Source organism: Cyrtonyx montezumae, unplaced genomic scaffold (genome assembly GCF_038088225.1).
Source record: "Cyrtonyx montezumae isolate F1298 unplaced genomic scaffold, pur_monq_1.0 scaffold_9, whole genome shotgun sequence".
Taxonomy (NCBI): Eukaryota; Metazoa; Chordata; class Aves; order Galliformes; family Odontophoridae; genus Cyrtonyx; species Cyrtonyx montezumae.
In genome coordinates this window covers 5924726-5986806 of record NW_027072100.1, presented here as the reverse complement: position 1 = coordinate 5986806, position 62081 = coordinate 5924726, and the positions used below count along the sequence as shown (strand labels likewise).

General features: G+C 51.6%; 5 protein-coding genes across 6 annotated transcripts in view; 3 read left to right on the top strand and 2 right to left on the bottom strand.

The window, feature by feature from the left end:
- The first annotated feature begins 1819 nt into the window (after nucleotides 1-1819).
- OCSTAMP (osteoclast stimulatory transmembrane protein) lies at nucleotides 1820-5690 on the top strand. Its single transcript, XM_065754493.1, has 3 exons — nucleotides 1820-1845; nucleotides 2219-3251; nucleotides 4645-5690. Exons 1-3 carry the CDS (start codon nucleotides 1820-1822, stop codon nucleotides 4945-4947), a joined length of 1362 nt encoding a protein of 453 aa, XP_065610565.1. The 3' UTR covers nucleotides 4948-5690.
- A 5887-nt stretch (nucleotides 5691-11577) lies between these two features.
- LOC136060064 (thyrotropin-releasing hormone receptor-like) lies at nucleotides 11578-16033 on the top strand. Its single transcript, XM_065754337.1, has 2 exons — nucleotides 11578-12351; nucleotides 15641-16033. The coding sequence occupies exons 1-2, from the start codon at nucleotides 11578-11580 to the stop codon at nucleotides 16031-16033; spliced, it is 1167 nt and encodes a 388-aa protein (XP_065610409.1).
- A 5729-nt stretch (nucleotides 16034-21762) lies between these two features.
- On the bottom strand, nucleotides 21763-44933 carry JPH2 (junctophilin 2). 2 transcript variants are annotated; one of them, XM_065754551.1, is made up of 6 exons: nucleotides 44368-44933; nucleotides 37685-38468; nucleotides 28381-28499; nucleotides 24278-25035; nucleotides 23379-23476; nucleotides 21763-22403 (listed from the first exon to the last, which is right to left on the bottom strand). In XM_065754551.1, exons 1-5 carry the CDS (start codon nucleotides 44744-44746, stop codon nucleotides 23396-23398), a joined length of 2121 nt encoding a protein of 706 aa, XP_065610623.1. In that variant the 5' UTR covers nucleotides 44747-44933; the 3' UTR covers nucleotides 21763-22403; nucleotides 23379-23395. The 2 variants fall into 2 exon arrangements, with proteins under 2 accessions (XP_065610623.1, XP_065610624.1); XM_065754552.1 differs by lacking the exons at nucleotides 21763-22403; nucleotides 23379-23476; nucleotides 24278-25035; nucleotides 28381-28499; nucleotides 37685-38468 and adding an exon at nucleotides 40842-41005.
- A 2548-nt stretch (nucleotides 44934-47481) lies between these two features.
- OSER1 (oxidative stress responsive serine rich 1) lies at nucleotides 47482-51168 on the bottom strand. The gene is made up of 3 exons (XM_065754168.1): nucleotides 50900-51168; nucleotides 49028-49141; nucleotides 47482-48298 (listed from the first exon to the last, which is right to left on the bottom strand). The coding sequence occupies exons 1-3, from the start codon at nucleotides 50977-50979 to the stop codon at nucleotides 47605-47607; spliced, it is 888 nt and encodes a 295-aa protein (XP_065610240.1). The 5' UTR covers nucleotides 50980-51168; the 3' UTR covers nucleotides 47482-47604.
- Nucleotides 51169-58723: 7555 nt separating this feature from the next.
- The window catches only part of GDAP1L1 (ganglioside induced differentiation associated protein 1 like 1), a 9335-nt gene continuing 5977 nt past the window's right edge, over nucleotides 58724-62081 (top strand). The window contains exons 1-2 of the mRNA XM_065754560.1: nucleotides 58724-58904; nucleotides 61441-61633. Of these exons, the coding sequence (XP_065610632.1) occupies nucleotides 58725-58904; nucleotides 61441-61633 (373 nt within the window). The 5' untranslated portion in view covers nucleotide 58724. The remainder of the gene's footprint in view (nucleotides 58905-61440; nucleotides 61634-62081) is intronic.

Sequence of the window (62081 nt, the reverse complement as noted above, 5' to 3'; positions counted from 1 at the left end):
GGAGTAAGACAGGGTTTGTGCACAGTTCTTGTGATGATATCTTGTTTTTTCTGGTTGGAGGAGAGAGAGACACCTTCTCTCCCCCCTTATCTGGAAGCATAGCTTGGAGGAGCCATCATGGGGTTTGGTGGCTGGAGCTTCAGGAATCCTGGCCTGCTGTGGGATTCTTTGCAGTGGATTTGCTGGTCATAAGGAATTGGGAAAGGTACAGGCTTGGCTCTGTCTTCCTGTTCTAGGACCACAAAATGCCCAGGTCCAGTTGAGCATGACCATGGCCCCAGAAGTTGTTCATCACAAGAGAATACTGGTCCCAGCAAAAACCTCGAGTCAGGCTCCTAACTGCAAACCTATTTGAGTTAGATAGAGTGAAGCAGCCAGATGCCACCAAGAAAGGGCTATAGAAGTGAGAGGTGTTGGGCAGTCACCCTTTAAGCAATGTGAGCCTAGCACATGAGCTCATGGTTTCAGCAGGGAGAAGCAGCCTACAAGAAATGATAACAGTGACCAGAGCATTTCCTGGAGCCTTCCAGATCCAGCAGTGCCTTTGGTCCATGACTGATGCCTTCCAGAAGAAAGCTCATCCTGCTGCTGGGATGAGACAGCTGATTTCCCAATTCAAGACAGTGACACCCCATCTCCCATGTGATCCTTGTTCCCCCCGGTCTTTCCGTGTAGTACTGACTCATTCCATATGGTACTGACTCATTTCTCTCAGCAGCGTGTCATCCAAGCCTCTGCACCTTAAGCAAGACCTAAGGGAGTCTGATAGTAGCATTGCTCCTGGGCTCCACATACCAGTTCTGTTCACTCACAACAGGAATCTACAGCATCTTTTGACCCAATTTTCTTTATAAAGCCCATTTTTTGAGTGCTAGCTGCCTGGTGCTGACAGCTCCTGTGTCTTTCTGTGGGTGTCCCAGCAGCTGCCTCCAGCATCCTCAATGGGAGCAACAGGACACTGGAAAACTGGGAGCCTACAGACAGCACTGGGGCACATCTCATCATCCAGGTATGTAACACCCACTTCAGTTCTTTTGTCCTGATAGCTTTGAACTGTCTTTTCCACTGACAACCTCAGGTAAATGGATTAGCTGGGCACAAATCCCACTCTGGGGATACTGCTGCTGCTGCCAGGTTGGGACAGATGGGCTCTCATGGCTGGTCTCATCCTGGGGGGGGACTGAAAGCTGCAATGGGAGAATCCTTCTCCCCAGCAGGTTTTCTACTCTCTGGAGAGTCATTCCTGTGGTGTGAGGGGCCTGAGAAATAGTATTTCTTCCCAAACATTTGTTTCCATTAGGCATTTAAATAGCTCCCTGGGACATTTCATCCTGCCTGCAGTAGCCAAATTCTTAACCTTGGAGATTTCCTCTGGCACTGGAGCATCTGTGTGAAACTGTTTTCTCTGGTCAGTTCTGTACTTGTCACCCATAGGTTTGCTGATTATTTTGGTCTTCTGTTAAGAAGCAGGGAGGCAGAAACTCCTGCTTCAGCTCCTCTGATGCATTAATCACCTTAATTACTGAGCCAACTAACAGTTTCCAGAGCAGATGGGAGTCCTTACTTCCCTTCTCCCTCCTGTAAGAAACCACCAAACCTACTCTTACACACAGCTAAGGAGTTCATCCTACTCTGAATGACATTGTGATTTTTACAGAGTAATATAATGCTTTCCTCTACTGATATTACAAGAGCAGCAGTTGCTTATAGCTGGTATTTGACCTATCATAGAAACATTCAATCATTAAGGTTGGAAAAGACCTCAGATCCCCAAGACCAAACCCAACTGCCCCACCATGTCCATCAGTACCACTACTCCATGGTTCTTGAAGACCTCCAGGAATGGTGACTCCCCCACCTCTGTGGACACCCTGTGCCAGTGCAGCACTGCTTGTTCAGAGAATAAATGTTTCCTGAATTCCAACTTGAGCCTCCCCTCATGCAACTTAGAGCCACCACCTCTTGTCCTGTTGCTGCTACTGGGGAGAGAGGCTGAGCCCCCTCCATCCACAACCTCCTTTCAGGGAGCTGTAGACAGCGATTTCAACAAATGCCTTGAGCTCTCCTGGCCTGCATGGTTTCCAGGAAGACCCCGGTGCCAGCAGCTCAGGCAGCAGAGAGGCAAAGAGCAAGACCAGAGAGGGACGTTACAAATTCCCTTAATTAGTGCATTTCTCTGTTTCCCTTACTAACACATCAGTGATTGTTATTTGCACAGGGTGCATGGCTACACCTCTCATGAAGACTCCCTGTTCCCAAAGGCACGCAGGATCGTGGCAGAGCTATGGTCTGTATACTCCAAACCAGTCCCAGCAGACGGCTGGGAGCTGCGGGCCCTATTTCTGCAGTGCTCCTGCATCACCGTGCTGCTCGGAGGCCTCTTCTACAACTGGCTCCTTGCCTCCCTGGAGTACCCCCGGCACATCTCCGTGGCGATGGCTGTCACCTTCAGCCTCCTCCTCCTCCTCGCCCTGTTCTTGGTGCACCCTGTGCGCTGTGCCTTCAGCATCGCCATGCCGACGTTGGGCACCAAGCAGGGCCGGAAGCTCCTCTTGTCGACCTGCATCATGATAGCGGTGGTTAACATCACCCCCAACATCATCAGCAACATCAAGACACTCCTGCAGGTCATCCTGTGCATCTCCAAGAATTCCTCCGAGAGCCTTTTGAACTCCACTGCTCTGCTGGAGAATGCTTCCCGGAAGCTGGGGGATGAAATCCAAAATTATGCTATCTTGAAGCCCATGGATGGACATTTTCAGTTTTCTCTGATGAAGAACAGCTCCTTGATTAACCAGCAGGTGCACCTCGCTGGTGAGAAAGCCAGGAGGGATTTTTTGGCTGTTGAGGTGCTGGTCAAAGATTGTGTGCGAGCGGGAAACAAACTGGTCGCTGCCTTCTCCGTGCTCTACCTCTGCTTTGAGTCCGCCTGGTACTTGAAGAATTACCTCACCAACCTCCGCTTCGACAACGTTTACATCACCAAGAAGCTGCAGCATTTGGCTGAGGACAGAGGAGCCTCCCACCTGCTGGTGGGCTCACCCCAACACCTCATCCACCCCACGGGCCTCAGGCTGTCCCGTGAGGAGCTGACGCTGTGCCTGGCGCAGGTGCTGCGCTTCTCGGTGGCCCTGCTGCTGGTGCTGCTGCTGGTAGCCTTGGAGCACCTCATCTTTGGCGTGGCAGACACGGTGGTGAGGAGGATGGCTCAGCTCTCCACAGTGCCCGTCACACTCAGCATCAAATACCAAGTGAGTGCTGTTCAGGTCACGGCTTGGCTTCTCCAATGTGCTGCCCTGGGCTGTGCTGCTGCTCGGTGTGCAGGAGGGATGATGGAGCTCCTTGGGGAAAGCCCTGCCTGCTGCCTTTGTGTCGCTCAGTGTCTCCTTTCACAAGGCTCCCCAGTTTCTATCTATTTTAATATCCTTTTAAATCCAGCTGGCAACCAGTCACGAGTGGTGTTCTTGGAGCCAGCTCTGTTTAGTATCTTTACTGCTGATTTGGATGAGGGAATTGAGTGTACCCTCAGTAATGAGGTGCAGATGACACCGAGGTGGGGGGAAGTGTTGATCCACCTGAGGGTGAGAAGGCCCTACAGAGGGACCTGGGCAGGCTGATCACTGGGCTGAGGCCAATGGGATGAAGTTCAATAAGATCAAGTGTCAGGTCTTGCAGTTTGGTCACAACAACCTCGCACATTGCTACAGGCTGGGGTGGGGTGGCTGGAAGGCTGTGTGGAAGAAACGCACCTGATGGTTGATGCATGGCTGAACATGAGCCCAGCAGTGTGCCCAGGTGCCCAAGAAGGCCGATGGCATCCTGGTGTGTATGAGAAATAGTGCAGCCAGCAGCACAGGGAGTGATCGTCCCCTGTGCTCAGCACAGGTTGGGCTGTGAGGGGTCTGAGCACAATGGGGTCTTATGGGGAGCGGCTGAGGGAACTGGAGAAGAGGAGGCTCAGGGAGATATTGCTGTGTACAGCTCCCTGAAAAGGAGTTATATGAAGTGGGGGTCAGCCTCTTCTCCCAGGTAACAGCAATAGAATGAGAAGTGACGGCTTTAAGTTTCAGAAGTGGAGGTTCAGGTTGGAAATTAGGACAAATTTATTCTCAGAAAGAGAGGTGACGCATTGGCACAGGCTGCCCACATCTCTGGAGGTGTTCAAGAACCATGGGGATATGGCACTGAGAGATGTGGACAGTTTTGGTGGTAGGTGGATGGTTTGACTAGATGATCTCAGAGGTCTTTTCCAACCTTAATGTTCCTGTGATTCTACAATTCTAATTCCTGTTTTGCTTTTTAACTTCCCTATTCCACCTTGCCATCTTCCTCCAGCCCCATCCTGTGCACTTCCTAGCTCGGTTAACTGCTTACAGTGAAGTAATAAGGGAATAGAAACAAACCTTACTATTAAAACATGCAGCCCCTGCTGCTCTCTGTACTCTGTTTCACTGTGAATCCTGCAGCAGCAATGACAGTGCCTGGACTGGATCCCACCATGCCAGGAGCTCAGTGCCCACACCACCTGCCTGAAGCATATTTGTGCTTCAATGTCCTCATCTCAATGCATCCAAACAAGCTGCACCAGCGAGCTCATGCCTCCAGGCTCACACCTCATTTAACCTCTTACTGTCTTTATTCCAGGCTGGAATAGACATCTTGAAAATCCCAGTTCCCGTGAGGGACGTTAATAGGAGCTACCACCACTCCCTGACCTTCAGCTCTGCCCGGTGCAGGATCAGCACCCCAACACCCCCCAACCCCTCTGTGCTGCTGGTTGTGGGGCTGCTCTTCTGCATTATCTACGCCACTGTGTTTCTGGAAACCTACGCACGCCGCCTGTGCAGGAAAATTGCTGCGTCCTTCTTTGAGAGCCAGGAGGAGGAGCGGGCACAATACCTCTACAGCAAGCTGTCCCAGCAGCACAGGGAGACACTATGTGGCTGAGAAACAAAGGGCAATTTTGGACATGCAGGGAATGACAACCTTGTGGCAATAACTGGGTGTAAGCTTCTGCAAAAGGATCACGAAATTCACTATCTGGAGTCAGGGAAGTAGTTGGAGACTGGGAACAGTGTTTGCCAAATAAAGGGAGAAAAAGGCCAAAGGTGACATTGTGCACTAATCTGAGAAAAAAAAAAGAGCTACATTTACTTTTTCTTAATTCAGTCTAGAACTTCAGAGGTTAACTCAGGAATGGTGGAAAAAGGAACCCAAGATAGCTCCCATGACTGTGAGGGTGTTGGCAGCATTATGCAAGGCTAACTGTGTGTGGGAGTTGGGTGGAGGAAGTGCTCCTTTACCTCCCCTGTCACTGCTGGAGGAAGTGCACCCTTCATCGATTCATATAATCATTAATGTTGGAAACAAAAGACCTGTAAGTTCATCTCATCCAACCACTTCCTTTCTCCCTGAAGTGATCCCTCCAGGCAGCAAGCAAAAAATAAATAAATAAATAGATAACTAGATAAATAAATAAATGAGATGATTAAAAATCAGTTCTAGAATCACAGAATCATTGAGGTTGGAAAGACCAAGATCGTCCAGTCCAACCATCAGCCCATGCCTGTGACTGCTCCAGACCCCGTCACTCAGTGCCACCTCCACATTTTTCTTGGAGTATTGATTAATTTATTATTGTTGAGTTATTATTTGTCTTTGGAATATGTATTATTTCTGGCATAAATAAAATGTTGTTTTAACCTGCTGAAATAAATTCAAGACCGTATGACCATGAGAAGCACCTCCTGGGCAGGGCAGGGAGTAGGAATCCGTGTGTGAGGACTTGCTGAAATCTCTTCACCAGAGCTCTCCAGAATAACAGATAGAGCAGCTGGAGGACTACAGAAGAGGAGGAGGGCAGCCAAGAGGAGGTCAGCTCAGGCCATTATCCAGGAGGATATGGAAGTGGTAGAGTGAAACCTGACATTGGAGCCAGCGCTCTGCAGGGAGCAGAACGGGGCAGGATGTGGAAGGTTGAGCTTTGCTAAAGCAATAGCTAGTGTTATGTGCTGGGTTGCTTCAAACTCAGAAACGGTGGTATTGTAACTAATATGCAAAAATCCATCACTGAGCATTACTTCTGAAAGAGGCAGATCAGGATCTGGTTAGGGCCGAGAGAGGAGGAGAGGGAGCTAAACCAGTGCCAGCTTAAAAACAAAGCAACTTCACAGCTTCATTTCTTCAAAGCACATCTATTACTCTCTTCTCCCATTAGAGTCTTCGTTAAGGTAATTATTTGGCATAATGCACCTCAAAGAGATTAAATTAGAGTTAAGTGGCAGCTTCAGATGCACAAAGTTCTGTCAGCTTCTGAGAAGCTTGAAACAAAGTAGATCTGGATTATTTTTTGAGCATCTATCTAACAAAACCCCGATGTATTTATCTCCCCAGGTCGCTTATTTCTTTGCTGTTAAGGTGATTAATACAAGCACCTGTTTCTCTCTGCAGCAACTAGGATGCTTTGTCATAGAATTACAGAACTGCTAAGGTTTGGTAAGACCTCTAAGATCACCAAGTTCAACCCCAAGACATTCCACTATGCCCACTGACCACATCCCTCAGTGCCACATCCCCACTGTTTTTGAACACCTCCAGGGACATCACCTCCCTGGGCAGCCTGTGCCATGTCGTGAAGTTTCTGCAGCAACTACTTCTACTCTGTGATGTTCTGTTTGGGGAAAGCAAAAGATTCCCGTTTGCCAATCGAGTAGCCAAAATTACCTGGAGCCAGGGGTTAATGAGCTGTGAGGGGAGCAGGGAAACCCTTCAGCCACAAACCATCCCGGCAGCACAGAGCTTTCCAGTGAACACCCCTAAAACAGCTTTCCTTGGAAAGATTCATGTGTTTGACAAGAGATGCACAGCAATCTTTTAATGCTCTTTATAAGAAACTGTTAAAATTTTGGCTGGTAGCATTTTGGGAATGCAATGGCCTGGATGGTGTTGGGCCTGATCCCCCAGGTTCAGAGGAGTTGGCGCAAAGACCACAGGTCTGGACTAAGGGGACTGAGTCCCACCCACAGGTTCCCACTGCATCCTTCACACTGGCAGTGCCCCAGTCCCAGGGCATTTGAACAGCATGGGAGGAGCTCCTGAGACATCAATTTTCAACCTGAAAATTCCTCTTCGCGAGGACAAACTAACCTCAGTCCAGAGTGGTTCTCTCTTCTCCAGTTTCCTTCAGCTCCCCCTGGATTTTAACTATTAAAGATTGATTCTGGAAAGTTTGCACTTTTAAACACCGAAGTTCAGCATCAAAGAAACCTTGATTAAGGTAATTGCATCAGCTTGAAAGGATAACGATCAGTGTCAGTTACTGCCATTCTGCCTATGCCTCCAGCATTGTAGCTGTCATAAACCTGTGCCCAAAGCAGTGTGCTGCCATTGCCATTTTGCAGATGAATCTTCAGGGACTGAAAAGAGAATGTGTATGGGTTTTTTTTTTTGTATGCATGACACCAGTTTCCATGGTTTCAGCGATGAATGCAGGGAAGAGTTTGGACTTTGGAGGAATGTTGGAGAGTAGGTGAACAGTGAGTTCTGTTGTGGCAATGCTGGGGTTGATTCATTAGGGAGGAAGCAATAAATGTGACGTTACACCATGAAGAGCCATGAAGTGTGATTGTATTGGTGTCAGAAGGGTTTTTATTTAATGTAGGATGGAAAAATTCACAATGATACCCATTATCTATCATCAAGTGCTGCAGGTGGAGGAGAGCCTTAACTACCTTGAGGAAGGGCAGGCATTTTCAACTCGCCTATCACTGGTCGATGCCAATGCCAGCCCAAATCATTGCTGATGCCAGACTAGGACACATTCACCTAAATAAAGGTGTTAATTACACAAGAGAAAGGCCCATGGATTGCTCTTTCCTCCACTAGCCCAGTTGCACCAGGGGGTTGGGAGGGCCTGGGGCATGGGACAGGGTGTGCTTTGAAGTCCCTGGTTACCCCTGAGGTTTTGCGGTGAATTTTGGTGGATTTTTCACCTTGTACAAGTGCAAGTGTAAGTAAAATACATGCTACGATCCTGCTTATGGCTGGCTGTCCAGGAGCTGAATGGCCTTAATATGCTGAGGAGCAAATGTAAACTGTTCAGCAAGGCAGTGTGCTGGGAAAGATTTCACTCAGAGCCATCATTCCACGTTCACCAGAGCGCAGAACCAACCAACCACCTCCCACCAGAAATATTTCCTGATTTTTAATCAAACTCTGTTTTTATTGCTGTTATCCAATCTGAAGCACAGTAATTGAAATGAAGAAGTAATTATTACATTCCCCAAGGTTTAGATAAGGGAATATGAATAATCATAAAGGCGAATGAAAGCTATTCCACAGCATGGTGCTTGGCTTGCCATGCTGCACCGAGCTCAAGTAGTAGGGGCAGAACTGTCCCCAGTGTCATGGAAGCTGCTCGTCACATGGCAGTAGCACTCCAAGCCCTACAGAGAGATGGGGTTCCCAATCTTCTCCTCCTCCTGCACTGTCCGGGGAAAGCCTGGGCCCAGGGACAAGCCCAGTGTTCTGACTCTGCTCCCACTCCCACTCTGCACGGACTGGTCCTCAACTACCAAGACCTTTGTCCAACACCCAGGCAAAGCACCCATCACTTCTGCAGTGACACCAGCAGCTATCTGTGAGTAACAGTCACATGCGTTGTGAACTGGAAACTTTCAGAATCCCGTTCTTTAGGGCAAGATCCTTTAGGGATCAATTTTTTTTTCCCAAGGAGGAATAAAAATGTACTGAAATGAGCTGAAGGTGTGAGACAGCTGCAGAAATTCCTCAAGTGATTCACAGTGCACTGCAGTTTTCCTCATTTTGATTCTTTTGAACTGAAGGTGTTGTGATATTTCACTCTGACTCAGTGCTTCGCATTTCACAACTGTGAATTTCCATATTAGTGCTCCATAACGAGCCTTCAGCCCACAGAAGGAAGGGAGGAAGAAGCAGTGCTGGTCACACCAGAAGAGTGCTCACAGCCAGGATGGCCCAGATGTTGCCCCCACTCTCCGCAAGTCTCTTTGTAGATAATCAGCAGAGGGAATGAAGTCACAGCCAGAGGTGATTCCAATGTGCAAATGGAGAGTGGAAAAAGTATGACATCTGCATATGTTTTCTAGTTGCAGGCTGCTCCAATCTTCAACTCCTCCCAGTTGGGATAGGTGGCGAGATATGCTTCTGTGTCCATGGAACAAGAGAAACCATTCATTTCCCACAGAGATTTTGAAAAAAATTTCTAAGTAGTCAGCAAAAAGTCAAACCTGGAATATGATGAGAGATGCAATGGGAGATGAGAAGGGCAGATAAGCACAGGAATAGGACTGGACCAGGTTTGAAGGCTGAAAGCTGCCTCTTGCATCAATCAAAAACCTGTTGTGTTTGGACAGCAGGGGAAGCATTGTCTGTTATTCTCATATAAATTCTATCCTTGTTATTCTTCATAGAGGCAAAGTAGAGAATAGACAGACTCCTGGAACCTGCTCCCTGCTGCCTGCACCACCCTGTGGGCAATTCCCCATCAGCAGCTCCCTGCTGCAGAAATTGGGATCTTGCAGCAGATGTCTTAGGAAAAGACTGTGTAAACCAGAAAGAAAGTTACTTAAAAGCCAGCAGGCAGCTCTGTGCCAGCAGGTGAGGGGAAGAGCAGCACAGGAGGCCCCACAGTCCTGCAGACGGGAATGGGGGTAAAACTAACTCCACTTTATCATCTAGGGAAACACTGCTGCCATGTGATCACAATGCCACAGAGTTGGGGTCAGCTTTGTACTCAGTAACACTGCTGCAGAGGTTTGGGTTTATGGCCATGAGTTGGGACTGGGGCCATGAGTTGGATGTGGGGTCATAGGTTGGGTCTGGGGCCATGGGTTGGGTTTCAGGTCACAGTTTGGGTTTGAAGATCTCTGCAGTCTAAAATTCCATAATCCAGCCCCAAAGCCTCCCATCTGTGACAGTTCTGTGCTGCATCTTCTCTACTTTCACCAGTGCTGAGTGCTGGTGCAAACTCAGTGCCCCAGCTCTAATAGTACAACTTTTATGGGTTTAAGATATACAGACTGTGAAGCACCAGAGAATGGAGAGGTGTTTTTTCACAAAGATGGCTCAAAGGATCATTTTTTTTTCAGCAGTGTCTATAAAACGTACTAAATCTCAAAGGTCTCTCTGTGTGTAGGACCAAATGAGCCCACAGCAGCCAAAGGAAAAATGTGAGATCCAAACTGAAGAAAGGCCAAGGTGGATGGAAGCCACAGTTGGATCAGGGGGCAACTTCAGAGAGGGGTAATGTGTTGTAGCTCTGCTAAAATGCATAGAGCAACCAGGATGCTGCAGTCAGGGCAGCCATGCTGGGTTCCCAACAGAGGAGAACAGCACCTGCCACCACATCCCCAGCCCAGGACTGATCCAGAGAGCAAAGCTGTGGGGCAGGATGCAGTGAGCCCAAAAGGAAGAAAAGGGAAGGGAAGGAAAGGGGACTTGTCTTCCATAACTTAGCCAAAGCTGAACAAAATGTCACAGAAAGGAGTGAAGAACTACAGTGACAGCATTCTGTAAACCCAACTGGGGGTATATCCAGAGAAAAAGGGGAAATCTTATTTGTCACACCAAAGCAGAGCCTGGGGACAGTCTGCTACATAGGGAGAAGAGTATGGGGCTGGGCAGGCAGTTTTTTATCTGCACTGGGACTGTACTACCCAGGCTTGGAAATGTGCCTTTGAAAAGCCCCAGACTAGAATCTCTCAGCATCAGAAATCATTCACATTTTTGAGACAGATGTCTGTGCCTGGGATTAATTGCATGGCTCTGCTTCTAATTGGAATGTAATCTAATTGAAAAGTGAGCTTTTCTCCTTGCCCTTTCCTCCATTCCACAGGTTAGGTATGATGAGCACTCTATCTTTGCAGTTGCTCTTTCCATCTGAAAATACATTTTCTGAGGGGCTGCGGAGACATCAGGAGCAAGCACGGAGCTGACAGGAGAATCAGGATGCTGCTGCATTAACCTGCCCAGGGTGAAGCACATCTCACAGCCTGGGATAGATACAGACAGCCCGGCCTGGCCAGCAGAGCTCTCAGCACGGGGTGGGTAAGACTTTCCCCAGTGGAGTGACACCACTGTGCTTCCTTGGGATGGAGTGGCTGTGGGACAGCTGAAGGGAGGAGGTTTAAGACCCCCAGGGAAAGTGCTGCTCTGCTCCAGCCCAAGGGAAATGGGAAAGGCATCAGCCTGGTCCCATCCTCCTGAGATGAGAAAGGAAGATGGGACCCCAGCTGGGCTCCTTCCTCCACCTCCCTCCATTCCTTCTCCTCGTCTCCTTGGCTCTGCAGTGCATTAGGACCCAGCAAGTGTAAGTGGGGAGCAGACGCATGAGGAGGTCCGGGCCATTCTGGGGGTCCACAGGGCTGGGAGGGAGGTTGCAGGGGTTGGGGTTTTCAAGATGCTTCCCACCCCTCCTAGCAGTGGCTCAGCAAGATGGGGATGGTGCTTGCAGGAGAAGTGGGTGGAGAAGAAAGGGGAGGGGGAACTGGTTGGGAAGGAGGGGAGCTCACCAGTGCTTTCAGGATCCGTGCAGCACCCATGGAGAACAGTTCAGCCAGCCCAGGACCCTTGCTGGGCAACCAAACACTGGGCAGGATGCCCCGACAGCCCCTGGAGCTCCAGGTGGTCACCATCCTGCTGGTGCTGCTCGTCTGTGGGGTGGGCATCACGGGCAACACCATGGTGGTGCTGGTGGTGCTGCACACCAAGCACATAGTGACCCCCACCAACTGCTACCTGGTGAGCCTGGCTGTGGCCGACCTGCTGGTGCTGCTGGTGGCTGGGCTGCCCAACATCTCCGAAGTGGTGGCTTCCTGGGTGTACGGCTACGCCGGCTGCCTCTGCATCACCTACCTGCAGTACCTGGGCATCAACACCTCTGCCTGGTCCATCACCGCCTTCACAGTGGAGCGCTACATCGCAATCTGCCATGCCATCAGGGCGCAGCTCCTGTGCACCGTGGCCCGCGCCAAGCGCATCATCTCATCACTGTGGCTCTTCACCTCCCTCTATTGCCTCATGTGGTTCTTCTTGGTGGACACATCCCAGGTCACGTTCTCGGATGGGGAACAGGTCAGCTGCGGCTACCGCGTCTCCAGAAGCCTTTACATGCCCATTTACTTCTTGGATTTTGCTGTCTTCTACGTCATCCCACTGGGACTTGCAGCCGTCCTCTACGGCCTCATTGCCCGCGTTCTATTCATGAGCCCCCTGCCTGCCACCCCGCAGCATGCCCTGGGCTCAGCACATCGTGGTGGCTCCCTCCAGCAATCCTGCCGGGGCAGCAAGGGGGCCCCGAGCTCCCGCAAGCAGGTATGGGACATCGGTGGGCTGCAGGCACTGTGCACAGGGGATTGGTGCTTTGGGTGGGGGGAGTGCTCCAATAGCTTGTTGTTTTCCTTGGGGGGGAGTCAGAAGGGTCAGTTTGCTGGAAAATGAGCTCCCTCTGCCTTGACTGAGCTCTGCAGAGCTGCCTGCATCACTGGGAGTGGCTGAAGCACAGGGGTTTGGGTGGATAATTACTACTGACTGCCTGCTGGTTTCTGGGATGTGTCAGTGTCTGGACATAGGATCTTGCATGAAGACTTTCTCATTCATGTTCCAAGTTCTGAGACGTGGTCTGTATAAAAGCTAAGGGCTGAAGCCTGGAAATCGATTGAAGCCTCCAAAATCACCAGTCCTGCTGCCTTTGAGCAAGCAGGACTTCATTTCCAGGCAGCTTGCAGTAGGTTTCAGCCCCTCTTAAGGTCCTCATTTCTCCTTCTTGTTGATTGACTTGCACAGGATCTTACACTGCCCAGGGAAAATGATTCAGGGTCACATAAGGTGGGCAAGCATCTCAGGAGTGCCTATTTCTTTATGAATTTATAGGCTGGATGATGGCATTCCAACCCCTGGAAGTGTCCTGTGCTCTTTTCTCTGGCAGTTTTCTTGAGACCTCCATTACTTCCTGCAGTATTCCAGCAAGTAAAACCTCCCCTGGGGTCACAGGAGCAAAGGTGTCATTGTGTTTAATGATATCATAATCAATATTCTCACTGTATAGGGAGCTATGTAATGATTTGTGGCACTATCAACAGATTACCCAAACAAAAGCTCAGCTGAAGCCTCTGAAGCTGCCATGAGTCAGCTGCTTGTCCAGGAGGAAAAGCTCTGTCACAGCCACACTGTAAATCTGTTTGATCCCCCCTCTCCTGCCTTGCAGACCGAGATAAGGGCTGTTCATACATAACTGTCATAACATTTGGGAGCAATTTGCTTCTGATTCACTGGATTTTGGAAGATTTGGAGAGGTGTTGAACTTACGCCCAGCTCAGAGCACACTTCTAATATCCATGGCCAGTGTCACAGAATCACACAGAACCACGGAGTTGTAGGGCTTGGAAGGAACCTCCAGAGATCATCGAGTCCAACCTCCCTGCCCCAGCAGCTCCCCCGCACAGGTTGCACCCATGGCTGCAGTGGGAGGGAAGAGGCGACGTGCCGGGTGATGACACCTGTCTGTCACACTGTGGAGAAGTGCTGACAGCCCTTGAAAATGTCACCAGGAGCTGAAGAGCCCTGTCCTGAGCATCCAAAGTGAGGACACAGCTCGGAAACGGCTCTAATAGGAAATGATCCAAACCGTGAGGAGGAGGAACTGGAGGCCAGGGCTGGGGGTGGGGTGTCCATCCCCTGTAGGAACAAAGCACGGGCTGAGCTGCAGACATCTCCGTGCTCTGGACCACCAGAGGGATTCCTAACAACCATGCAGTGCGTGTGCAGCATCCTCGGTGAGCACTGAAGGCATTGGAGAGACACAAGGGCTGAAAGGCAGCAGGATGACCTGCTCTGTGCAGTACTACGTTGTGTTCAGACACAGGAAGGAGAGCAAACAACTCACTTCTCAGCCTGAGGATGTGCTCCCTCGGACTTTGTCACTGCAGTGCATAGCTCAGCATACTCTTTGCACTTCTCTCAGGTTTCTGAACGAGCAGAGTGACAGCAGCCAAAAAGTCTGAGCTGTCTCATTCTCAAAAGAAACTCTCCCTGCATGGCACGGGCAAAGGGCAGAGCCTGCCCTTGTCTCCCAAGAGGAGCACTAAACTGCTCAGTGTAGGGGGATTATTGCTCTTAGGATCACTTAACCTGAGGAGCTGCTTGCATTTTGCTGTAGAGTTCATTTTTGTTCAAACCAACTTCATTCAGACTCTCTGGATATAAACCTCAGATACAAATACGACAAACCAACCCATAAGTTGAGGCCAGCTTTCACTGGCACACCTTGTACCAACTCCTATCTTCCCCAAAGGCAGTGAGCACAGTGCAGTCCAAGCAGAAGCCCGAACGCTGATGGTACTGCTGTGAGATCTCCTTCTGGGAAGCATCCTCACATCCCCATGCAGCAAGGCACCACTATTTTGGCCTCAGCTTGACAACAGCTCCTCTCTTGTAGGGAAAGTTTTGTTGCCATCACACACAATTTCTACTCCAAGCATTACAGAAAGGCAACTGTTTGTAACTAAGCTAAAAAAAAAAAAAGCAAAAGAAACCAAAACACTCCAAGAAAAGCAGAAAGACTGAGTGCAATCCAAGGGCTCATTTCCTTATAGAGAGCTGGAGTCATTGCACAACCCCTTTTTGACATTTGAAACACCACTGCCTCAATATGCGTGCGGCATTGGTGTTTACTCATACTTTCCTCCTCGGGGACGCACGTATTCTGTAAGCGTTTGCTGGAAGACGATTGCCACCCACCAAAAATAGCTGTTGGAGTTATTAAGATCACTGGAGTTTCAGTAGGGAAAAAAAAACATTTTCTTCAGCAATCTGAGTCAAGCCAAGGGCAATTACTGCTCAGTTCTGAATTCTCAATTTCTTCTCGTTCCTAATGCATTGATGTAGTGCTTCCCCACTGTTCTGTAAAATAAGTTAACCCATGCTGATGAGCTGAGCAAATCCCATATCAGCAAAGTCAGGAATTTGTATAGGACTCTGGGCAGCCTCATCTACTCTCAGTGCTGTACCAGGAGCCCCTCCCTGGGAGGGCACAGCAAACCAGTATGCCCCAGGCAGGTGAGATTTATCCCTAGCACCCCCCAAACTCTGCACAGCTTCATTTCCTCATTGATTTATCACTATTTTCACACCTTTTTTCCCCACCACAGACATTCCCATGATTATTTCCAACTCATTTCCAGGCTGATGGCTGCTGGTCTTGAAGGACCATAGAATCATGAAGGTTGGAAAGACCACTAAGATCACCAAGTCCAACCTCAACCCACCCCACTATGCTCCCTGACCATGTCTCTCAGTGCCACATCTCCACGTTTCTTGAACACCTTCAGGGGCAGTGACTCCCCCACCCCCCTGGGCAGCTTGTGCCAATGCTTCGAATAGTAGCCCTTGAATGGTAGGTAAAATCTATCAGTTAAAGACTTTCCTTATGCATTGTGAACAAAATGGATTCAGGGAGGAGTAGACAGTCCCATGGCTTGTGAGTCTGTTTGAAAGAGATATGAGTGATATTATGAATTACCTGTCTGCAGTTCTTCCAGGTGGGAAGGCTCTGCTGGAGCTTTAGCATCACCTGACTCCTATTTCCCGTCTCCCCACTCACCAGGTGACCAAGATGCTGGCTGTTGTGGTGGTTCTCTTTGCCCTTCTGTGGCTGCCCTACCGCACGCTGGTGGTGGTGAACTCCTTCGTGGACCCCCCGTACCTCAACATCTGGTTCCTCCTCTTCTGCCGGATGTGCATCTACCTGAACAGTGCCATCAACCCCATCATCTACAGCCTGATGTCACAGAGATTCAGAGCTGCCTTCAGGAAGCTCTGCAGGTGCAGACGGAAGAGCACGGAGGTGCCCGCACCATGCAGCGTCCCGGTGCTCTATAGCAGAGTGAAGGACGGCTCTCAGGGTGGCTGCGAGCACGGCACACACCACAATGACCTGAACAGTCCCCCTGCACCTGAGAGGAGAAGCAGAGCTGCCATGCAGACACCAGGACCCTGACACAACGCAGGCAGCGGGAGCTATGTGGCTGTGTGCACCATGCTGGGAAAGTGCCAACAGAAATTGCTTGGGCATTGCGGCAAGCTTAAGTTAATACCTCTCCAGGGCATTTAACAGAGCAGATTCTTAGAGGCAAATTAATTTGCTTTTCCTCAATGCTAATTTATTCTTGTGTGTTGAAGCGTTAGGCACAGGTCAATGTTCAGTATCTTTGAAGAATCTGTAGTTAAATATAGCAGTGCAACGCCATTCCCTGTTACGTGCAAGTGCAGCTGCTTGTTGAGTCAGGCCAGAGTATGGGAAGGAAATGCAGGAAGAGAAGGGCACTCAAGGAAAATCTGCAGCCAGAGGGTGAGCTTCCCCTACCCAAATGCAGGAGACATCCTCCATGAGCTGCTCCTCTGGGTGCCTGTTGGAGTTAGTAGGACACAAAAAGAGATGAACATGCTCCTCTGCTGGGTTATTTCTCTCCACCAACACCAAAGGGACCATCCTGCCGCTCCAATGGCGACTCGTGCATTACACATGGCTGAAGCTGGGTGTCACAAACCTCACCCTGTGCTGCTGGAAACAATGCTGTGCCATCCAGCCCAAGGACACTTGCCCCAGACTCACAAGAGACTCCCACAAGACTGGGAGTAAAATGTAAGAGATTACACACGAGGCCGATCCGAGGCTCCTGCCAAATAGAACAACAGGCAGCACCAGCAACCCTGGAGTGTCTGCACATGGTTCTCTGAGCAGCCAGCTCAGCCTCAGCATCCACCACTGCTTCATGGCAAACCAGAGTGTTTCATCACACCATTACCTCTGCTTTGGAAAAGGTCTCTGTGACATTCTGAAGCGGACACAGATTTAAGAAACCATTTTATGTCTGTGGAAAATAAGAGCCCTGGGCAAACAGGCCTCACATCATGCTGGGAAGTGCTGAGGGTCTGTTTTGTTTTGGTGTAGGGTGGCTTTGCGTGTGTATTACATTGTGAATGATTAAATCATCTATTTTGGCCCCAAATAACTGTGGGATGAGGAAAGAGAACACTGGTTTTTATTTGGGAAACAGTGTTTACTTGGAACTGTAGGATTCATATCATATTAGTTTGGTTATTTATTTCTGAATATTGGGTCTTCAGGAGTGAAGTTCCTCATTATTCTTAAGGAAGTTCTGCATGGAAATTTCAGAGTTGCTTCATGAAGAGAAGGGAAATCCCTATTGCTGCAGCGCAAGAAGAGCGTAGCACAAGAAATCAGAAGTGAGCAATTTGCTGCTAATGGTCTTTTCCCCTTAGTGCTGTAAATTGCTAGTGGTCTGCAAGCACGGTGGGGGCAGAGAGGAGAAAGCAGGCTGGGGATGTGTGCTCTGTGCAGGGCAGCAGGAAAGCCAGCCTTGCCCTGCAGCCGCATGGGGAGAGAATTAATGCCCGAGCTGCAGAGCCCCTGTGAGCTGTGCCAGGGCACTGCTCTGCACGGGGTGCTGGCAGCCCAGACCTCTGCCAGCACAGCCCAGCACTGAAACATCTCCACAAACTCGTTTCTGTCTCCTGATCACACTTCCAGACTTTGCTGTTCCTCTTAGCAATTTTTCCAACCCCAGAGAGACGGGCACTGCTCCCTTAGTTAAACAGCAGCCCCAGGCCAACAGTTAATTGATGGCTCTGAAATTTTTGTTCAGGGTACTTAAGATCCAAGTAAAACCCACTTCTCTTTTCCCCTTTCTGCCCTTGTCTGCCCATGTACTGCGTGACCCTTTGCTATTTCTTGAGAAGTAATTGGCAGATAAATTCCTCCAGCACCATGAGACCTCTCATAAATGCAGCAGAGCGTTAAACTCTGCAGATGAACAAAGAGCTCCCGATCCTTTTCCCAGCACATCCACTGACATGTTGGGAGAGTTTGAGAGTGTTTTAGGGGGAACGGCATTTTGTGTTTTAGATGAACAGAGTTCAGCTTGCCAAGGAGAAGCTGCTGGAGGGGATAGGTGGCTGAACACTGCTGGGAAATAAATCCACAGCAGTAAGGAATGACAAGAAATATCTCTGATGCTAGAGGCTCCAGCTGATGGCTCCCAGTGGGCTTTGATGGACGGAAGCTGGAGCCCCACCCCAGCCCTCCTCACACGGCTGAAGGCCAGGAGGAGATGCTCTTGCTCCCTGCACAGACAGCGGAGCACGGCTGTGCCATCTCCAGGCTGGACAGGTCACTCTCAAAGGACAGCGGGGCTCAGATTGCACCTTCCCTCCCACCTCCCACCAGCGCTGCCCTTCGGTGACAGATTCAGTGCCCCTGTCCCTGCTCTCACATGTCAGGCTCCTCTCTCCTCTCCCTCAGCTGGGAGCAGTGCAGTGGATGTTACCCCAAAAGTGGCAGCCCCTGAGGTAAGGCCCCAAGCACTATTCCCTCCACACTGGGGAGGGGGCATGCTTGTCCTCCTGTTACTAATATTTTTGAAGCAATACATCATCGCTCCAGCAGGAGACCCACCTCCCTGCTGCCTCCACACATGGCCAAAGACCTGTTCCATTCATCAGCCTGAGATTTATGAGGTGCAAAGGGCTCTGGTTACCCTGCTGCCCCCTCCCTCCTCCTCATGGCTGGGTGAATGAGATGCTGCTGGCTCCTCTGGTATCAGAAAGCAAAGAAAGCCCAGGGGAAAGCAAAGCCGTCATTCCACCAAACTCATCTCCTTAAGTCCTTACCAGAGCAAAGTTCTTTCATCATGAGGCCCCTTGCAACTCACAGAAGCAGGAGGGAGCCCCTATTGCTCAGCCTGCATCTTGCCAGCCCCTCTGCGCAGTCCAGCTTTGCTCATGTGAGACACTCCAGAAATAGAAAAGGGATTGAAGGTTTCAGCTATTCTGCATTCCTCTGGCCCTGGTGGCTCTGCCTGGCACTGGACCCTGTTCTCCCATCCTCCCCCTAAATCTCTCTTCCCCTCTCTACCGCTTCCCTGTCGCCCATGGCTGGCTTTCCCATTTGCTACAAAATCTGGGGGCTAATGTGGATGCAATGGGCCATGACTTCAGCAATGCCTAGGATCAAGAGTTTTTGCACCAGCAGGGCAGATTGCTGACAGGCACTGGCATCCACCCATTTATGTGCTAATGGGGCTGATGCTGCACAGGGCCCCAGGGCCCTCCTGTGACTGCCTCCTCTCTGTGCACCCACGGGTGCAACGCTGCTCCATTCACCCATCTGTGTCCTGACCACATCCACAAGCATTTAAATCAGTGCAGGGGAACTGAAGGCAGCAGGATAGGAAGAATTACCCTCCCCAAGCACCGAAGCATGGCCCTGGGGGATGGCAGGCTCTGCTTGCTGCACAGACACAGCCCAGGTGCTTGGTGCTGACACACAGCTCCCAGAGCACCGCTGTGTTTGGGATGAGGGTTAATAGCAGCACAACATCGCAGTCTGCAACTGGTTCCCTGCACAGTTCAAGAGAAGAAATGAGAGCTGAATAGCTTGGGAGGGAGGATTCAGGGAGGAAAAGGCAGATGGGGCTGTCACCCTCTTGGACAGCAGTGGGACCTAGTAACAGATTGTGGTACTTCATTTGTGGGAAAAACAGGGAAGAAAGCACCTTTAGTGCTGCAGTGTCCAGTTTCAGCACTTTCTGAAGCCAGGAAAGGAGTTGGGAGGACCTGGGGAAACACCGTATGGAAGGGAGACCCCGCAGCTAGCACACAGACTGCAAACCAGGCTCTGTTGGTGACATTGTGTTTTCTCCCCTTGCTGCTGGTCCGGGGGGGGCTCAGCACCACCAGTGCTGTGCACATGTCACAGACAGCAGGGCAGCCCTGTGCTCTCACAGGGCCCAGCTCCTGCCATCACCGACAGCACAAGATACAGTGAGCAGATAACTGTTTATTATTGCACGTAATCCAGCAGAACAACCGACAGGAAACTCCGGACAGCAGTACACGGATTGTAGTACACAGCTTGAAAAATCTGTGATGAAGGTATTTTTTGTGTGAAGAGTGAAACATATCTGCATCTTCGTAAGACCTGAAAAGTATAACACAATATCCTATTCAGTTTTGAAAGCATGCAAATTGAGGTAAATCTGTTATTTTGCATCTAAGAAAACGAAATCCCTAAGGGGCTAGATACCTATGTATACACATCCGTATCTCAGTGCAATACGGATATATTTGTACGTCACATAAAAGCAAATCTACCTACTGTTCTCAGAATGTTAATAGGAGGAAAGCACTGTGTGCACATCACATGCATAAAAAACTGGGGCAAGAGCTGGGGGGTAATCTGAACACTGCTGAAAAAAGACCCTTCTTTGTGCTTAGGGATAAATAAAAGCCCCTCAGGTCTCTCAACGGAAATTGTCATGGTAGCTAATAAAAGCAGCTGACGTACTGAGAAGATGAACAAGGATAAAATGCCAAAGGCAGCAGAGCCTGGGGCTTGCAATACATTTATATTTCAGAAAAGAAAAAAAAATTAAAAAAGAAGCAAATTGCTGCTAAACTATGCTCTGTGGTAGTGTAGATGGTGCTGCACAGCTTTCTCAGGACTGGTACAGCCACGTGGCTTTTAGGAAGGGATCACATTCACTTCTCCCACAGTTAACACCGTGTACTTGCTACTGTGGCAACGTTCCTGAGCTGAATAAGGTTAAAAAATAAACTTGGTTCACAAAGAAAAGTACTGAATTATTCTCACTCTCTTCTATCGTAATTAAGAGTACATCAATTAGGCAGGTTTTGCCCTGGGTCTCCTGTCAGTGTAAACTCCTGCCTGTCTGCCACCTGCCTCTGAAATCCTTTCAGACTGACCTTCGGAGCAGATGGCCATTTGTTTTTTTCCTTGACCATCATTTCCACATTCTTTCCAGTCCCTCAGGTTTCCCCACCCAGTCCTGCGCTGTGAGACCTCAGAACACACAGAGGTGCACAACCGACTATAAATAACGTTTCCGATTAACTTAAAAATAGATACAAAACACGTATTGCTCTTAAAAGAAGGAAGAAACACGTCCAAGCACTCAGCCTCACACTAAACCGTAACTTCATCTGTGCCGACTTTCTAAGCTCGCACTGCTAAGGATCAGAGCAGATCACAGTGGCAACATCTCCTTCCAAAGGTCACTCTCTGTCACAGCTTTGGGAAGAAGTGGTGCAAACTGTCCTGGCCTCTAAGCCTCACACACAAGAACAGCAGCTCTATTGCCCCTCGGTGCTCTACCCTTGCTGGAAGGCTGGCTGCCGCGTCGTTTGGAGCCCAGTACCCAAACGCACTGAAGTCACTCGGGTCTCAGCACCTTTCTCCTTTCAGGAATAACCTCACCTCTCCCACGACAGCCACCCGGCATGCTCTGCTGGGAAAGGCTGTCCACTTCGTTTTGGTGAAAGAGCAGCACTGGAGCCCCCTCACAGCTCAGAGCTCCGAGGGGGAGGAACCTGTGGGCATACAGGGGTGTTGTTCAGTAAGTACCTCCTTTTAATTGTAAATCGCACCATTTTCATAGGGAAAAAAAAAAAAAGGGTAAAGGGGCAAATTCAGCACACTGATTTCCTTTCCCGTTACAGTGGGAAGTCACCCGCTGCAAGATGCTTTCACACAGAGCATTGCTGGTGGCAGGAGAGCGCTCGGACGGCGCCCTGACCTGAAAAGGGCACCGAGTGCACCCGCAGCACCCCTGGGCACACCAGCAGCCTCGCACCAGCCAGCCCCCCACACCCCGCCCGCAGCCCCAACAGCGGCTCGTCGGTCGGCGGGCACGGGCAGGACTCCGGTCACACTTCAGCAAGCCCAATGTCAACATGCCCCCCCTCTCAGTCCTCCACACGAGGAAAACGACTCCAGGCGACGGGGAAAGGAAAGACTTTTTGCTTGTCCCTTCGGATGACACCCGAGCATGGAGGGGGGATGTCACGCTGTCCAGCCCTCGCCGTGGCACGGCTCTCACCAGTCATTCTTGCACACTGTTGCATTTTTCAGGCCATGGATGATATCCTTTGGGAAATCTCCAACACCAAGTCAACCACGGGAATTACAAAGCACATCACAGCGCACGGATGAGACCTTCTCACTCATTTTCCTACAGCTAAAGGTAAATTCCTCATCCCTGGCACGACAGGGCAGTTGATGGCTTTGGTGAGAATAATTTAAGGCAACTGCTATTTTTACAAAGAAGAGAAGGAGGTTGAGTTGTAGAGATTCTGGCTTTTTCTTGGTAGATCGCAGAGGCCAGCCACAGCCTGGGAGCAGGGAGACTGAACGGAGGATCTTCACCTAGTTTTGCTTAAGTTTCATGTTTGCAGTGCAACCTTGGGATCTCAAGTCCTCCTCGTAGGTGTTTCCAGGAGACTGAGATTTAATCCCCACCAAGGTCTGTGGTCTCAGTGAGCAGCAACGCCTGTCCCAGACAGAGATGAATGGGAGAGTTACAGGGGAGGAAAACACACAAAGGACACATAACCACTGCAGGTCGCACAGCTTTCTCTGCAGGCTGAGCAGCAATTAATACATCAAGAAAAGCAGTGCTCAGCAGTTGCATCCCCCAGAAAGACAGCCTTGGAGCTTGGGAGGAGCATCTTCCATTATGTTACGTGTGACCCAAGGGCCAGCTTCAGCCCTGAAGGCTTGTTTTAGCAGCAGTTGAGCCCAAGGTGACAAAAATCTTGTGCAAACTCACAACACATTCCCATGTCGAGAAACCCCACAGCCACGAGAAACCTCACAAGATTTTACTGCCACAAAATTCAAACGAAAGCCCTCATCCTAACTCAGGTGGAAGACTTGAGCAAGCTGCAGTTTAACTTTACTCAGACACACAGCATAGCTCACGCTGGTCTTTAGTGATTCAGTTCTGCAACAACAGTGGTGGAACTAATACTGGTGCAAACAGATCTGAAAATGTCAGTTTCACATTTTCTTTGTGCTTCTGCCTCTTGTTAGGCCTGGTGCCAAGAAACATTGCAACACACAAGCTATCTAGCTATTGAAGAGCACACTGAAAGTGTTTCTTGCAGCACATTTGCATAAAACAAATTCCAGATTTAACATCACACATTCTCACACTGGAATTCTCATTCTTTGAGCCACATCCTTCCAATGGGGAAGGCAAAACTACAATGAGGGACTGCATTCAATGAAGACAGCTCAGTTTCGAGAAAATCAATAAATAGCCACTGAAATTACTCCACAAATCACTTTTGGAACAGACAAGAGATGACTGAGAATCTCAACACCTATTGAATAAATGCTCATATATTTCTATCACCAGAGCACTCATCAGTGACAAATTTGCACTGGCAGTAAGGTTGGTCAACTACATAATGCCCACAACAAGGCCTACAAACTGAGGACAAAATCCCACCGTCTTTCTTACCTTGTCTGAAGGGGACCTCATGTCAAAAAATGTACAAACAGGATGGCCAGACCAATGTTCAGTAAGATGACCATGCAGATCACAATTGTGTTAGGTCCCTGAAAGAAAAAACAGTGACAGAGTATTATAATACCATGGTTCCAAGTGAGGAGATGGACAGAGCTACCTTGATTCTGCTGTTCAAATATATGAAAATCACCCATCCTCGAGGAACGTGCACCTGGTCTGAATTTCAAGCTAGCTGAATATTGATCAATACCTATCTATCACTACTCTAGCCCTATTTCTCTCCAGTGAACGCCCTCATTAAAAGAGACCCTGACCACATGCACAGAAAACGCCAAGAAAGGTGTAAGGAAAAAAAATCATAAAATGTCTGTTTTCCCCAGATTTTGAAATTCCACACTTACTTCACTGGACCCACCAGGGAAGCCCTCGTGGCTGGGGACACGGGAAGGCCAGGAGAAAATGAACTCCTGTATCCCCACAGATCTCGAGGGGCCCTCTGGACTGACCAGTGTGGGAAAAGTTTCCAAAGGTATTTGTGAGGTCGCGGAGGTCCAGGGCTGACCCTCAGCATTTTGGTGTGCACGAAGCTTGGGCTCGGACAGCAGGCTTCCAAACGAAACACTGGTCCCAGATCATGCTTAAAGCCCACATCGTGCAAAAGCCGGCAGGTAACAATGGAGAATCTCCTCCAAAAGGCTGCGGGGGGGCAAAAAGATCCCCCAGATGTCTCACTGCAGCCCTGAGCCAGCACGCTCCTTTGGGGTGACAATCAAGGGGGTACACAAGGCTGAAGGAAAAGCAGTGCCCACACTGGTAAGGCACACTGCTGCCGCAAAGCTGTCCCAGCGGCTCCCACCTCATCCCCGACCGCCATCACCACCTCACATCACCTCGTCGCCCTCCTCCGCGTCCTGCCCCGCTGCCGGGGCCGGGCTCCGCTTGGCCCCCGCCCTGTGCTCCGCCCGGCTCTCAGTCTTTCTGTCGGCCGCGGGCTCGCTCCGGCTCGCCGCTCTGCGCTCGGGGCTGTGCCGCTGCCCGGGCTGCTTGTGCTCCTGGGGCCGCGGCTGCCGCCGCTCCTCCGCCTCGTGCCTCTCCTCGGGCTCCCGCGGCGGTACCGGGGTAGCCCCGCGCGGCCGAGGCTCTCCCTGGGGCTCCGGGGACGGCGGCCCGCGCTCGGAGAGCGGCTCCTCCTCATAGTCCGCGCCGGGGGAGACCGGGGAGGTCCTGACGGCGTAGCTGTGGTAGCCCTTGTAGTGCTCGACGTCGGGCTCGCGCGCCATGCGCTGCAGCGGCCCGATCTCCATCTGCTCGGCAGGACGCACCGCGCCCCGCGACGCCGGGCGGACTTCGCCGTCGGACGCGGAACCGCCGCCCGCCCCGGCGCTGCTGCCGGGCCGCGGGGCAGCGTCCTGCCGGGCCTTGGGCCGCTTGGCCTCCGGGGGGGTGGCGGCGGGGCTGGGGAGCGGGCTGCGGCGGCGGCGCGGGGCCGCGTCGTCCTCGTGCGGCTCGGGGCTCTCGGGGCTCTCGGGGGGCGTGGGGGGCGGCGGGGCGGCCTTGGGCTGAGGAGGCGTCGCTTCCTCCATGTTGACGGCGTGCTCCGCGTTCTCCATGATCTCCTGCAGCAGCCTCCGCTTCTGGTACTCGGGACCTGCGGGGAGACGGGAAAGGTGGGTGAGGGCCCGGCTCCGTGCTCCGCAGGGGAGCGAGGTACGCCTGCCTTGCTGTCGCCTCCCCCTTAGGGAGCCCAACTCACCCTGTGCTTTTTGCCTTTCAGGCCAGGACAAGCTCGAGAGAGAACGGCGTGAGGCCGCGTTTTGCGCTGCCCGCCCCAAAGCAGAGCCTGATTCCAGAAGGGGATTCCTGCATCCCTGTGTCACACTGCCCTGCAGGGAGGAGCAGGCCCAGGGGCTTCAGATGGGACACATGAAAAAGTGAAAATCTACACCCCAAATTTTTGCGGTTTGGAGTTGCACAGCAGGATTATCCCAGGCCTAAAGGGAACAAGCTCTCATCCAGGGTAGTTTTTCTTTTTTAGTGTTTTTGTTTTGTTTTGTTTTCCTGTCTGGAAAACTCTTCAGTGTGGCTTCTTTGGTGTCTAACGGAATGGAAACTAAAAGTTAAATAGGGGTGAGGTGCCCTGCCTCCTCAAGAAAGGCAGCTATCTCCAGATGATCCGTCTTTCATTGCACTCTATTGGAAAAACATGTTTGTTATGCACAGATTGGGGCTGGCAGTGAGGGCCAGCCTTCCTCTCTGCACCGACACAGGCACCAGCAAAATCAGCTGGCACCACCATCACACAAGGTGACTCAGGGCCTCGGGTTTCATTCTGGCCACGTCTCTCATGCTGACTTGTCAGCTCTTAGCAACGTTGCTGTCACTTCAGTTATTTGCTTATCATTAAATCTTGACTTCTTGTTAACCCTGGGCCAGGTCTACAGAGCAAATCGCTGAGGAAATCAAGCAGAGCCTGACACTGAAGACAGCCCATCACACTGCATTGCTGGCAGAGCAGAGTCTACCATGGAATGACCAGGGAAGTCTGAAAAACAGCAGCATGCAGTGCTCTGTAAATGGGATCTTGACAGGGGTCCTTGCATGTCCCTGCAAATGGGAACATGAGCATGCTCCTTTTAGTCATCGTGGGGTTGCAAATCAGCACGTCCAAAAGAACGCACCTGCTTTTGGAAATGGTGTTGGTCTCATTCTGCTGAATCCTAGTAATGCTGAGAAGTGCAGACATACAGGGCTTGGCACGTGCTCCTGAACAGCACAGACCCTGGAGCCACAGTGTCCCCAGCTGCTTCGTGGTTCCTCCCCTCCTCTCCTCCACCCCAAGGACTAACGCAGACTTGACCCTGCTCTGGAAATTGGAGATTGGTGCTTCATTCCCTCTAATAAATCAGGGGTGTGATTTGCACACTGCTAACTCCTGCCCACTCAGGGCAATGTCTCTGCTCCAAGGGGGTGGTGGGGAGGGAGGGCACTGATTTTAGCTGCTGTGCCCTGTCTACACACTCCTGTCAATCAGCAGGCGACCCATTCAGGGCCATTTATTTCTGGCTGCAAATGGATTATTTGGAAGCCTTTTCAACAGTTGTTCAGACTCCTCAAAATAGGCTGCTCTGGGCTCCTTGCTATCTCTTAGTGCTCTCTTCTCCTCCTAAGTAATTCACACCAAAACTCCCAGCTGTCTGGAAGGGACTGCACAGCCCAATTGTCCCTCATTTCCTTCACCTCCCAGCATATTTTAGCAAGAACTTTGGCTTTCATCCCTGCCCTCTAGGTTTTTAGGGCTGATGTCCTAAAGGAAACCCAGAGCTAAATACTTATTAAAGAGGTGAAGCTCACTGAGCAGGACTGTCCTGTCCCCAGCACAGGGATAGCAGATTAAAATGCAGCTGCCAAACACTGCCAGGCTCTGCTCCTGGCTGTGTGACCAGATGCCACAAGTCCTAGCAAAATACAAGGGTGGATTTCTGCCTTTTTGTTCTTGGAAGGTGCAGCCTTGCAAGAAGATACACTTCTCCATGTTATATTCTGATCACTTAGTGAAGGTAGGGATTAAAAAGAATTACAGAAGAAAAACACACAAGACCCGGGTAAAGCCACACACAAGTGCAGTGAGGGGATTCAGGTAGCAGGAGCAGATGATGGTGTGTCGAGCATTTTGCAGTGACCACTTCACTTGTCTCATTCAGTTGTTACAGGTGGAAGAAGCAATCCAGCTGGATGTCAAAAATCTTCCAACAGGAATTCCAGTTTCCTTTGCTTCTGCGCTATAAATACCCCAGTGTGCAAAGGGTGGATGTGGAGCTGTGAGTGGCAGCTGAGGGGCTTATGCCAGGATCAAGTGACGTTTAGCTATTGTTAAATGAAGTGTCACACGCTGGCTCATGCCTGTGCCCAACCACTGTGGTGGTTCCCAGCCCAAAGCCAGCACTGAGGCCCTGCAGTGCAGCAGGAGGAAGGGGCAGCTCTCCACTGTCCATCTCCCTGGCTTGTAGGTGCAGGACGAGGTGGACATACAGGGAATTTCAGCAAATCTGACAGTGTGTCTGTCTGTCCAAGCAGCAGGTGTGTGCTGCTCCTGCTGCCTGCCCCGGGCTGGGGTACTGCTGCAGTGTGGGTGCACTGTGATCAGATGGGCAAGTTTTGCTGAATAGAGACATTGTTTGGCTTCTATCCCCAGTTTTGATGCTGTGATGGACACTGACATTTGATTCCGGTAACAAAAACACATAGTATGAAAGACAGGGTGGGAAATGTAGGCAATTGGATCTCCGTTTTTTGCTCTGCTGTTACCTCCCTTCTCTGAAAATGAAAGCTTCCCAGGAAGAACATGGGCCTATCTAGCCTGGTTTAGGGAAAGGTAATGGCATTGACAGTGCTGCTTCTAACATTACACTTCCTATCCACTAATCCCCAGCACTTTCTCTTAGAGAAAGACCTCTCCAGTGTTTTCCTAGCCATATAATTAACAGTGATGCTAAGAAATATATAGGAAATTAGGGAAGTAATATTTTGCATTATCAACTTTCGTACAGGATATTACAGCTCCTAATTAGCTGAACATGATGGCACCGTTGGTGCAGTTTGTGGCCCCACAGGATATGGGTTATGAGTCAAAGCTGTTCCAAGAAAAAGCCACTGCGGCTTAAGGGATGTATCCACAGGAGTGCTGCACACAGCCCCCAGCTCTCTGCTGGCCCCAGCAGACACTGGGAGGGCTCCATAATGGGGAGAAACAGGCAGGGAGTTTGGAGAGCTGCAGATTTTTCCTCCAGGCTATGGTAACATCTTGCAACAGGTCAAACAGTGGTGTAAGGAGATCAGCAAATCACCCATGTGCAGAGGGCTCGCTGAACTTGTGCAAAAGTGGATCTGAGATAGATGGAAGGGCAGCTTGCTGAGTTCTAAAGTGGGAGAAGTGCTGGAACAGATTCCCCAGGGAAATGGCAAAATCCCTCTTAGAAGAAGCCTCCTGTCTTACCTGGCTGGTAGAAGTCTGGGGAGAGCTCCCTGGCCATCATCCTGGCTATGCCCGACTCGTTGTTAGCTGCCTGAGCTGCCTGCTCAGAGCCTTCAGCCTTGGCTTTGGCATGAGTTGTCCTGCAAAGGGAAGAGGGGACAACAGTGAGCTCCATCTGAGCTGACACTGGCCCATGTTTTCAACAAGGGACACAAAATGCTCATGGCTGAGGTGTGACCAGCAGATGGGGCAGGTATATTTGCAAACATGAGCACGTTCACTTGTTGCAGGGAAGCAGCAGATGGTTCAAAGTGGACTTGCCACCTTGCTGCAGTTCACAAAAATTCCCCCTCTGAGCAGTGCCTGAAGCACCTTTGCAGGCATCACAGGAGCACGGAGGGACAACAAGGTGACAGCTGGGCACCACTGCACTGTCACCGCCCTGAGTGAGCTGCTGCACCTCAGCATGCCTCTTGCCAGTACACCCAGCACATTTTACCCCTAGTTACACTCCTGGAGCTCTCCAGCAACAAACTTCGGCTTGTCCAAGGGACTCCTCTGCTTGCAGCAGTTCAGGGGCTGCTCTCACCAGGCACAAGTGCTTGGAAAAGCAGAGCCATTGCTTCCCTCACAGCCTGACTCCGTGAGTGCTCTCTGCTCCTTCCCAGCACACCTTCTGCAGGCTCCCTAGGGCTGTCTGAGCTATTCTGCTGGCCGGCTGTCGTATTCCTCACATGCCTCACACTCAGGGCCTTATGATCTTTATGCTAAAAGCAGGGTGAGCTTTGCAGCCCAGCTGCTCACAGTCTGGGAGGGAATTGACTTCAAACAGTGAGAGTGCAAAGCTCCGTATGCTCAGCTGCTCTGCTCCACCCATGGCTCATGGAGGCTTTCCCCATGCCCTAATGCTCCCCAGGGCTCCCTCTGCCTCCCTGCAGCAGAGTATACATTGGCTGCACCAGTGCAAAACCACTTATTTTTGGGCAGATACTTAGTTAGTAGCCCTTAAACATCAATTTATTATGAGTTTAATGAGGTCATAAAATGTCTATTGAGCTATTTAAATGATAGCCAGACTTTTCAGACTCAGATTGGAATTCGATTGGTCCTTTCCCATTAAACTCAGATCCAGCATGCAGACAAGACTAGCTTTACCCTGAAAACCTGTCAGCTGCAATGAAAAGGTGATAGAAATGTTGTTCTGAGTCCCTCAGAGAGTAGATTATATATACACGCATACATGCACACACGCACACACCATTTTGGGTAGCTGTAGGGAAAGAATTAAAGGCAGGGCATTAATCCCAACTGATACAGGCAGCAGTGTGACTTGACAGGGAGCCGAAAACGCTGCTCAGCACCCTGAGATAGAGCAGAGGACGCCGAGCTGCTGTGCCTGGGACCACGTCTCTCTGGGACGTCATCCCACTGCTGCAGACATGGCTCACCCCTGCCTGCACTCACACCTTATCTCCTGCTTTCTCTGCAGGCTGAGCTGCCTGAGATTGCTGTCATTCTTGGTCTTTTTATCCAAAATTCTTACCGCTCCTGAAACACCCAGAGAGGCAATGTGATGAGGGAGAAGATGGCATTTTTTAAGCCACTGCTCACAAGCAGGGGGTCTGAGGCAGCTCTGAACTGAGAAATCACCTCCTTTTTTGGTAGCATGTAATCAGTGTGATTAATTCCACTGAGGTCTGGCAGGGGCCAAGGGGATGGCTCTGTGCTCTCCTTGCCCAGGGATCAGAGGGGGCTCAGCTCATCCTAGGGAGCACAAGTCTGCATGATGCCAGCCCCACAAACAAGCTCACCAGACAGGGAGCCCAGCTCTTTGCCCCACAGGATGTGTTCCAGCCCCTGCCTTTGTCCTGCTGCTCTGAGTTGGGATTCACCGTGCAAGGATAAAACCTTTCCTTTTGAGCAGACAGAGGCTCTTTCTAGACACTTCTGAGTCCCTGAAGGGAAGGGGCCAGCACCTGGAAGTGGAGAGATCCTTTCCTAGGGGTAAATTCCAAAGAAATATCCTGGCAGTGGACTGAATGCAGGGTCTGCTCTCTCTTATAGTAGGGATGGAGCTGCACTTGTGCTGACGTGGAACCAAAGGGGTGCAGATGGATCCTGGTGTGCCTGGTGACAATGCATGGTGCTGGAGGTGACAGCACAGCTCTGGAGTACACTCTGCTCTGCTGCAACACTGTGACAATGCACAGCTTGCAGTCCAGGGCCTAGCCATAACAATGACATCAAGCTCTCATGGAGTATTTCTGAATGTATTATTTATCCACATAGCTGGCAGTGTTGGGGAGGGGAGCTCAATGCAGAATAAAACGTGGCCGCAGTGGCAGAGCAGGAGACAAATAGCAGGCGCCCAGGGAGAGCCCAGGGCACAACCAGCAACAGGATCCATAAGCCCATTTTCAAAGCAGTGCTGGCAAATGAGCTGTGAGCATTACATGTACCCAACCAGGGGCCAAGAACACAAAGAGGAGCCTTGAGAATCCAGTGCTGGTGCTCCCCACCCCAAGCAAGGCTGCACAGAGTGGGAACGAGCACTCCCTGCTCCCACCCAGAGCCATCTCAGGACCTGACTGCTGCAGGATGCTGAGAGCAGGGAGTTAAATGCTTCGCTTCTTCCCTGGCATGGCTCTAATGCTCTAATCGTTTTTGTATTAGTGTGTGGTCAGAGTTCTGCTCCCATCCTCCCTGGCCCTGTCCCAGCAGCACTGCCCAGTTCATTCCTGACTGCTGCTGAAATCCCCTGCGGACACACGAGCTGCAGCTGAGTGCTGTGCTAACAGGTGAGGCCCAGAGCTGTGCCAGCAGGGCCATGTCTTCAGACAGTTTATGTGGTTTTGCACATCCACATCGGCTCAGCCTGCAAATGGAACTGGAATTAGCAGAGAATGCTGCAGATACCAGGAGGGCTGGGGCTCCTGCAGGTGCGATGATGGCCTTGTGGCCAGGAACAGGAGAGGGCTGAACCCTCTGCCTCAGCTACTGCACATCCATGTACTCAGAGAAAGATAAACCCATCCTGCACTGTTCTTCCCTCTCCGGGGACCGCTTGTTCTATCAGTACAGCAAACTGCGCCCTGCTTGATTGAGGTCCTGCGGGGACAAGCGTGCAAATTGGGCTACATGCCATGCTGTCAGCACGGCCATATGGAGCACAGGGAACACAGACAAGTTCAGCACACTTCCACAGTCATGCTGGTGGCATTTTGTCCTTCTGAAGAACCTTCAGATAACAGTTTGTCTTGGCAGGGATGCTTGCAGCACTCAAGAGATACAGGGAAAGCCACAGAAGTGCTTTTGCTGATGGCAACGTGGTTCCTTCCATGCTTCTGTGTTCACATTGCAAAGGAAGAGGACAAACAGCACAAGACAGACACTTTCTGGCTTCTCCATTTTCCACAGCACCTTTGGCACTGAGGCCATCCTTTTCTTCCTGCTTACTCCCAGTCCATCTCCTTTGTGCCCTTGTCTCTGCCTCCATGCACACACAGATGCCTGCAAACCTGTGTTACCCACTACCCCACTTGCCCATATCCAGCCCATAGGATTGGAACCCCCTTTTTGTTTCATCTCTGTCCTGGTGTTGCCCATCTGTGTGCTCCACCCACGGGCATCCTGCCCAGCAGCCAGGCATACATTTTGCTTTCTTATTCCTCATCTTGTTCTATCATTTCTGTGCCCGTACCTACTCAGTTTAGACTCTGCCACTCCCAGACCTGAGACTGTGCTGGTTTATATCGTGGTCTCTGTGCCTGCAGGGTGTGATCTGTGCATAAAGCAGCACAAACTGCCTCCTATGGGAAACATTCACATCACTGTAAAGGAAACCTCCGAAGAGAAACCATGCTGGCCTGCAGAACAGCCCTGCCTCGCAGCCTCCTTCCTGGCAAACAGCTCATGAGATGCCCTGGGATTGTCACTGGCAGTACAAGCACTTATACCGAAGCAGTGTCACTGTAAACTTTGCTTTGTGAACTTTTTGAACCTCATTGCTTCCTGCATAAGGAGTACCAACAGCCCATTCTGTCAGGCGAGAAGCATCCTTCACTGTGCTGTGCTTCAGGAGCACCTGGCAGAGCTCGCCACAACCTAACGAGCTCAGCAAGCATTAGCCTTTATGATTACTTGTTAAATTCTTAAAATACCAAAATGTTATCCTCAACTCTAAATAGCTCAAAGCTGCTTGCATCCTTCACCAAGGGATACTTCCCCTCAGAACAGTTAAAGTGACATTAATCTCACAGCAGACAGACCTGCAGCTGTCTGGAAGATGACAACCTGCAGACCCTGGTCCTGCAGTGAGAGCATCTGCAGGGATGTCTGGGGGGGTAAAAAAGGGAGATTTAGAGCTGCTGACTGACTCTGCAGGTGTTTAGGGACATCCTGCCTGGGCAGAGCAGGGCATGGATATGTCCACATCACAGTGGGTTGGCCCAGTGAAACAGGAGGGATGCAGCACTCACTTGTCTCAGGAGATCTCAGCCTGACCCAAAAGCTCTGCCATATAGGTGGCATTGCAGCCCAAGTGGGTTTTACCTGAGTGCCAGTCCTGGATCGGGTCAGGAGGTAGGTATTCTCTCTGTGGCACTGTTGGGTTCTTCAGTGAGAAGTTTTAACAACATCTAGTTCAAATTTTCTTTCAGATTTTAGTAATCTGAATCCAGAGAGATGGGAAACACAGGCAGCATTTTGGCATTTCTTTTTCTCAGTCAGCAAAGGCTTAACAGGATTTTTATTTTTATTTTTGTAAGGAAATGAAAGCAGGCATGTATTGTATTTGGTCAGAAGCCCAATTATTCATTGAAGTCTAAGGCAGCAGCATTTTTCTACCAGTGCTTGGGTCTCTCAAGTTGATATTCACACATCTGAACCCAGACAAATGAAGAGGTGAGGCCGTGAGCTAGGATAGGTCCTGCACGCCTGCACCAGGGCTGCAGAGAACATCAGGGGACAGAGATATCTCAGCGGGTCCCAAAGGAGCAAAGCTACAAAAACTGGAACCCAGACAACCTAAGGGTTGTGGCTGGGCACCAGCATAAGCTAACCAAATGTGCCAGGAGGAGAGAGGGATTCTGTATCTCAGGCTCCATATTTGAATCAGACATTTTACTCCCATATTTTTTATTTTTTAATATCACTCTGTATCATATTCCACAGAAGTGATGATAACTCTTGTGCAAAGCCTGGCTGAAACCAACCATTCTCCGGCCCGGCTCCTGCCAGCCATCTCCAGCCTTTTGGAGGGGACTCAGATCCCTCCTGCTTGGATCAGTGCAGCACGAAGCTGCCATTTTCCAGACTGAAGTCTCACTTCATTTTTGCCTCCACATTTGCAAGCTGTTGAGATAAGGATTTCCCATTGGATCAGGCCTGGCAGCCCACGAATCCCGCTGGCCAGGCTGTATCCATCAGTGTCCAACCCTATTCTCACATGGGATCCCAGAAGGTCCCAAAGGCCCTAAAAAAACCCAGGAAAGCACTCTACCACCAACATCTGCTTTCTCCTTAGTGCTGCTGGAAGTGCACGCTCCCTGTTACCCTACTAGAGCATGAATGAGCCACAAAAAAATCCATGTGAGGAGGTGGAGAGCAAGACAAAGCCACACACCCTGCGCTGAAGTCAAAGCACGTCTCAGCCCGATAGCCAGGCCTGGCCAAAAATGTGTCTGTCGGTGCTCACGGCTGCAGCCAGCCCAGCTGGAGATGAGGCCGCTGCGGGGAGGGATGAAGGAAGGGCGAAGGTGCAGCAGTTCAGAACACTGCACTGCTCTCCTGGATGAGGAGCACAGCACCTCACATGCAACGTGCAGCCGGGCTGGGGCTGCTGCTGGCCATGGCTCCCAGCTGTCGCGCTCGGCAGCGCTGATAAAGCTCTGCTATGCGCTCCCTTATTTAGTCAGGACGCTGTGCTGACTGCAGCGATTCCCGGACGTCATTTGCACCTTCCGTGAGCCCACTGGGGCTGGGAAGGCTGGGAGCAGTGGGACGGCTGGGCAGGGTGGCTTCGGGAAGGGATACGGGGCCACGGGTGTGAGTTGAGGGCTTATATATTCAAGTGGCAGGATTGCCGGGCAGCTGTACATTCAAAAAATATTCAAAACGTGATAATTCCTAGTTATGTCCTCCAGCCACAGAACATCCAGCTGCTCAGACCTCGGGGACAGCATTTATAGATAGCAGGTGAAGCACACTGACATCCTTTGTCCCTTATACCTCAGCTTCCCATTGGTTCTATGACTTCCAACGGATGCATTTTAGTGCTGTTAGCAGGACACATACCTGTCAAACAAGCTAGAGCCTGGCCAGGTCCACGCTGTGCAGGACACATGGCAAAGTCCCTTTGCTGAATTTGGTCCAAGCCAGTGGGAAGCACAACAGCATGCAGAAGAGATCACAGCAGGGACTGCTACCCTGGGACAGACACTGATTTTGTTCCCTGAAAGCCCCAGCAAGAAGGAAATATGTTCTTCTGTGAGCTGTGCAGCTACTGAGTACACAGCTTCAGAAATCAAACTTCAGAATGCAGCCAGCCCTGCCCCTCCTCTTGCATTCTATCCTATCCTATCCCATTCCATTCCTGCCATCAAACCAAATGCCATTTCCATCCTCAGCCCCTTGCACAGGTGGAAAGCAGATGGATTTCCAACCAGAGGGTTGAGGAGGGACCCGGACAGGGTAGGACAGCACTGGATGGGCAGGAGCTGCCCAGAGCACCCAACCAGCAGGCACTGGAACCAGAGCTGCCCGCAGCCCTCCCGCTGCACTCGCCCACCAGCATGGCTCAGTGCCTGGCTCTGCTCAGCACAAGTGCTGCTGCCTGCGCATCCCAGCACAGCCACGTGCCTGAGATTCCTACAGCACAACCGGCAGAGGCAGCTCAGCACTCGGGCTTGTTTTCCTCTGGATTTCTGCATCTTAAAAAGCCTTTTATGGTGTAAAAGGGTGATTTCTGCTCTGAGCTCCCCAGCAGCTGGATTGCGTGTTAGTTCAGCTCCATCAGGGGCCTCCCCAAGTGCCAGAAGCAAATGGAACCCAAATACCACATGCAATGCCAGGAGCCATGGCACAGCCTGGCTGCTCAGCGCTGGCAATTAGTTCCTAGCAGTAATTGCATGCAGACATCGTGTCCTCCCCAAACAGGGATCCATGTGGCCTCAGAGGCATTTCTCATGTCAGGTACATGGTGCCTTGCAAGGAGTAATATAAACACTCAATCTGGGGAACTCCACCTCACAGTTATAGGCTTGGGAGACATTAAATAGCACAGCCCTTTATAAACCGCAATAATTTATTTTCACGACACACATGCGATTATTCTCTGCTGTGGATGTAGAAACTGAGGCAAAGTTCAAAGCCGAGAGAAAGTTGGTGACAGAGCTGGGATTCCTTCCTAGGACCCTTTCTAGGCAAAACTATTTATATTTACACTTGAGCCCAGGGCTGAGTGGAACAGGAGGGAGAAGGAGCTCAGCATGAGGCAGGTGTTTACAAGGCAGCAGAGCCAGAGCAGCACACACCAGGAACGAAGGCGGGTGGAAGGGGTGAGCTGCAGCCCACAGCCAAGAGACAGTGTTGGCTTTGAGGTGGGTTGAGGAGCACTGGGGCTGCTGGGGAAAGATGCCCTGCACAGCACTCTGCTGCCACGAGCCCTGCGGGGGGAGGGCGTCCCGCAGCAATGCAGTGCAGTGCAGTGCAACCTCTGATTTCCTCCAGCTCCGAGGTTTCCTTAATAGGAAATTATCTCCCAGCCGGGCGGGGAGGGATGCGGTCCCCTGCGAGGGCAGCGGCTGCGTTCCAGCCCCTGATGGAAAGTGCTGCACAGCCGCTTTTGATCCAACGTGTAAATAGTGTATAATAAAAAGGGGCTTATATAAACTGACTGACATCTCAGGGAGCGCCTTTTGCAGCTCCATCCTCCTCATTTCTGGGTGTGAGCACTGCGGCCACGTGCTGCTGCTGGGCACAGTGGGGCCAGTGTTGGCGCAGCCTTCCTGCCAGGACAAGGTCTGTGACGCTGCTGTCCCTGCGTGACTTCTGAAATCTGTACGGTTTCTCTCTGTTGGTTGTTCAGGCAACGGGGCTTGGAGAAAAAACAATTGTATTCCCTACAAATTTCAGAGCCAGGAACATAGAGGCGTCTCCAGGCTGTGAGGGTGGGCAGAGTCAGGGCTTGGAAATAAGGAGCCCTGCCCAGGGCAGTTATTTCCTATGTCTGCATGGTAATTAAGCAACTTTGATAACTATTAAACCCTCAAAAGGCACTAGGCAGAACAGCACTGCAGCCACCATTACCTCCCAGCAGCCCAAGCACAACGCAAATGCCACAGTGTGGTCCCAGAACCATGGTGGCAGAGAAGGAGGGGGTCACCACCCATGTCCTGCTGAGCCCTGTGGAGTCCTTGTCTCTGGGCAATGACAGCCCCAACCAAAGAGAGACAGTTCTACCACTCAGACACACACAGGGATGGGGCACACGAGCAGGACTTTCCCTTGCCACCCCCAGAGCTGTTCTGTCTCATCCTGGCATGGACACAAGGAGACATCAGCACTTTCCTCTGCAGCTAGTTGCTAACACAGCTAATTCTGAGCACTGCCCACCTGTCTGGTCCCAGAGTACCTCTGCTGGTGCAATGGGAACCGAGGGGACGTGAGGTGGCCACGTGCCTTTGCACACACCGTGCATGCTGCTCCTGCCCGTCAGACCTGCCATGGCTCCACAGCCAGAGACCAATAGGCTGAAATGCACTGCCAACATGCAGTGGAAACTGCCCACTCCACCACACCGTGGGCTCCAGGGCAGAGCCATGCTTTGCTGCAGTGTTCCTTTAGGACACTTGCTGCTTATGAGCCTCTTGGAGTTACCATCAGCATCCCCACGAACATCACCACGGCCACTCCAGTGTGATCCCATCTCACTGGATTCACACCATCCCACCACAAACCCCCATCATGACCCCACTGATCATCAGCCGAGGGGAACGGGGGACCGGACTGGGTGGGGTGAGAAGAAGGAAAGAGTTTGGTTGGAGCCTGGTTTCACTGTGTGGGTGTTTGCCACAAAGACTCTTCAGAGGCCAAAAAAGTATGAGTCAGGCTAAAAAAGGAGATGGAGACAGCAGAAAGCTGGAAGCTATTCCCCATTCCATGGCAGGTCCTGAACACCACCCCTCCCCAGGATGCCATAAGGGCAGTAAAAAGAATTAAATAGAAATTGCAGAGATCCACGTTTGACCCTGGTTGCTGTGGTCCAGAGGGACACGTGGGACAGAAACCACCACCCTGAGGACCCCATTGGACCCCACACACCCACCTGGACGCCGCGATCTCCGACTTCTGCCGGGCGATGGCTGCTGCCCTCTGGGCCCCCTCCACACTCCGGTCCACCTTCTGCCGGATCTTGGCGCTCTTGAGGGGTATGACACGCTTCTTCATGCCCTTGACGAGCATGTTGTGGCGGTACTTGCCCTCCTCCTTCTTGCCGTCGGGCAGCGTGGTGCAGCCGTAGCCGTGCCGCAGGTTGTCCAGCCACTCTCCCTCGTACTTGAGCCCGCTGGAGCGCTCGCTGACCCCGTAGCCCGAGCGCTTGTCGTTCTTCCACTCACCCATGTAGGTCTCGGTGGTGGTGGCATCGATGTCGGACTCGAAGGGGGGGTACTCCTCACCCTCCGCTCCCTCACCCAGGCTGGCGGTGGACGTGGCATCGCTGGCGGCCGAGCTGATCCCGCTCTCGCTCTTGAGGAAGCTGACCCGGCTCTTCTGGCTGGCCAGCGACGACTTGGACTCGGACTTCTTCAGCTTCCCCAGCAAAGAGCCCCTGCGGAACAGCCCCCCCTTCTTGGCCTTGGCGGCCTCGGCATCGGCGTAGAGGCTGAGGGCGAACCCGCCGCGGGTGATGGTGGGCGAGGCGGGCAGGCTCTCGGGGTGTGCGGCGGGGGAGTCCTGCTGCAGCAGCGTGCCATTGCTGTGCTCACTGCGCAGGGAGGACAGGGAGGTGCGCAGCGGGGAGCGCACCACCGAAGCCATGCCGTAGGGCACGCTCTGCCGCACGCCGTAGCCGTGCCGCATGCCGTTGGTGAACTGGCCCTGGTAGGTTCCTGCGGGAGAGAAGAGGCAGGCGGTGAAGCAGCCGCGGGAGGGCAAGGCAGTGTGGTTCGGTGCCTGCCGTGGGGCAGGGGTGCTCGCTCTGCCCTTCCTGAGCTCAACATCCAGCAGCATCCACGGGCCTGCAAAAGCAGCTGGGAGTGAGCAGGGATAGAGGACACGAGGTGGTCCTGGCAGGGGACAGACCTCCCTTGGCATCTGCTCTGCCCCAGGCTCACACAAACAGCAAAGCAGGGAGTAGAGGAGCAGCTCTGTGAGGGGCTCCTTCAGCGCTGCTCCCTCCTCTGGATCCAGCTCAGGAGAGCACATGTGGTGTGTCATACAGTGAGGGTCATAGGAGACAATGATTGCCGTGGCTGGGGCTGCACCCGAGGTCTGGGACTCTGCTGAGACACAGCAGGACCTGGACGCCTCAGGGGAATGGGAAAAGTACACTTTCCTCCGCCAGCCTGGTCCTTTCCCTCTCTGCACCTTTGCAAGTTCCAGAATGGTAAACTGGAGACAGCAGCTCTGATTTTCTCACTGTGATTCCAAGAAACTTAGCAGAACGGCTCTTGGGAGAAGCAGGAGCATCAGCACCAACACAGCCACCCTGCCAAGCACCCTGCACCGCTCAGAATGGGACAGTGTGAAGCTCCTCAGCCCCGAGTCCTCCCAGCCCCTGCTGCTCCCCTTGCTCTGTAGATACAGTTGCCTCAGAAACCGGCAAAACCACCCAAAACAAAAGCAGCATTCAGCTCTGCTCTCATCCATCAGCCAGCATCTGGAAGGGGCCATCTGGCCCCAAAACGCTGTGGGTGTAGGGCTCTGGGGAGGGCACAAACACCCTTGGAAAAGGCCCCCTTTGCTCTTCGCCCTCCCAGGCCTGGCTCCATGCATGGGCAGGGGACATGTTCACTATTTGTGTCCAAAAACGTCTGCTTTTCATTAAGCAGAGACAGAGAGCTGCCAGGAGGCGCCAGCATTTGGGGAGCGAGCCCTTTCTGCCAGCTCAGAAGGAGGGGTGACCTGGCTTGCAGGCATTCATTCCCACATTCAGACGCTGTTACTGAGACCAGGGATGACCCTGGTCCCCAGGGAGCAAATGCAGCTCCTTCTTTGGTGATGGTGGGAGTGCATATTTTACGCACTCCCAGGCCACTTCTGCAGCATAATCTCCACTCCCAAGCTTCAGGTTTCGTTGAAATCCTCTCTGGACCCGCCTGTGGGGTGTTAACTTACAGCATCAGGGGCCAGGAAACGCAAGCAGTGCCCAGCCAGGCAGCAGCTGCTGCCCCCAACCACCGCCCGCACTCCCTGCCTGGGGCACACAGGATTTCAGGCTCCTGCAGCACTGCATCTCCCCCCATGTGCCAAAGTGAGGACTCATGCACTGCAGAGCACCTGCACCAGCCATGGGAGCAAGGTGCCTTTGCCAAGAGAAGCTGTGGTTGCTCCATCCCAAGAGGTGCAGGTTCTCAAGGCCACATTGGATGGAGCCACGGGCAACCTGATCTGTTGGGTGACAACCAGCCCACAGCAGGGGTTCGGAACTAGATGGACTCCAAGGTCCCTTCCAACACCAATTTTTGCTGTGTAAAACAGTAATGAATCTTCCTAACAAGAAGCTGCAGGGTGCTGCCCTGCTCCCGGCCCCACAAGGAGCCCCTGAAGCCAGCATCCCATCCCTGCCTGCACGGCCGAGAGCGGGGCTGACACTCGATAGGGCTGACACTGGAGACCTCCTTGGAGGACAGGCCAACCTTGCACATAGCGGGCTGCATCTGATATTGCCACTGAATTAACCACCTGGAAGAGGAATTCTGGAAAAGTCTCACGGGCTTAGAGGGGCTCAAGCCCTCCAGCAAGTCCCTGCTCCATCCTTTCTCCCGAGCAGCACCTCCTGGCTGAGCGTGAGGCTCAAGCAGAGAGATCACTGGTGTGTCCATGTCACATCACGATTTATGGTGCCTGACTGAGGCTTTGTGCCCGGGCACAGCCATCAGCCTAGAGCACAGCCAGGAGCACCAGGAGCAGCTCAGTGAGCTGGGACGGGTCACAGCCTGCTCACATGGGTACCATGGCCAACAGGGACGTGGCTGGGATGGGCACGGGGAGATACTGACACCACCACCCCTCCCTGTGCCCTACCAATGACATCTGGGCACAGGCTCACAGCCAATGGAGCTACAGCAACACAACGTCAGCAGCACAGTGGAAAAGCACTGCATTGGAGAGTTCATATCCACGAGTTCCCACTCCATGGTTACCACCAAGACACAAGCAGCCTAGGCCAACTGACTTCACATTTTCCTGACTCAGTTTTCCTCTGTGGGAAGAAACATCCTCTTTTCCCACCTTTTCAGCAGCACAGACATAGGGCTACCAGAGCACAGGAAAATCACCACCAGGATTTCTTTATAGTGTAGAGCATCCTGAGGGTAAACTGCTTTGAAATCACATAGTGGCAATCAAAGCAGTGTGGCCACAGCATGCCCTGGAACAGGGGAACACACAGGCACCACCATGCTGCTCACAAGGGGTTGAGGTTCTGTGAAATGAAATGAAAAAGCAGTGAATAGGAATAGAAACTATTTAGGGTATAAATGGAGCAGAGCTGAAACTATCTTCTTGCAGAGACCTGCCCGATCCATCCGTGTGCATTGGCTCTGGAGAGTGGGGGTGGCTGCCAGGGGATGCCCATGCGGTGGGGACACGATTCCTGTGCACATGTGAAAGAAAGCAGAACGGAGACAGCACTCCAATAACACTTTGTTGCCTGCGTTTTTTCTTGTTCAGTGATAAAATACACTGCTTCCTCTGCAACACCCAGGTACAAGGTGCAGCTGGAGCAAAGCAGAGAGCAGCCCTGCCTGCATCCATAGGGTGGGAAGGATTGAGCTGTGGCACTGGAGAGGACTTTACCTCGAAGCACACCCATGCCCTGTGGACGCATGGAACACATGGCAGCAGGACGGGATGGTCCAGCTGAAAGCTTCAGCTTCTGCTGTCATCAGCACTGCATCTCGCCTGCCCAGCCCACCCTGAGTCACTGAGATAACCAGCAGTGAATGTAAGTAACACACACAGGCAGGTAAGTAATGCAGACAGCTCCAATGGTATCGCTGCCTTCCAATCATCTGCTGTTACCCAGATACGGTGATGACAGACGTGTCAGAACGTGGCACAGAAGGCCAGGCACATCACAGGGCCACGTGCAAGACAGAGCAGCGAAAACTGAGTGCTTCCCTTGGGTGCCAACATCAGCAGGGGAAGGACTCTGACGGTGCCACCTCATGGTTTCATGTTGGAAAGGAAAGGGAAAAAGAGAAAGAGACACAACATTAACTCACGGGTGACATTCAGCTCTGTAGCAAAGTATTCAGGTGAATACTGAAAGCTGAATTATTTTGCAACAGAGGCAGTCTACAGGAGTCAGAGTGCAGGACCTGGAAACAGGGATTGGAGTCTCTGCTCTGTTTCTGATGCCCCATGACCTTTGATGAGCTACTTTATCAGCCCTCCACGAGGAGGGAATACGACACGGTGTGTCTGCAGACCTGCAGCAGCAAGGTGCCGCTGCCATGGGGCATATGGACTCTATGCATATAGACACACACTGAAACAGTTATTTGTATAGCAAAGCACAGCTTTGAGCAGAACTCCCCTGCAGAAGCAGTAATGTTCTGCATCAGCAGCGACACTTCTTCCTGCAGTAAGTTTGGATGGACTTGAGTGGTCAGAGCCACAAGAGCATATCCAAAATGAGAGCTTCCTGACAGAGCAGACAAAGCAGAAAAGCAGACTTTGAGGCAGAAGTCAAACAGTCAAGTGTTGGCTCATAACTTGTGTTACAAAAACCATTCAACCATGGAGTTGTTAAGGTTGGAAAGACAACTGAGACTCAGTTGGACCACTAAGTCCAGCCATCAACCCATCAGAATGACATGTTACTTCACATTCTGCTATGCACAGCCCAGCTCACTGCCTGCCTATCTATCTTACCCTGCAAAGGGCTCCAAGCTCTTTCTGCTAACAGAAGGCACTCACATGCATTGATCTGGGACGCTCAAGGAAACATCCCACAGAGATCCTCTGTCTGACCATGCACACCAGGAGCTCTGAACCTCTTGGCTGTCTTCAATCAGAATTACAGGAGTGCTCTGTAAGTCACCAGCCTCCCACAGGTGTTTGGTAGAGGAGAGAAGAGGGCAGCCCTGCCAGCTCCCAGCTTGGTTACACTGGGAACTCATTTCTTAACAGACATCAAAAATCAATATGGGATTTCCAACAGCTTTGGCCTTGCTGCAGCCACGAGGTGCAGATCACAGACAAGCCTGTAAGTGTGTTTTAAAGCGTAAAGTTTGAAATTTTATAAACACATATTTGAGGTTTATACTAAGTGTAACATAAGACACCAGCATCAGCTGCACCTCCCTGCAGCCCGCACGCAGCTGTGTGTTCGCAGGGCTCTGTCCTGCAGCAGCACTCAGGGATCACAAAGCTCAGCTCCAGGGCCAGCAGCTTTCAGATACTGGCCACAGTCATCTCAGCTCAGCTACGAGCAGGTCCCATCAGCAGCATGGCCACAGCTGTGTCATGCAGATAGCAGCTGTGTGTGTGGGTGAGGAGACCACACAGGAGCAGCTCCTGCAGGTCATGGAGTCATAGAACAGCCAAGGCTGGACACGACTCTGACTCCCTGTCACATCCACCCAGCTCTGTGCAACAGACATGATGCTGGCCAGCACCAAGAGGTTGGCTTTGCCTGCAGCCTTGTGTTCACCTTTCTTCTGCCCCAAGCTTTCAGAACAAGATCTAATTCAAGCTGCTACAGTAAGCTTGAAGTCCATTCAAACTCCTCTGGCACCTCCTTACATTGCCCAGTGACATGAACTCGAAACGCAGCAGCACTGCACCCCTGGGGAAGGATGTGTTCAGTGAGCAGTGAGGAATCTGTGATACTTCGAGATCTTCAAGCAGTTGCCAAGCCAAGGCCTTCCATGCTGCTTACAGATATCTGATCACTGTACTACACCACAGTGATCTGTGCTAACTACATCCCATATTAATCTGCACTGCCGGGGCTATGCCCTCCATTGGTCCCTTTTCCTAAGGGCAATAAATCTGATGCCCTTCATTCTGAAGATCTGCACCATTGCTGTTAATTTTCTTTATAAAGTAGCTCCATCGCATGCCCTGGATAAATATAGATGTAATTCTGATCCATATTTTGCAGCGTATTTCTTCCAAATCACCCTCTCTATTTAGCGATCCTAAATATGGCAGCGTGGAACACTATAGTACTGAAGAGCTACAGAATTACTTGCACAGAGATTCTTGTGATGTTTCTAACCCCAAAATTGCTACTAAAGCAAAATCACAATTAGACTGAGCCCATACAGAGCACAGCACACATCCGCACCGTGGAGGATGGTTAGAAGGAACCAAAAGGGTTTGTTATAGGGAAAGATGTGTGGCTGCATATTTTAAATGGCTCTGATAACTCCACCACCACATTTCAGCAAAGCAGTTGTCTGGGCACCCAGCTGGAGGTGTGCGACCAGCACTTCATACGCAGGCAAAGCACACTACGATGCTGCAGGTGGCTCCTGTCCAACACACAAACATTCCCAGCTCGATGCCCAATGAGGAGGGGATGGGTTGGCTGCAGGCGTGAACCTGTGGAGCTGGTGCTGGGGTTCAGTTGTGAATGGGAACCAGAAGTCACTGGGAAGAGGAGCCCAAGGCCACGCAACGCAAACTCTGCTGCCAGGAGCTGCTGCTGGGACATCAGGGGGCAGCCCCAAACCAGGGGCAGCTGGCAGCACGATGCCCAGCCCTCACCCACGGGGGTGGGAGGAGCTCACCCCGTGGCCATCACCACCCGCTCGCCCCACACAGCCCCCTCACCTCCATCTGCATACGTCTCGGTGCCGTAGCCGTCCTGCAGGCCGTTGTTCCAGGTACCCTCGTACTTGGCTCCGCTGTTCATGCTTTGCCGCGCGCCGTACCGTCCCTTAAAGCCATGGGTCCACTCGCCCCTGTACACCCACCGCCCTTTGGTCTCGATCCCCAGGCCGTGCCTCTTGCCCTGGGACCAGTAGCCCTCGTAGGTGTTGCCGCTGGGCCACGTGTAGATGCCCACCACCTCAAAGCCGTAGTTCCAGGAGCCTGAGTACTCGCCCTGCCCCTTGGGGCCAGTGCAGATGCCATGCCCGTGGGCTTTGCCCCCTTCCCATCCACCGCAGTAGGCGCCTCCATCATCGAAATCAAACCTGCCCCCGCTCATGGTCCCCCCGATCCCGGGCTGCCCCCCTCAGCCGGGCAGCAGCAGAAGGTGGGGGCATGGCTGCCCCATGGCAGAAGGCTCTGGGTGCTCCTCAACTGCCTGAGGGGACTGGAATGGGAGGAAGGAGAAACTGGAAGGAGGGGAGAGGAGAGGAAAGGGGAGGGCAGGGGGTGGTGAGGGCCCCCGGGAGCTGAGCCTGGCCGGAGGGAGGGGAGGGATGGGGCGGGGGGGGGGAACGGGACAGGGTCCCGAGGCAGCTCCCGCCCCACTGCCCTCCTCCCGGCCCGCAGAGAGGTCAGCGCTGTCCTAACAAGGCCATCGGATCCCAGGAGCTGCTCCCAAAAATAACCCCGTGGCCCAGCCCCTGCTTCGGGGCCCTTTTATGAAGGAGGAGGGAGAGTCAGCCCCCCCCCCCCCCCCCCCCCCGGCTCCGGCCTTCCCACCTCCGGGCAGGCGGCCAGCGGAGGAGAGGCTGGGAAAGTAAATGCCTGCCGAAAATAGCGGCTGGGAAGGGGCGCCTGGCTCCCCACGTCATCCCACAGAGATGGCAGAGGAAGGACGAGGAACGAAAGCCCCGGGCACCAGGCTCACCCAAACCCTCCCAGCACACCTGCCCTACCTGACAGACCCGGTCCCAGGGAGACCACGAGCAGACGGCATTCCCCTTTCGCCCCGTGAGGCCCCAGGCAGCTCCGGGAGCACAGGGTGGGAGCAGGCTGTGCTCTCAGGAGCTGCTCCCGCCTCTGGGCAAAGCTGTCCCAGCCTTCAGCAAGCTGCACGCTCACACCACGCAGCTTCACACCTCGGACAGCCTCCCAGGCTGCGCTTCTCAAAAGATGCATTAGAAAGCAGACTTTCTTGCACTTACATGTATACAACCAGCGTGTAAGCTACAAAATATCTGCCCATGTTTTCGTTTGGTGGCTCCTGGGTAGCCCAAAACAACTCGTAGTAACAGCACCGACAGCATTAAGGCAGCAGTCACAGCTGCCTGTGGTCTTCGTGGTGTTCTGGGATTTGCCATGCCCTAAGAAGATGCCAAGTGCAGGAGTGCGTCGTTATTTACTTAGCCACTCCTCCTAACTGCACAGCACACTCGTGAACTCACAGAGCGCTGTGTAACTCCTATAACTACACGCTTACAGCCCACGCCGTCAGTCAGCCACACAACGCTGGGACCGCAGGCAGCGCCGGGTCCTGCCTCGTGTCTCCGCTTCGGCAGCTCAGGGACAGCTGAGCTGCACCCGGCCCGGGCAGGGATGGGGGGACCTCTAGCGGCACAGCAGCGCCAGTCCAACGCCATTCTCTGCCTCTCCTGGATTATAATCCACTTTCTCTCAAGTGGTATTGAGCAGCTGATATTGTAATCCTAAACCCTGAGGGTGCAAGACTGCGGTGATTATCTAAGAAACGGGGAAAAGCAAGAGCAGACTGAAAACAGCTCTCACCCTTCGCCTTTGCAGTGGCAGAAAGACAGCTACGTAAGAGCTGAACTGAGGGAACTGCAAATAGACAAGGGACAGATGTCAGAACTTCTGACAACAAGCAAACAACAGCCCAAGAGTACACCCAAGGGAAACGTTTGTCTGCTTCCTCTCCAGATCTTGCACGCAGAAGTTCAGGTACAGCAAAGAAAGACAAAACGCAGCTCATCTCCCCTCCACCAAACAGCTCCTGACAGGATGCTCCTCTGCCACACACACACTGACACTACCACAGACTGTGCTGACTCATATTACAAACTGAATCCATTTCAGGAAGAACGCAAGGCTCCACCAGAACTCTGGCCCAGGACAGGGCTTCTGAAGTGACAGTGGTTCAGTAAAGGTTGGACAAGGAAGAAAATAACAGTGCTCAAGTCTTCCCCTACTGTGCAGCTGACAACTGTTCACTCAGTGGGTCTTTATGCTTGGGTGGTTACATCTGGTACTGTACAGCAGGTCAAACAAAGCTGAAGAAACCTCGTGTAAGTCAGGATCGCTGAAGCCAACAAGAGCTGATTCTGCCTTCCTGCAAACACACTGACCAGAGTTCACCGTATTTGTATGCTGTTTAACTTGAGAAGCAATGTCTTCAAAGAAAGCAGGTACTTCTGCTGCTGCAGATAAACCTCTAAGGCCTGCTGGACATTCAATGAAGAGCTACTTTTGCTTTACATCTGCCACTAGAATACACTCCACAGATCAGGATGAACTTTTGGAAGTCTTCCCTTGTTAACCTAAAGACTAGCAGCTTACTATCAGAGAGGTGAAGAAGGCCTGGTTGGGCAATCAGAAGTAAAGCCTCTCTTTAGGCACAGAGAAACAAGAACGCCTTCTCCCACAAAAAGCAGATTCTGCCTCCTGAATTTCCCTTGAGTGCAAATAGTATCAAGGAGAAGACAGGAGATAGTCATGATCCTTTAAGAAACAAAACCAGAGGCAGAAACGTCCAGGAATGCAAACCTAGATGTTACAACCTAGGGACAGTTTTTCCAAGTGTTTTCCAAAAGTGTTTTCCAAGAAGCTGAATTACACCAAGTTTCCCAAAGAGCTCTAACCACCACGACACCTAGAGACCTAACTCCCAACAAACTGAAACAGAAGGACTTTGAAAACAAGGTAGAATTTCCCATGTTAGGTCTCAAACACAGATAATCTCCAAACATGTTCACGATATTTACTTCATTATCTGTTCCAAGTTTAAACTATAATGCTTAAGCTAGCATTTGTCCAGCTGAAATAATGAACATCAGCTAAGATGAGAAGAAAGGTTTTTATTGCAAGCACAGTGAGCAACGACCAGGTTCCTCCTCACATGGCTGTGACTAAGGACAGGTTTAAACCACCCACCCCTTCTGTTTTTAGCAGTCCTTACTTTCAGGTGTACATCATTTCCGCCATGTGAGACATTTTCTTTGGAATATACAAGTAATATTCCATGTATCCTGAAAGATCTTCGATAGTCACATCATCCACAAAGGCTCTGGCTTGCTCAGAGCAAGAGCGTGGGGAACTCGACGGAGTTCTCGATGGCAAAGACTGGGAGTGATCCTCAGCAATTGTTCTTCTATCAGATGCCAACATCAAAGCGTTCTGCAAGCCAGAGAATTTATACACCTCCATATCTTGCCATCGCTTACACTGGCAGGCTTTATCTACGCAGGCACATGGCTTATTCTTGTTCAGCTTGGACACGGATCGGAAGTCAGCGAGCTCTGCAGTCTTTAGGCTTGCTTTGGATACCAGAGAAATGGCAGTGGGACAATTTTCTTGTGTGCTCACCGATGTGGACTGTGCAACAGAGGCTCCCAAAGAACCAACAGCATCTCTTTTCTGGCTGACATCTGAGGCAATACTGCATCGTTCGTGTACACAAGCTTCCTTTGGGACTGCTATTCCAAACCCAGTGCTATCAGCTGGGGCATCAATGTGACCCTTGTGCACTAGTTGGTTGCACGTGGATTGTGACTTTGTGCTGCAGTGGATGAATTTTGGAGGATGAAGAATTGGGGACTTGGAACGCCGGCGACGCTGAGTTCTCACAGCTCCTCTTGAAGGTTTCTTCACAGATCTATCAGAGAAAGATACAAAAAGTGAGTGATGTTTCACTAAATCACTTATCACTGGACTAAGGGTAACATCCAGCAAAATACCTAGTGTTTTCTGCAAGAGCTTTAAGCTCAGAGTATTTGTTCAGGGTATCCCACTATTCTTGGGATCTGACACTGCTCTAGTCTAGCCCCTCTAATATCTCCACAAGGAACACCTGAGAAATGAAACTCAGTGTATACTTTTAGGGTGTAAAAAAAATGAATAAAGCATACGAGACAAGATAGCCTCCAAGAGAAGGATACAGCATGAGGAGATATCACAAAACCAACAAATCAAGGCTAAAGAACAGCTTTGTTTCAGTCAAAGATGTGTGAAGTTCCACATGCACAGTCACGAAACAATTTATCTAGCACCTAGAGCACACTGACACCTACAATGTTGAACAGCTAACAAAAGGAATGAAACTGTCTGATTGAAAAAACAGTAATTCACAGTTATATTAAAAACATCTATAATGTTTAGGTACCTACAGCTGAACAGCATCTCCTTTTACTTCATGTAATGGTAGATAACAGTCATCATATGATGAGGAAAAAAAAGCAATGCAGAAAATTTTAAATAACCTCTTTAATGAAATAAATGTGAACCTCTAACTTGGAGGCCCAATTACTGGAAGAATTGGCTGTTTAAAATTCGTTTTCAACACAATCACATTTGAAATAGCCTGACAATCCCAAACTTCTCTTACCCATGCCAGGTTTCCTTAGAAGCACAAGCATTCTTAGGTTTGGTTTCATCTGCTGCTGTTCTAACTAGTGCTCTTGGACTTGTCCCTTCACCAATAGAAAGAGAAGCAGTAGAGCTGTGAAAATGAACAATTAATAGCAAAGATTAGCTAGCATTACGAGTATGGAAAAGCTTGTGACCCTTCTTCCCCAGAGAAGATTACCCAAATCACTTCTGACATGCCTCAAAAGAGCTGCCCACAAAGACAAAACAGATCTTCAGGCAATGTTTAAGCAGTCCTATGCAAAAAAATTGTATAACAAACTTCCAAAGTTGATGACATACAGCAACTAGACTGCACATCCAAACTGCACACCTCAGTGTGGAAGCACACAGCAAAGCTGAACCTCAGTTTCCCAGCAGAGGGGGAAAAAACATCACTGAAGAGATGTGCCTCTTTTTCCAGAGACAAATAAACCATTCTTTCCTAAAAATAAATGTTCTGCAGACATAAATAGACCTTGTTTATCTGAAGAACACTTCTGCCTTTGTCTAGGACAATGTAAGCTGAAACTCTTCATACTACTGCAAGTTCAACCACTTGAGCAACAGAATTGTGACAAACTTTCAACTTCTATTTAAGTCAGACAATGCAGAAAATTTGCTCCTTTCTCTGGTGCTATAAATCCACCCCAAAGTGCAATTTCCAATGACCCGTGACAATTTTTTTCAAGCTGTGACTTCACATACTGATCTGGAATTGATGAGGATCAATTAATCCTACATTAAATTGTTTTTTAAGCAGGGCTGACTTCCCAAGAAATGAAAGTACATCTTCACGTACTGCTGAAGGACAGCATTAACTGATATTTAAGAGACAAACCTGTTCTTCAAGCACCTGCTGTTTTCCACTTTACAACTATGAACACAGTAGAAAACTGAAGGTCAAGAGTAAAAACTGCCAGTATTAAAAGTACACCTGACCTGGGTTCTGGACTAGAGATACTAAAGTAATGAAAGGCTCTTGGGCAGTGATAGATTTTTAACGAGCTTAATTACTTAAAAGAAAGATAATTTAGAAGCTTCCCTACATGCCACCTAGCTTCTAAGGAAATTCCAGTTATCAACTTGATCATTTATATTCTGCCTTACAGCTGCAATCCAGTCAGCAGCAGAACTGCATTACGGCCTGTAGCTTACTGAAATTCAGTGCTACACATTCCTCAGCAGAAAAAAAGTGTAATACAGAAACCAACTGTTTATTCTAGATTTAAAAACAACACAAAAAACTGCTAACAGAAAGCATGTACTCTTGTCTTCTTCTACCTGGGACAGTGAGGGTTAAGTACCACACATCAGATCTCCCATGAAGCAAGACAAAAAAAGTATTCCTTTCCATTTAGCATTTTTAGCTATAAACAAAGGCTGCGAAAGTGACATCAATGAAAACAGTTTGTGTGGGAATCATGCACTGCATCTAATGCTCTCCTTCACTGACATGGAAAGAATACTTCTGGGAAAAGAAGAGAGCTGAGTCTCATGACAAGGCTATAAAACAATGATCATATGCTGACTTCCAGAGTACAGTTCTAGTGCCACAGACACAACCTGTGATAGCCAGAATCATGCTGAGATCCATCTCAAGCAAGCTGTCAACTGCTGCTTACTGTTAGGTTTGCTTCAAGCCTGCTGGGAGCTAACAAGGATTTAAGAGATCACAATTCCTTCAGAAACGCAACCTACAGTTAGCAAATTATTTCCATCTAATTAGAACAAAGGCTCTCAGGGCCTGACCTTTTGACATTACTTTACTCTTTCACACTTCACAGGAAGAGTGCTCCCTCCTTAGTCCATTTGCAAGGTTAACTCTGTACCTCCCTGTGCTGTTACTTACCCAGCTGCATCAACTCTCAGCTTTTTGAAGGCTGTCTGCAGGCTTTCCTCCTCCCCGTCCTTAGCTTCTGTTTTCATCATTGGGATGGCCAGAAGCTGTCAGAGTTACCATATACTGCTACAAACAGAAAAGAAACATGAAAATGAGAACGAATGCTGTGTTAAAAACATTAGTTGCCCAGCAGCACCACGATACCTGAAAATAAACTCAAAACAGCAAACGGAGCACACAGCTGAGCTCATTCTAGAAGAATGTTTGTCAAAGTCAACTCAGAACAAGCTTTACGATATCCAGGAAAGGAACAAACAGTCTCTTGTACACGCACTGGCGAAGCAGTAGCAATTTGAAGTAAAATCTGGTGTCAACAGCATCTTGCACACCTATTAAAGTTTAAGCAGGCTCTTCCATTTGTCTTAGAGCTGCTCCCAGGATAACTCCAGAAAAAGTGAAAGGTGAGAAGAAACAACTTCATTAGAAACAGACAGCTTTCCACAACTGCTATTTCCAACAGTGGGGCTTGATATTATACGTACACGTAGTGATTTTACTTCATGTATTTCTCTAACACAACAATAAGCAGTCTTCTGCAGACAAGACTGGTATTTTATTCTGCAGACAAGCTAAGCATTTTATTATTTCTAGAACCAAGGTACGTGGTTCAAATTCTCCTCCTCCTCCATTACAAGTGGATGAAGTACCATAGCGACTCACATCAGACCCACAGCTTTTGGATGTGCTCTGTGCACTGCTGTAGCTGCAGCCATCGCAGAGGACTAAAGGAAAGAGAACATGCTGCTTTTAAAACACATTCACTTTTTATTTAAGCCCTTTAGATTTAGACAACCTATACTTCCTTTTAAGTACACTCAGACCAATCCACAACACTGTAAGAGAGTTAAACTGCAGCTGTTTTTGATTATACACACCAAACTGCTGGAAGAAAACAAAGTAAAGTGGGACTCAGAAGTGATTACTCTGCATGCTGCACTCGCTCTGCACAGGATCTTTTTCTAAACCCAAGTACTAAAAAACCAAAAACAACAACAACAAAAAAGCCCACACTAACAAACCCAGCCAACCCACTCAACACATGTTCATGTTCTCCCTGCCTTTGTTTTCAGTTTACAAGATGAGATATAAGTGTATGATTTTGTATTAAGTAAACCAGAGATGATAAACTGGAAACAGAAACAGGTCAAAACTGTGAAAGGATCTCAACTACCAACCCCAACTTTGCTCGAGCCATCCAAAAAAACCCTTCCTAACCACCTCAGACTACTGCTTCATTTCGTGCTTGAAATGAAAAAAAACCCTTCTCATCGATGCAGTCTCCACTGCCACACATCAAATTCTTTATCCAGGGGTTCTGCTACCCCCATCTCTGCAAGCTACTCTTCTAACAGGATATAAGTCCCAGTGACTGACTCGAGCACTGCTGGAAAGAAGGGCCGTTTGGTGGCTGCAGCACTGCACGGGTCTGTATGATCTGGGCCCAGCCTGCAATCTCAGGCCTTTGGGCTCATTCATTTATTTTAAATTTCCAAGAGGAAGTCATATTTGACCAACTTCTTCTACGAAGGAATAACTGGCTCGGCAGACAAGAGGAAAGCAGTAGATATTTCAGCTCTGACTTTAGCAAGTCTTTGAAGCACCACCTCCCATTAAGATCCTGACAGAGAAATTGGACAGATGAGCCAAGGAGTTACATCCAGAAAAAACGGGCTGAATGCAACCTCGCTGCAGCTCAGCCACAGGGGCTGCAAAGTCCTGACCCTGAGGAGCACCCTCAGGCACCCAGCTGTAAAGCAGCTTGGCATGAAAGGCCCTGGGAGTCCGGGTGGATGCCAAGGGGAAAATAAGCCTACAACGCGCCCCTGATGTGAAGAAGGCTCATGGTATTCTGGGCTACATTAGCAAAACATTGGCAGCAGGTTGAGGGAAGTGATTCTTCCCCTCTACTCAGCACCAACCAGCTCACACTGAGCCCTACACTCAGTACAAGAGAGACGTGGAGCTACTGGAAAGAGTCCAATGCAGGGCCACAAAGATGGTCAAGGGAGTACTTCTGTGACAAAAGGTGGGGAGCTGGGGCTGCTCAGCCTGGAAGAGGCTCAAGGAGAATCGCATCAATGTTTCTGAGTACCTGAACTGAACGGAGAGTGCAATGAACATGGCCAGACTCTGCTCAGCAGTGCCCAGCACCAGGACCAGAGGCCACGGGCACCAACAGGAACACTCTATCTGAATGGGAGGAAATACTCTACTCTTTCTAAAGCACAGAAAATAAGAAGTCTCGGTAAAGAAAGAGAAGCAATCAGCACCTCAATGGCTCAGCTGCTTGTGCGGATGTGAGTTGGCAACTTTTGCTCCTGCACAATCTCACTCCAGTCAGAGGCAGCTCCCCATGCTGCTGCTCCAGCTGCTTGCTCTGCTCGGATTCCAGCTGGACAGGCCTTACTGCAGACAGCCATTAGGACACATGCAGAAGGATGACGTAACACAACAACGCTGAGGCACACACTGTCCTGTGAGTCACACAGCAAATAAACACAGGAGTAAGAGCCTGACTGCATGCCGTTCATCTGAGCACGGCGTTATTTCAGATGCTCACTTAACAAAGGGCACTGGAAGAACACAGAATCCCAGCTTCAGAAAACTTTTCCCTAGGACTAAGAAGGAGCTATTATACAATTAAAAAGTTTATCTGTAATCTCGGTTTTGAAAAACCCAAACACTGTGTTATGTAGATCACAGAAAGAAACAATAAAGGAGACAAAGATCATCAAAGACCACCAAAAATCAGCTCATACGGCCTGCCTAGGGAGGTGGTTGAGGCATCATCCCCAGCGCTGTTCAAGAAGCGTTTAGATGAGGTGCTAAGGGATTTGATTTAGTAGTTCAGTGGGTAGGGGTGGTGATAGGAGGATGGTTGGACTAGATTATCTTGTAGGTCCTTTCCAACCTAATGAACCTATGAACCTATGAGAGCGCTGTGCTGATGCCGCTCAGGCTCCGGGGTGGGTTGTCCCTCTGATGCAGAACCCACTCCTTCACTCCGGCAAGAAAACGGAAGCAGAACGACTTTTATCATCACCAAACGTTTATCAAAACACACGGCGAGGTTGGCACAGCGTACTGCCTTCCAGCACAGATGCCGCGAAACGACACCGGATTCACACCGCTCGCCTTAAGAGCGCCGCGCGGCAGCGAGCCGGGCCGGCAGCGGCCACGCAACGCCTGCGGCCACCCACAGTGCTAGGTCGGCAGCTCCAACGGCCAACGCGGCCCTACGGCACAACGCGGGACAACACGGCAACACCACAGCGCGGCACAGCGCGGCTCAGGGCTGCGCGGCCGCCCCGCAGTGCCCCCAGCAGCAGGCCGCGCCTCGAGGCGCAGCGCCGTTCCGCCCGCGCGCCCCGTAACGAGCCGCCCCGTAACGTACCGCACCCAACGGAACCCAACCGCGGGTGGGGGCTCTGAGCCCAGCAGACGCTGACCGCTCTCCGCTCTCTCGCCCCTCGCTCCGCCTCAGCGCACTCGACGCGGTCCCGGCGCAGCCCGGATGGAGGCCCCCAGCCGGAAGCAGCCTCGGCTCGGCCCCGCGCTTGCGCTCTCGCCCGGTAGCCCCCGCCCCACTTCCGCTCGCCCTCAGCGCCCGTACAGGCGGGCGGACGCTGTATGGCGGCCGTCGGCTGCGGGCACCCGGACGAGAAAAGCGGCCCGGAACAGCAGGTGAGCGGTGACGGGACTCGTGGCACCGTGCTCCGGAGCGCTTTCTAAGCTTACGCAGTCTGCTGCAAATCACGGGCACAGCGGCAAGCTCCTGTACCGCCAGGCACGGTGGGCTTATGGACGCAGCCCCGTGGCCGCCTCTGTACGGTCCCGTTTCTGAGCGCTGCAGACGTAACGGTCGCAGCTGTTGCTCTAAAGCTGTGAGAAGTGAGCTGGGATTTGAAACTTTATGCTGGGGCACCGCTCTGACGAGGCATTGTGTCTTACACCTAGATGCATCGCAGCTCAGCCTGGCGGCGACCGGGCTCTTGTCACCGGGCCGGGAACCTCTGCCGAGGGAGACAGCCAGCAGTCCGGCGGCTGCAGGGAAGCACAGGACAGGTAACACGCACCGTCAGCTGCACCGTACACGTTTTGGTTTGGAGGTGTTTAAAGCTTGCACGCTGTTGCCACGCAGAGCTCTTCCATGGAAAAACAGCTTCCACCGCTTCTCTCCATTGCAAATCCTTATCCTAAACGTTTGCTGCCGTCGTTTTAAAGCAGTTTTCATCAGCAACATAAAAGATTCTGGGGGAAGGACCTTTCTAATGGGAGCGTTCATATCTATCTCACTTTTGGGGGCCCCCGATTTCTTCTGCTGTTGCTGTCACAGACCGTACACCAACAGCTGTCTCACTTCTCTAAGAAAAAATGAACAACGTTCTGTATTGTGAGCTATGCTACAGAGCTTTCTGAGCAGTGGCACAGGGTTACCTACCTGTAACAGTGTGTCCATGCTTAGCAGAGGCAAGCGGTGCCCTTGGTCACACAGAAACGCCAATTGAGAGAGTGGTGAGACATGGAGCTGTTCTCTTTTGTGCAGGGAGCAGCCAGACCCAGAGGCGTACTGTCTGGCTGGTCTGCGGAGCATCCTGGACGAGTGTGAAGAGGCAATCCTGGCAGCACAGAGCCAGCCCAGCACATCTCTGTGCAGAACGGCCTCGTGGGAGGATCCCAGACCCTGTTCTGTGCTGGCTCGACCCCTTGCAGATGACACAACTGTTGAGGACCTCGTGGGATACCTCAAGAACTGCCTATACATCCCAAAGAAAATGTCTATTATGGCTGAAATGATGTACAGTTGAATGATAGCTATAGAGAATAACAAATTAGTGGTAATTAGGGGTAAAGGCCTTGTTAGTGTTGTGTTTTTACTGTTTTACTGTTGTGTGCTTGGTAAGTGGTTTTTGTATCATAGAGTTTAGTTTTTCATACCGTAGAGTTTAGGCTTTTTTCATCATAGAGTTTAGTTTTCTAATAAAATATTGTATACCGTTTCTAATCTGTTCTAAAAATAAAAATGTACTGAAGTTCACCTCGTTTAAAATATTGAAATAAACTGTTGCTGAGAGTTTTGCTAATAACATTTCATTTACACTCATTTCACTCCAGGATAACTACTTTTGTTAACGCACACCACAGAACAGTAGCTTTCAGTGTCAGAGCTGAATTGTTCCAACCAAGTGGTGCTGAGTAAATCACGGCCATTCTGACCTACACGTTTCAAGACCGGTGATGGCTGTGCCAAGGACTCACAGGCAGCTTACAAGGACAGGCTGTGGTGCACTCACACAGCAGATGCAGGCCGTGTATTCTGTGCAAGAGAAGTGCATTCTGTGCCGCTCACTCTCCTCATCCCTAACACTGAGGCTGTTGATCTGTGAAGTTCAGAAATGAAATTGACACGGGAACATGATTTCAACTGTTATTTTGCTTTTAAGTGTAACCATACAGTTCCTTAGCAGGGGACTCTGCTAACTGATCTCTAAACTTGAACTCACATCTCTCCCTTACCTACCCCTGTATCGCAGAGGAGGACGAGGGATGTTTGAGTACTTTGGTGACACACGAGGGAGCATTTCAACCCATGCCATTGCTGTAGGGTTATTTGGGGGCAGCGTGGAGAAGGGGGACGTGACTTTCCCAGACTTCTGCTGTTTGATGATAAACAATGCCAACAGCTATGTCGTTAGGTCACCTTCCATTTACTAATTACATTTGCCTTTCTACCTGTACATTTACCCATTGAAGTACTCGGATTTGCATTTGTGAACACGTTTTCCCCTCTTGAGTTACTTTTTCACCATCACATTCCCTTCTCCATCTTCCAGCACTGCCTTGCGTACCCACACAGTTTGGGTTGGATAAGGAGACAACACCTGCATAGTTTGCATTGCACCCCAGCTATCTGTGCCAGTGACTGAGCACGTCCAGAGCTGTCTGCAGCAGAGGGCTGTGGGTGTTCTGGGTTCTCGTTCCTGCAGCCATGCCCGTGGGAAGCTCAATGAAACAGGGCCGTGAACCTTTCCGTCGCTCAGCCCATCGCTTCTTGTCGAAATGCTGAGTTCCGAGGGGCTCCGATCCCAAAGTTACCACTGCCTTTAAGGCCCTCCCAGTTCAGCCCAACGACTCAGCTCCTGTAAGAGCACCGCCTCGTGCTTGCTGCCTGCCCGAAAGCTCCAGCTCTCTCGGCGGACAGCATCCCCGGGGTGTCCATCCCCCGCACTCCGCCCGGTGCTCTGCTCAGCTCCGCCGTTTCACGCCGCACCGCTCCCAGCCCGTTTCTGCAGCCGCGCGCACAGCTCTGAGGATTTTGTCCTACGCACTCATTCTCTGGGGTGCGTCCCCACAAGGGTCCGTCTGCCACTCATTCTCCTCTGCGTCCGGCCTCCACTCCTCGCTTTTTCGCTGCAGGTTTGCCCCTCTCTGCCATCCCCATTCTCCGCCGCTACCGCAGCAGCACGGCGGACGTAGGCCACGGGCGACCCCTCCCCGCGGCCCTGCCCGCTCTCCTCCCTCCCTCTCCACGAGGAAAACGACGCCGCCGAAGGCTGCAAACGTTCCCCTCTCCCCGCACCGCTTTCGTGCCCGTGGCAGCAGCACCGGGACGCGCTCCCCGCGGCTTCCCGCACCCGGAGCGCGGTGCAGACGGGCACCGAGGACGGCTCCTCCTCACCCTCCGGAGTGACGGCGACGCTGCACACGCCGGCTCGGGACCAAGCGGAAAAACAAGACTCTGCCCAGAGCTGCGGACGGAGCCGGGACGGGGACGGCCCCGGGGACCCCTCGCCCCGCCCCGGCCCCGGAGCGCTCCTTCCCCGCGCCGGGCACGCCTTCCTTCCCAGCCGCGCAGCATTACTCGCCGCCAGACGTGCCGCTAGATGGAGCTTTCCATACACTGATTCACGGGAGGAAGCCGTGCTGCTGCTTCCGTGTTATTCCTTCCCTTTCCTAACCCCGCGGAGCCCCTTTCCAGCGAGAGGAGCCTGGCGCTGGGGCCGGCGCCGTCCCACTCACCGAGCTGCTCTGGGCAGTGAATGCCACCAGCGTGGTTCCGTGACCCTGAGCATCATCGCCCTTTCGCCACGGGCATCCCCAGGACCCTCCAACACGGCACAGTTTGCCAGGTTGGCCCGGCCAGAGACGTGCTAGCTTCTGCGCAGGGGTGTGCACAGCTCTGCTGGAGCACGGTAGTGCTCAGATGGCAGAGCCGCAGGCATCCCGCAGCTCCCCGTGCACGCGTCCCCACACCGGCTCGTTCTGAAAATAACCCAGGGCCGATTCTGCTTTGGTGCAGGACACGGCTCCAGCCCCAACACGCAGCACCCACCAGGCAGGAACTAAGCTGCCCCCTGCCCTGATCACTACTGCGTATCTCTGGAGAACCGCTGCTGCTTTTCCCATGCAACGTTATAAGGCAGCAAGACGCCCTCTGTACGTCTCAAAGTCAGCATCTACCGATGCAGCTCTCGATTACCAATCTACCATGCCAAAACCAGCACAAAACCTGAATGTCTGCTGCAAAATAACTCGGGCCAGGGCTGCCCTAGATCGCTGAGCACACAGCGGGAGCACCATCCGCCTATGGCAGCGGTGCCACGAGCGTGCCCGCTCCCCAGGGAGCCCCGCCAGCAGCTGTGGGGCCGCGCTCCCCCGCCCCAGCCCCAGCGCTGTGAGATGGAGCTGCCCCGGGAGTGATGCTGCTCGCCGAGCCCATGTGATGCGGGGCTAGCGCGGCTCCTCCATCGTCCCCCTCCGCTCGCAGGCTGTCATGGCGACTCCCAATAACGTTACTCCCACCAACTGCAGCTGGTGGCCCATCTCGGCGCTGGAGAACGACGTGGGGAAATCCAAGGAGGGGGAGGAAAATCAGGATCCGACGGACCCCGCTCTCAGATCCCAGGACAGGCTGGTTTTGTACCACTGGACCCAGTCCTTCAGCTCCCAGAAGGTAATGGCTCGGCCGGCTTCCCGGGAGGAATCACCTCGGCGGGCAGGGCACACCCTTGGCTCGGGAGGACGGCTCCGCTCGCGGCTCTTACCCAGGGTGGGCGAGGGGAGCTGCACGCACCCGGCTGGCCCATTTGTACCCGCATTTCTGTGTTTTATCGGCATCTCCCCAGAGAGGATGGGGAAGGGGGGGTGGGGGAGGCTCAGCCAAACCCTGCTTTTGCTTTCAGCCCGGGGTCTGCAGCGGGAGACGTCCCTGCTTTGTGCTCGCCCACAGCTGAACGCAGGCAAAGCGCAGACAAAGGCTGAGCCGGGGACCACCCTGCAGCTGTGGGGACCCCGCGCATCCAGAGCAGGGAGCGACCCCAGGACACAGCCCCGTGCCGGGAGCGATTTCCCCCAGCATTGCAGCAGGGCCCCGGAAATCCCACTCCAGAGGTGCTCTGAGCAGGGCATGGGGGCCGGGCAGCCCCCAATGCTCATTTAGCAGCACAGCAGCGCTGCCGTGTACCCGACCTTCTGCCAGGCCCTCTCCCATCCCCTTGCCATCAATGTCAGGTGAGCAGTGAGCTGCCGGGGGGGGGGTAGGGGGGCCTGGGGAGGACAAAGCCATCCCAGCATGAGACCCCTGGAGCCCCGCAGCGAGCAGGGATGTCCCTGCCTGCTCTGCGCACAAAGGACCCGCAGGCGCCCGACGCAGCGGGGCCACCGCGCCGATGCCATCCGCCCATGCTGCCGGGGCTGCAACGGGGCGATCGTGTTCCTGTACTGCCGACAGCCCCAGGACCCGTCCTTGAAGCACCACGGGAGCCCTCAGCCCCTGCCACCCCTATCCAAGGTCCTGGTGGTGAAAGGGACCAGGGCGAGATATGGGGTAGCCCCTTGTTGAGGTTTGCCCCCGGCATCCTCCTCCCCTCCAAGGGACCATCTCTGCGGAGGGAACCTGGCTTTTCCTTGTTTGACTTTAAAAGAAAAAGAAAGCAATTAATTTGTCAGCACTTTAAATAATTAATGACCGATTCCCCAGAAACTCTGAAGTACTCATAGAAATGCTCCTATTTGTTAAGGTGTATTTTTAGCTGCCATCAGCTGGAGGAAAACAGGCAGTTTTCCTTCATTCAGCAGTTCTGTATGACACAGCTCCCCAGAGTCCCCTCGGGGAATTTTTGGCCTGTTTGACACACTTGGTTCACAATGGTCAGGTGTTTTTTTTTAATAACCCGGAAGCCTAAAGTGAGATTCCTGAGTGTACATCCACCAAGAGCAGCCAGAGGAGGATGCTGAGCTGCATGCGATGCCCCAGGGTCCTCAGGGCTGGAGTCAGCATTCCCACCTGCACAACAGGCTGGTGCCAGCCCAGAGCTTCACTGAATCACTGAGGTTGGAAAAGACCTCTAAGACCATTGAGTCCAACTGTCAAGAGAGCAGAGAGTAGAGGGAAACCAGGCAATGGGGCACCAAGGGGCACAGAGGACTGTGTGATTGTATGGGAACTGCTGAATCACGTTTCAGGTGAGCACCTGAGGTGAGCACCGAGTCAGCCATGGGGCCACAGGTGAAGGTGATATACCTGTGTGAGTGGAAGGGGTGGAGCCTGGTTCCACCTCTCCCAAACCCCATTTAAGGGCTGACCACCACCAGGGAAGGATCTCTTCTTGGAGATCCCTCCCATGTGGAGTCCCCTGTGAGCCTTGTCATCCTGAAGGTGAGCCATCTTCTCTTTTGTATTATTTGTATACTGTTTATATAGAACTACTTAAAATATTCCATTCCCTATGCTATCTCTTTGTGGAGTACCATCCTTGGGAGTTATTTACCCCACAGTGATGTCCCTGGTTGGCTGCCACAAGGGGAAATGCATGGGGACAAAGGGGCTGTGAGGGGCTCCAGCAGGGAAAAGGAGAACAAAATATCCCATAGAATCTTCTTGCTGCCAGGACTCCTGGGAGCACTGCAAAGTGACATAAATCCTCCCCAAAGTAAAGCCTTTTTCCTGCTCAAGACATGCCCAGAAAAGCCAGAGCCCAATTCTGAAAGCAGGGCGTACCTGAATTATTGCATGGGCTTCCTCTAGCTGAGCTGCAGCAGCCACTACAAGCATCATTCCAGCCTCAGCATCATCCTCCTCCTTTTCCTCCTCCTCGGGTGCATGCCTCTGCTCAGCCCAGGTGGAGCTCCCAGCCCCATCACTGATCACCCACAGCTGGAGGCTGAGGGCTGGGGTTCAGCCCTCCCAGAGCCCCCACCCCAGCCAGTGTCACACTGCCACTGTCCATACAGTGATCCTTCAGAGTTCACATGGCTGTGGGTCTGCCTTGTGACATTCCCTATATTGCCAGGAAAGGAAATCCTCACAATGCTGCCTGGATTTTGCAGCTGCCCCCTGCTAAGAGCTGCTTGGCTTCCTGCAGACCAAGTGCGCAGTGTGACAGCCGTGTGTGACATCCACATGTGACAGCACGCTGACTGCCACACCGCTGGGCTCAGGGCACTTCTGGGGCTGCGGGGCTGAGCTGTCCCTCTGTGCCCCACTGCAGGTGCGGTTGTTCATTGCTGAGAAGGGGCTGCCCTGCGAGGAGCGGGATGTCAGCATGCCGCTGCTGGAGCACAAGGAGCCCTGGTTCATGCGGCTCAACCTGGGTGAGGAGGTGCCTGTCATCATCCACCGGGACAACATCATCAGTGACTACAACCAGATCATCGACTACATGGAGAAGAACTTCACAGGAGGTAATAGGAGGCAGGGCCGTGTGCCAGGATTCATCTCAGCAGAAACACAGGGCTGAATTGAATGTTGTTGGCTAATTGCACCCATTTCTTCCCAGAAAGTTTCAGTTCTCTCACCTCAAATTGTCCTGTTTTCCTATCAAAATGCAGGATTTCCAGCAGAAATCTTCAAACATCCCTTGGAAATGCTGTGTGGGGGATTTGTGAGGGCTGCATCTGGGTTTGCTCTTCTGTCTTAGGGGCTGTGCTCCTGAACTGACCCATTCCTCCCATCTCTGTGGTTTGGGGAGCCCACGGTGTGTGGTGGCATCTCACCAGGGTCTGCACACCAGGAACAGTGTGACAGAGGAAAGGGCAGCTGAGGGGGAACTGCTGTATCCCCCTGAAGCAGGACTGCGGTTGGGGTGCTGAGCTCCTCATGCAGCCACTTTGGCAAGCAGCGTCTCGGGCC

Bases quoted from the DNA above. Each gene is read 5' to 3' on its own strand.
- LOC136060064 (XM_065754337.1), top strand. From the start codon at position 11,578: ATGGAGAACAGTTCAGCCAGCCCAGGACCCTTGCTGGGCAACCAAACA. The intron at 12,352-15,640 runs GTATGGGACATC...CCCACTCACCAG, and splicing joins CCCCGAGCTCCCGCAAGCAG to GTGACCAAGATGCTGGCTGT.
- OSER1 (XM_065754168.1), bottom strand. From the start codon at position 50,979: ATGATGAAAACAGAAGCTAAGGACGGGGAGGAGGAAAGCCTGCAGACA. The intron at 49,142-50,899 runs GTAAGTAACAGC...TCATTTTCACAG, and splicing joins CTGAGAGTTGATGCAGCTGG to CTCTACTGCTTCTCTTTCTA. The intron at 48,299-49,027 runs GTAAGAGAAGTT...TTTCTCTGATAG, and splicing joins TCTAAGGAAACCTGGCATGG to ATCTGTGAAGAAACCTTCAA.
- JPH2 (XM_065754551.1), bottom strand. From the start codon at position 44,746: ATGAGCGGGGGCAGGTTTGATTTCGATGATGGAGGCGCCTACTGCGGT. The intron at 38,469-44,367 runs GTGAGGGGGCTG...TCTCTCCCGCAG, and splicing joins CGAGACGTATGCAGATGGAG to GAACCTACCAGGGCCAGTTC. The intron at 25,036-28,380 runs GTAAGACAGGAG...GTCTCCCCGCAG, and splicing joins CCCAGACTTCTACCAGCCAG to GTCCCGAGTACCAGAAGCGG.
- OCSTAMP (XM_065754493.1), top strand. From the start codon at position 1,820: ATGGTTCTTGAAGACCTCCAGGAATG. The intron at 1,846-2,218 runs GTGACTCCCCCA...TTATTTGCACAG, and splicing joins CTTGAAGACCTCCAGGAATG to GGTGCATGGCTACACCTCTC. The intron at 3,252-4,644 runs GTGAGTGCTGTT...TCTTTATTCCAG, and splicing joins CACTCAGCATCAAATACCAA to GCTGGAATAGACATCTTGAA.